The 72,089-nt window shown below is 36.5% G+C and overlaps 1 long non-coding RNA gene and 1 pseudogene across 1 annotated transcript; both read right to left on the bottom strand.

The window, feature by feature from the left end:
* Positions 1 to 15,081: 15,081 nt before the first annotated feature.
* Positions 15,082 to 66,443, bottom strand: LOC145545166 (uncharacterized). The gene is made up of 5 exons (XR_014081925.1): positions 66,392 to 66,443; positions 38,919 to 39,014; positions 37,492 to 37,573; positions 17,839 to 17,924; positions 15,082 to 17,762 (listed from the first exon to the last, which is right to left on the bottom strand). It is a non-coding gene; the product is annotated as an uncharacterized LOC145545166 (long non-coding RNA).
* On the bottom strand, positions 38,513 to 38,613 carry LOC145504062 (U6 spliceosomal RNA; annotated as a pseudogene).
* Positions 66,444 to 72,089: the final 5,646 nt, after the last annotated feature.

The following is a 72,089-nucleotide window of genomic DNA, read 5'->3' as shown; positions in this document are numbered from 1 at the left end:
TGGACATCACCAGATGGTCAACACCGAAATCAAAGTGATTATATTCTTTGCAGCCAAAGCTGGAGAAGCTCTATACAGTCAGCAAAAACAAAACCAGGAGCTGACTGTGGATCAGATAATGAACTCCTTATTGCCAAATTCAGACTGAAATTGAAGACAGTGGAGAAAACCACTAGACCATTCAGGTATGACCTGAATCAAATCCCTTATGACTATATAGTAGAAGTGAGAAATAGATTTAAAGGACTAGATCTGATAGAATACCTGATGAACTATGGATGGAGGTTCGTGACATTGTATAAGAGACAGGAATCAAGACCATCCCCAAGAAAAAGAAATGCAAAAAGGAAAATGGCTGTCTGAGGAGGCCTTACAAAACCCTGTGAAAAGATGGGAAGTGAAACCCAAAGCAATCTATAGATTCAATGCAATCCCTATCAAGCTACCAATGGTATTTTTCACAGAACTAGAACAAATCATCTCACAATTTGTATGGAAATATAAGAAACCTTGAATAGCCAAAGCAATCTTGAGGAAGAAGAATGGAACTGGAGGAATCAACCTGCCTGACTTCAGGCTCTACTACAAAGCCACAGTCATCAAGACAGTATGGTACTGGCACAAAGATAGAAATATAGATCAATGGAACAAAATAGAAAGTCCAGAGATAAACCCACGCACATATGGACACCTTATCTTCGACAAAGGAGGCAAGAATACAAAATGGAGAAAAGACAATCTCTTTAACAAGTGGTGCTGGGAAAACTGGTCAACCACTTGGAAAAGAATGAAACTAGAACACTTCCTAACACCGTACACAAAAATAAACTCAAAATGGATTAAAGATCTAAACGTAAGACCAGAAACTATAAAACTCCTAGAGGAAAACATAGGCAAAACACTCTCCGACATAAATCACAGCAGGATCCTCCATGACCCACCTCCCAGAATATTGGAAATAAAAGCAAAAATAAACAAATGGGACCTAATTAAAATTAAAAGCTTTTGCACAACAAAGGAAACTATAAGCCAGGTGAAAAGACAGCCTTCAGAATGGGAGAAAATAATAGCAAACGAAGCAACAGACAAACAATTAATCTCAAAAATATACAAGCAACTTCTGCAGCTGAATTCCAGAAAAATAAACGACCCAATCAAAAAATGGGCCAAAGAACTAAACAGACATTTCTCCAAAGAAGAAATACAGATGGCTAACAAACACATGAAAAGATGCTCAACATCACTCATTATTAGAGAAATGCAAATCAAAACCACAATGAGGTATCATTTCACACCAGTCAGAATGGCTGCTATCCAAAAGTCTACAAGCAATAAATGCTGGAGAGGGTGTGGAGAAAAGGGAACCCTCTTACACTGTTGGTGGGAATGCAAACTAGTACAGCCACTATGGAGAACAGTGTGGAGATTCCTTAAAAAACTGGGAATAGAACTGCCATATGACCCAGCAATCCCACTGCTGGGCATATACACCGAGGAAACCAGAATTGAAAGAGACGCGTGTACCCCAATGTTCATCGCAGCACTGTTTACAATAGCCAGGACATGGAAGCAACCTAGATGTCCATCAGCAGACGAATGGATAAGGAAGCTGTGGTACATATACACTCAGCCATTAAAAAAAAATACATTTGAATCGGTTCTACTGAGATGGATGAAACTGGAGCCCATTATACAGAGTGAAGTAAGCCAGAAAGAAAAACAACAATACAGTATACTAATGCATATATATGGAATTTGAAAGATGGTAACGATAACCCTATATGAGAGACAGAATAAGAGACATAGATGCATAGAACAATTTTATGGACTCTGAGGGAGAAGGTGAGGGTGGGACGTTCTGGGAGAATAGCATTGAAACATGTATATTATCATATGTGAAACAGAACACCATTCCTTGTTCGATGCATGAGACAAGGGCTCAGGGCCGGGGCAATGGGATGACCCGGAGGGACGGGATGGGGAGGGAGGTGGGTGGGGGGTCCAGGAAGGGGAACACATGTAAACCCATGGCTGATTCATGTCAATGTATGGCAAAAACTATTACAATATTGTAAAGTAATTAGCCCCCAACTAAAATAAATTTTAAAAAAAAGCAAAGGAGAAAAGGAAAGCTATACCCATTTGAATGCAGCGTTCCAAAGAATAGCAAGGAGAGATAAGAAAGCCTTCCTCAGCAATCAATGCAAGAAATAGAGGAAAGCAATAGAATGGGAAAGACTAGAGATCTCTTCAAGAAAATTAGTGAGACCAAGGGAACATTTCATGCAAAGATGGGCTCAATAAAGGACAGAAATGGTATGGACCTAAGAGAAGCAGAAGATATTAAGAAGAGGTGGCAAGAATACACAGAACTGTACGAAAAAGATCTTCATGACCCAGACAATCACGATGGTGTGGTCACTCACCTAGAGTCAGACATCCAGGAATGTGAAGTCAAGTGGGCCTTAGGAAGCATCACTACAAGCAAAGCTAGTGGAGGTGATGGAGTTCCAGTTGAGCTATTTCAAATCCTAAAAGATGATGCTGTGAAAGTGCTGCACTCAATATGCCAGCAAATTTGGAAAACTCAGCAGTGGCCACAGGACTGGAAAAGGTCAGCTTTCATTCCAATCCCAAAGAAGGGCAATGCCAAAGAATGCTCAAACTACCACACAGTTGCGCTCATCTCACACGCTAGTAAAGTAACGCTTAAAACTCTCCAAGCCAGCCTTCAGCAATACTTGAACCGTGAACTTCCAGATGTTCAAGCTGGTTTTAGAAAAGGCAGAGGAACCTGAGATCAAATTGACAATATCCGCTGGATCATCGAAAAAGCAAGAGTACCAGAAAAACATCTATTTCTGCTTTATTGACTATGTCAAAGCCTTTGACTATGTAGATCACAATAAACGGCGGAAAATTCTTAAAGAGATGGGAATACCAGACCACCTGACCTGCCTCTTGAGAAACCTGTATGCAGGTCAGCAAGCAACAGTTAGAACTGGACATGGAACAACAGACTAGTTCCAAATAGGAAAAGGAGTATGTCAAGGCTGTATATTGTCACCCTGCTTATTTAACTTATATGCAGAGTACATCATGAGAAACGCTGGGCTGGAGGAAGCACAAGCTGGAATCAAGATTGCTGGGAGAAATATCAATAACCTCAGATATGCAGATGACACCACCCTTATGGCAGAAAGTGAAGAAGAACTAAAGAGCCTCTTGATGAAAGTGAAAGTAGAGAGTGAAAAAGTTGGCTTAAAGCTCAACATTCAGAAAACTAAGATCATGGCATCCGGTCCCATCACTTCATGGCAGATAGATGGGGAACAGTGGAAACAGTGGCTGACTTTATTTTGAGGGGCTCCAAAATCACTGCTGATGGTGATTGCAGCCATGAAATGAAAAGATGCTTACTCCTTGGAGTGAAAGTTATGACCTACCTAGATAGCATATTCAAAAGCGGAGACATTACTTTGCCGACAAAGGTCTGTCTAGTCAAAGCTATGGTTTTTCCAGTAGTGATGTATGGATATAATAGTTGGACTATAAAGAAAGCTGAGCACTGAAGAATTGATGCTTTTGAACTGTGGTTTTGGAGAAGACTCTTGAGAGTCCCTTGGACTGCAAGGAGATCCAACCAGTCCTTCCTAAAGGAGATCAGTCCTGGGTGTTCATTGGAAGGACTGATGCTGAGGCTGAAACTCCAATACTTTGGCCACATGATGTGAAGAACTGACTCATTGGAAAAGACCTTGCTGCTGGGAAAGATTGAGGGCAGGAGGAGAAGGGGACGACAGAGGATGAGATGGCTGGATGGCATCACCGACTGGATGGACGTGGGTTTGTGTAGACTCAGGGAGTTTGCGATGGACAGGGATCCTGGCGTGCTGCGGTTCATGGGTTTACAAAAAGCTGGACACGACTGAGCAACTGAACTGAACTGATCCTGGTTCCCCTTCTGCTGGTTTGTCTCCTTCTTATTGCTTATTTAACTTGTACTGATTCTTTAATTTTGTCATTATTTCATTATGAGACTTCTCTGGAATCAATGCAAACTCCGCACAGGCAAAGAACTTCTCAGTGTCAGTTTTCCTGTTTTTTTCATTGCTGTATTCACAGTTCCTAGAACAACACAGGTGCTCACTGCAGTGGTTTATGTACCTCTTCGTTCCTGTCTCTCTCAACAGTATGATTTTCCCTTGATTCTTTCATGCACTCTTGCTTTCTTTCTGTCTTTTATGCAAAGATAAAGATGTTGAAAGAAGACTGCTATTGGCAATAATTTTCATAGGATCTCATATTTGACAGAAACAAATTGGCAATCATGTAATTCAGAGGTCAGTTAATATAATAATTAAGACTGCTGGTTCTGGAGCTCTAATACTTTGAGTTCTGACTTCACCATTTACTAGAGGCACATCTTGGGCAGCCTCTTCAAACTGTTTGAAGCTTTGCTTTTGTATTTCTAAAGTGAGACTGATGACAGTTTCTGCTTCATTGGGTGGCTATAATGATCAAATCAATCAATGTATTATTTCTAAGAGTAAAGCTGTTAAAAGATTTTCTGGAAGTAAATAAGCTTCGGTTTCATTTTATTTTTAGAGAAATTAGTATTAATAGTAATCCTAGAGGGGTCCAAATGACTTGGATAAGCAATTTACCTAAACTGAAGAGAAATTTAGCAACTAAACTGCTAAAAATAATAATAACCTACACTTAGGTATCATGTATGATACTGTTTCTGGTACTGCTCTGACAGCCTATGTATATTACCTTATTTAATGCTCATATCAATGCTCTGAAAAAGCCATTAATATTGTCTCCATTTTAACGCTGTTGGATCAGAGACATAGATCATATAGTTATGAAGTGGCCGAGTGAGTATTTGAACCTTGGCAGGTTGAGCTCTAACGTTCTTGTTCTTAACCTAATTTTTCATAGAATGTTTCAAATAAACAAACAAATAAACACACACAAAATCTCCCTTCAATCAGCACAGATCACAGAAATATTATATAACTTATTTACTTACTTATTTTATTTATATTTATTCGATATTTTATACATGAAGATTTCTAATTTCTATTCAGTGAAAACATGTTTAATGTGTTTCCTCCCTTGTATTACAGGGGTATCATTTAACAAATATATATAGGTTAATAGTAATTTATAAAGATAAAAATATTAAAATTTAATGTTATTTTTTCAAGAAATAGAAAATATAAAATTATAGAAAACTTTAAAACACATTGGAATTTTTAGTAATTCTCTACTTATTAGATGGGCTTCCCTGGTGACTCAGTGGTAAAGAATGTGCCTGCCAACGCAGGAGACATGGGTTAAATCCCTGGTTTGGGTTGATCCCTTGGAGAAGGAAATGGCAACCCACTCCAATATTCTTGCCTGGGCAATCTCATGAATAGAAGAAACCTAATGGCCTACAGTCTATGAGGTTGCAAAAGAGTCAGACATGACTTAGCTACTAAAAAATAACTTGTTAGATACGTAATATTTCATATTAACATGTTCTCAGATTGAGATAGGTTTAGGTGCAATTTAGAATATCAAAATTATAAGCGCTGTGCCTTACATATAATAGGTATTCTTAATATTAAATTTGTTGGAAAATTTCCTTTCTAGTGTAGTCCCTCTTTACATCTACTTCTTTGGAATAAGACCATCTCCTTTTATTTGCCTACTTTCATTAAATTATTTTAAGGTTATAAAACTAACTAAAATAAAGTGAAAGTCGCTCAGTTGTGTCCGACTTTGAGACCCCCATGGACTCTACAGTCCATGGAATTCTCCAGGCCAGAATATTGGAGTGGGTAACCATTCCCTTCTCCAGGGGATCTTCCCAACCCAGAGATTGAACCCAGGTCTCCTGCATTGCAGGAGGATTCTTTATTAGCTGAGCCACCAGGGAAGCCCAACTAAAATAAAAGTAGGCATATATAACTTGCTTATAAAATGACTGTCTAGATTTTATAAAGGCTATACTTAACAAGTAAGAATGTTATTAAATTTTATAACTTAATGTGAAATAACCTGGTGGGCTAGGTGCACTTGAAAAATTTAATCTCTGTGTCATAGAGATAGGTTTACATTATCCAATTATCTCAATAAGAGGAAGATACCAATGGCTATCTATCTATCTATCCATCTATCATCTATTTTTCTTCTCTGTGAGGCAGCAACACTCTTCATTATGTTATATTTCTGTTGGGCCTGCGGATACTTGTTGATTCATCTGATTCCTCAATGATGTTCACTCTTCCACCAGCCTGCAGCATACTCTATTGTTATCTGCTCCTCCACAACAACAATTCCAAAACTTAGTGACTTACAGTAACAACTTGGTCCATGGTTCTATAGTCAGAAATTGAGCAGGGAACAGTGGAAATTACCCATCTTATTCCATCTTGTTGGGATCACAGGTGGGCTGCCTCAAACAAATTGAGCCTGACTGCTACAGTTCAGCTGATGCCAGATGTCTGGAGATTCCGTTGTAGAGATTAACTGGGTTCTTCAGTTCTCCTCCATGTGACTTCTCCACATAGCTAGCTTGTGCTTTCTTATAAAAGGTGGTCTCAAGAGTCCAAAGAGGGTGTGCTGTATGGGGACTAAACCATTGTGCTGGTGCCTATCAAGTGTCATTCTAAGGTTCCATTGGCCAAAGCAAGATGCAGAGCTGATTGCAGAGTCAGCTAGAATGGGAGGAGATGATATAAGGATGTGAATACTGAAAAGCATGGGCTTGTGGCAGCAGCTGATGTAACTGTTGACCTCAGTCCAACTTTTGATATCTAATACTTCACAGCTCTTCCATCTGCAAAGAACACTTTCCTCCTCCCAAGATCCTCAATATTGTATTTCCTTATGCTATCAGAGTTAGATAGATTCTTGTCATCTGGATTAGGTTCAAGTGCAAATAATGATCTTTAGACAAAGTTCTTTGGCTGCAGCTGCTTAGGTATGATTCCTCCTAATTCAGATATCTATGAATTAAAAAGGGAAGTTTTCTGCCGATACATACTTGTTATTTAATGATGAGATAGTAATAGGAAAACTCAAGCACATATTGATATTAAAAAGTATAGCACATAGGAATCACTTAGACAGCAAGGAAATCAAGCCAGTCAATCCTAAAGGAAATCAACCTTGAATATTCACTGGAAGGGCTGATGCTGAAATTGAAGTTCCAATACTTTGGCCATCTGATGCGAAGACCCGACCCACTGGAAAAGACCCTGATGCTGGGAAAGATTGAAGGCAAGAGGAGAAGGGGGCAACAGAGGATGAGATGTTTGAATAGCATCATCAACTCAATGGACATGAGTTTGAGCAAACTCTGGGAGATAGTGAAGGACAGGGAAACCCAGGGTGCTGCAGTCCATGGGGTCACAAAGAATTGGATATGACTGAGTGACTGAACAACAACACATCACTGGCCCATAACAATTTTAAAATTCAACCATTTCTAAATTGTCAGGTATCCTTTTTCAGGATGTAGGGCCTGGTCCTTGATTATAGGCTAGTTCTTTCCCACAGAGTAGTTCTTTCTAGGTTTTTGTTTTCCTTCTATTTGAGTCTGTCTTTGTTTTTCCATAAGAAATGCCATCCTTATATAAGCTTTTGCCTGCTTTCAAGTCCAAAGGCCAATATTGGATTTAGTTTTTTTTTGTTACAGCAGCACTACTCTTCAGGTATTTCTCTTACAGTTATCTACGGTACATAGTATACTATCGCAAACTTAAAACAAGAAACAATTTGATCATAATTCTAGGGGTCAGAATTTCAGGCAAGGAAAGTGGAGACAGCTGGTATTAGTTCCATAAAGTCCCTAGCCTAAACTGTTGCAGTTTGAATGGCTGGAGCTGAATAAAGTAGGTTGACTGGGACCATATATCTGGGGTCTTGGATCTGGATATCCATTCCATTTCTTGATTCTTATCCACTGGCTTTTCCATGTGGCAAGCTTGAGTTTTCTCAGAGATTGTGATTTCTGAGATGCAACAGCTACTATTCCAAAAGAACAAACTGCCTGTGCAGGCACTAATCAAGCTTCTGTCTGCCTCACACTCACTAATGTTCCACTGGTATGCAAATTTCATGGCCAAACAGAGAATCAGCAGTGAAGAGGAGCACAGGAGTGTAAATAATACTAAGTGCGGTTTATTGGAAAACACCAATGCAATAGTTGACTCCACCTACCTGGGAAACCATTGAAAACTTCACTGAATTATCTTGTAGATAAAGAACATGCTCTGAATTTACTTTGTGTACCAAAAGTTTAGTTGCTAACTGGACTCAAATAGTGCTCAATTAATATATGTTGAATGAGATGGATGATAAAATATTTATGTTAGTATTTCTGAGACATGAACTACAAATTCAATCTTGAAAGATATTATGTGGAACAACAACAAAAAAAAGGATTCCCTGGTCAAACTGTATGGTAGATTGGTTACAGTATTATTCTCCATACACCATTTCTCTCTTTGTACACATCCTTTGTAGTATAACTTGTAAGAGGTGTTTATATCAAAAAGTGGAATCTAGTTCTCTACCCCTTACATTTGTGCTGCACCTGTGGCTTGCTGTGGCCCAGAGGATACGGTGAAGGTGATGTTTGTCATTTTTAACTGTAGGCTCGGGAGGTTGGCATGCTTCCCTTCTCTCTTTTGTACTCTGCTTCTGGTAGGAGAATGAGCTCAGGCTAGCCTGCTGAAGGGCGAAAGACCACATGAAGCAGAGCCAAGTTGCTCCAGCTGAGGACAGTAGACCATCCGGTCCCTACCTAACCTGCTTACTGATGAGAGAAGCGTGAGTGAATCCAGAGATCAGCAGAGCCTGGTCCAGTCAGCAGAGCTGCTCAAAAATTCATAGATTAAAAATTTGGGGATGGCTTGTTATGCATCAAGAAATAACTGATACAAATATCCTAAGAATTTACAGTACCCATAGGCATATTATGGAGAAGGCAATGGCACCCCCACTCCAGTACTCTTGCCTGGAGAATCCCATGGATGGAGGAGCCTGGTAGGCTGCAGTCCATGGGGTCATTGAGAGTCGGACAAGACTGAGTGACTTCACTTTCACTTTTCACTTTCATGCATTGGAGAAGGAAATGGCAACCCACTCCAGTGTTCTTGCCTGGAGACTCCCAGGGACAGGGGAGCCTGGTGGGCTGCCGTCTATGGGGTCGCACAGAGTCAGACACGATTGAAGCGACTTAGCAGCAGCAGCATAGGCATATTAACTATAAGAAAATAAACCATAAAACGAAAGCAATTGAAAGTGTAACATTCTGTATGTGTGAGTTTGTCCTAAGTTGCTCAGTCATGTTAGACTCTTTGCAACCCTATGGACTGTAGCCCACCAGGCTCCTCAGTCCATGGGGATTCTCCAGTTAAGAACACTGGAGTGGGTTTCCATGCCCTCCTTCAGGGGATTTTCCAACCCAGGGATCGAACCCGTGTCTCCTACGCCTCCTGCACTGCAGTTGGATTCGTTACCGCTGAGCCACAGGAGAAGCCCCAACATTCTGTATATTTCCCCCAAGTTATTTGGCTACAGAACTTCAACAATCTGTCCTTCGTTTTTGTTTTACTGTATTAACCACTACACATCTGCTTTAATAGTATATAGAGCACACTTGGGAAACTTCTGTAGAATTCAGAAGTTATAATAACATTCAGTGGATAGTTTACCAGAAATATAAAGTAGTGTTGCTTTTATTGTTTCTATTGTCTTTGAAATAATTATTTGATTTGACTGAATTTTGATTAATGTTTATTACATATTTTTCTTAAAGTCCTTATTTTTTTTCCCTTTTCTTTCCTTGCTACACTGTCCTCAGTTCTCACAGTTTCAATTTGAAAAATTTTAAAAGGTCATTTTATGCCAGACATTTGTGAGAACTAATAATTTACACTGAGTCAGGTACATGTCTGATAAAAGTGTTCAATGGTAGATGACTTATGGGTCAATATTAAATTATTCATGTAAGTAGTTCTCAAAATGCTCCACACAACTGAAGAGATAAGAAACCAGGCAAATGGAATAGAAAATAATACTTTAGATATCAGTTGAGTGTTACAATTTTCCTGTCATGCAAAAAAATCTCTGCTTTCTGCTCCTAGTATAAAAACTTGTGCCTAGAATGCATACAATATCTCCTAAGATGAAATCTTGCCTGATTTTATCATGATTTCTAGGGTAAAATGTGAATAAAAGTGTTGCTTTTAAATTTAAAGAATGTGAAGATATTAATATTCAGTTGAATTTTATATGAGAATTTATAAGTGGGTTTATTCTTAAAGGTTCTCTGTAAAATTGTCCTCTTCCATCTATATGCGAAGATATTTGGTTCTACCTAGATTTGTGACTTAAGATATCCCGATTTTTGCAAGCTTGTTCAGTTGTAAAATTTGATTTTCGATCAAAAATCATGTCTAAATTATTTTAACAGTATAAAGTTAAATGTAAACAAACAGTTATGAAAGAGAAGTTAAACCTCTTAGCAGAGGTTTATTACTCTTAATAGAATAATAATATTTGATCATCATCATTAACTTCTATTTACTTAAGTTTTATAAGTATTAATGCCTGTTACTCTAGGTTGTACCAATAGAACCTGTAATTATTTTGCTGATTAAAGGAAAACATATTAAATTAGAAAACATTTGAGGGAAGCGGGCAATTTTATTAATACATGACACTGAAACCTTTATTTAATGATTAGTAAGTTGATAATCATTTCAACTGAAAAATAATGATAGATTCCAAATCTATATATTTATTCTTTTTAAAATAGTGATCCAATTTTATTTAAAACAGTTCCATAAGTAAATAGTTTCTTAATTTTAAGCATGCATAGAGATAATAAATATATGAAAGCCTATCACATAATTGCTATTTAATTTTCTATCTTATGACAAGCAGTTTGCTTGATCCATAGTAGACGTCTCTATAAATACCAAATAATGGCAGAAATAAAGTATAGAAATTATACCTGATGATATTTATATAAAATAATGCAATTCATTCTTACTTAATAGATAAACATCATACACACATCTTTTTGTACTATAATTTAACATTCTTAAAGCTCTAACAATGAAATCAGCTCTGACCTCTTAAATCTGCTGCTGCTTCTGCTAAGTCGCTTCAGTCGTGTCCGACTCTGTGCGACTCCATAGACGGAAGCCCACCAGGCTCCCCCGTCCCTGGGATTCTTCAGGCAAGAACACTGGAGTGGGTTGCCATTTCCTTCTCCAATGCATGAAAGTGAAAAGTGAAAGTGAAGTCACTCAGTAGTGTCCGACTCTTAGCGACCCCATGGAAGGAAAATCCTCCGTCCATGGGATTTCCCAGGCAAGAGTACTGGAGTGGGGTGCCATTGCCTTCTCCTAAGCTTTCTTAATTTATTCTTAAATATAATTAGAAATGTGCTCAAGTGTTTCACGTAAGATGTCTATACAGTGTTACTTACAAAAATCAGTAAAATGAAATACTAGAAATCACAAAAGTCAGATTTATTGTGATATATTCAGAGAATGGAATGCTGTGGATCCCTAAAACTAAAGTTTTCAAATAATATCTAATGGTATGTGGAAATTTTGATAATATATTCTTAACAGAAGAAAGAAGATAATAAAACAATATACATAGTGCACGTTTTTAAATTGAAATTGAATAACATCATAGAGTGGATATTAGATATTCAAACCCTGAATGTTTAACAGCGGTTATCCCTGGATGATGCATTATAAATTTTTTTCAGTTTTGTATTTATCCCTTTTTTTTTCTTAAAAAATGTGTATAGTCATAACAATTACAAAGTTATTTTTAAAGAAGAGTAGGAAATCAAGTAATGCTCAGAATTCTCCAAGCCAGGCTTCAGCAATACATGAACCGTGAACTTCCGGCTGTTCAAGCTGGTTTTAGAAAAGGCAGAGGAACCAGAGATCAAATTGCCAACATCCCGTGGATCATCGAAAAAGCAAGAGAGTACCAGAAAAACATCTATTTATGCTTTATTGACTATGCCAAAGCCTTTGATTGTGTGGATCATAATAAACTGTGGAAAATTCTGAAAGAGATGGGAATACCAGACCATCTGACCTGTCTCTTGAGAAACCTGTATGCAGGTCAGGAAGCAACAGTTAGAACTGGACATGGTACAATAGATTGGTTCCAAATAGGAAAAGGAATACGTCAAGGCTGTATATTGTCACCCTGCTTATTTAACTTATATGCAGAGTACATCATGAGAAACACTGGGCTGGAGGAAGCACAAGCTGGAATCAAGATTGCTGGGAGAAATATCAATAACCTCAGATATGCAGATGACACCACCCTTATGGCAGAAAGCAAAGAAGAACTAAAGAGCCTCTTGATGAAAGTGAAAGAGGAGAGTGAAAAAGTTGGCTTAAAGCTCAACATTCAGAAAACTAAGATCATGGTATCTGGTCCCATCACCTCACGGGAAACAGATGGGGAAACAGTGCAACTAGTGTCTGACTTTATTTTGGGGGGCTCCAAAATCACTATTGATGGTGATTGCAACAATGAAATTAAAAGACGCTTACTCCTTGGAAGAAAGGTTATGACCAACCTAGATAGCATATTGAAAGCAGAGACATTACTCTGCCAACAAAGGTCTGTCTAGTCAAGGCTATGGTTTTTCCAGTAGTCATGTATGGATGTGAGAGTTGGATGGTGAAGAAAGCTGAGTGCCGAAGAATTGATGCTTTTGAACTGTGGTGTTGGAGGAAACTCTTGAGAGTCCCTTGGACTGCAAGAAGATCCATCCAGTCCATCCTAAAGGAGATCAATCCTGGGTGTTCATTGGAAGGACTGATGTTGAAGCTGAAACTCCAATACTTGGGCCACCTGATGTGAAGAGCTGACTCGTTGGAAAAGAGCCTAATGCTGGGAAGGATTGGGGACAGGAGGAAAAGGGGATGACAGAGGATGAGATGGCTGGATGGCATCACCGACTCAATGGACATGAGTTTGGGTAAACTCCGAGAGTTGGTGATGGACAGGGAGGCCTGGTGTGCTGCAATTCATGGGGTCGCAAAGAGTCAGACACAACTGAGCGACTGAACTGAACTGAACTGAACTGAGGAAATCAAGCCCCTACATTAAAATTATAAATGATAGTCTTTCATTAGTTTTGGGGTATATTGCAAATAAATTGTATTTGTTTTTTTCTAATCACTTGATAATATGAAACAAATTTTATATGCAGTACTCTCTTAAAGAAAAAACTTTGTGTTTGCCAATATATATTCTTCAATTTAATAGACTACTATTCCATATTTTAGACCATTATGGCGTAATTAATTTTTTATTCACTTGTTAACTTAAAAGACATTTTTAAAGTGCTATGTGATTTAGTTCTAGGTGCTGTGAACACAACATCATTATAGGCAAAAATTTCTGTCCTTATTGACCCTACATTCACGTGACAGAATAAAAAGATATCTACTTCTTGCCCACCTCTCTTTAGGTTTACCGATGTGGATTCATAAAAGGATTAAGTTTTTTCATTTAGGATAAAGTTATTATTATAAATATGTATGATGCTGCTACATGGAACACAGCAGAGTATATCAAAAGGCTAGGTGTGACCACAAATCCATTGTAGCAGATTACAGCATGTATTTGAATGTATTCTACCAATCTTTAAGACGTGTTTACTATTGAATAATTCTGTCCAAAATTTGATTCCTATCTTTACTTCAGTTATTTATCCATAAATTAGAAGCAATGATAGTATTTATCTCATAGGATTATACTGAGGATTAAATAAATCAACATATGTAAAGTGCATAGAATGGTAGCTAGCAAGTATTAAATGAAAATTAGTTGTTGGGAAAAAAATTGTTGACTACTATTGTATTCAATTGACCTCTAACTTCTTTCTTAACCACAGAAATGCTTTTAGCCTGAGCTGTCTTTTCAATATCCTTGTCATGCATTACCGTAAGACCAAAAGGTTATTCACTAGGAACACTATAGTAGCTTCCTAACAACTGATGCTCAGACCAAAAACATCTCTTTGTGGCTTATAGAAAGTCAGATTTTGTGAGTGTAACTACATAGTTATATTCTCTATTAATTACTGTAAGTTCAGAAAGTGCTTAGATGATTTGTTATATATTTCTGACTTTGCATGTGTTGAGAAATAGTGTATTAGATCATGTGTTAGATGAATGATAAATTGCATAGAGATTGTATTGTAAAAATGAGTTTTGTGTTGATTTAGGTTTTATTTTCACATTGTTATTCCTTTAGTAATATATAAAATCAATAAACGTGATATTATGAAAAATTATTGATGAGTCAAATTATTAGTAGTGAATTTAACCCTGTGGCATTAATTGCTACATATACACCAACAATTTTATTTGCAGTCAATATCTCTTTCCTCTCCTAAGAGCCAACATTGTTTTGTGTAAATCCCATTTGGAAATTTCATCAAGCCCATCAGTTACCTCAAAACTAAATACACTGGCATTCTTCAAATCTGTTATTTTCTATGTAACTAAATAGCATACAACTCACCTACTATCACAAGCTAGAAGCTTTAAAATCATGGCAGACTCATTCTTCCTTGTAATTCTTCTCATGCAGCTGCCTAAATAATAACTGAAGTCTTTATTTCCTTCACCCTCCTCTGTTAACTTATTTTATCTGCCTGGTGCTCCTCTTTCCCGGACTTTTATCAGCCTAGGATTGGTTTTTACTTCCAGTTCTACTCTTCTCAAAATTTCTTAATGACTCCTCATTATCTACAAAATTAAATTTAAATTGTGTGGCATAGCATTCAGGATGACTTGGGATTAAGGACCACTTTTCTTATCCTATTTTATGTCTTGACTCTACAAATATTCTGTTTATACTTCAGGAATACTAGTTTTTGATTCTCACATATGCCACACAAAGCCTGGTCTTTTTTCTTCCTTTTTTTTTTTTTATCATTGCTCTTATAGTTCTTCCTGCCAGGAAGTTTTTTTCCTTATTTTCTTAGTAAATTATCATTCATTTACCAAAAGTGAATTCAGGTATTTTCTATTCCACTAAGTTGACAATGTCTCCAGTGTACCTTATCTGTTCCCCACCACGCCACCCTCAGGATTTATCACTAAATTTTGTAAATGGCATCTGATATAAGTATATTCACAGTCTGGACTTAGGAACAGGAACTGCATGTTTCCACTCATGTATCAGCTGAGTGCATATTCTAGTTCCTGAAAAAGTTATCCACAAGTAAACGATGGTCAGATTTTCTAAAGTGAGTTAGGATAGATGTTCAGTTCAGTTCAGTTCAGTTCAGTCGCTTAGTCGTGTCAGACTCCTTTCAACCCCATGAACTGCAGCACGCCAGGCTTCCCTGTCCATCACCAACACCCGGAGCTTATTCAAACTTATATCCATTGCGCCAGTGATGCCAGTCAACCATCTCATCCTCTGTTGTCCCCTTCTCCTCCTGACTTCAATTTTGCCTAGCATCACGGTCTTTTCCAAGCAGTCAGTACTTTGCATCAGGTGGCTGAAGTATTGGAGTATAAGCTTCAACAACAGTTCTCCCAATGAATATTCATGACTGATTTCCTTTAGGATTGACTGATTGGATCTCCTTGCAGTCAAAGGGCCTCTCAAGAATCTTCTCCAGCACCACAGTTCGAAAGCATCAATTCTTTGGCACTCAGCTTTCTTTATAGTCCAACACTCACATCCATACATGACTACTGGAAAAACCAAGGCTTTGACTGGACTGGACTTTGTTGGCAAAGTAATGTCTCTGCTTTTTAATATGCTGTCTAGATTGGTCGTACTTTTCTTCCAAGGAGCAAGCGTCTTTTAATTTCATGGTTGCAGCCACCATCTGCAATGAAATTGGAGCCCCCGAAAATAAAGTCTGTAACTGTTTCCATTGTTTCCCCAACCATTTGCCATGACGTGATGGGACCAGATGCCATGATCTTAGTTTTCTGAATGTTGAATTTTAAGCCAACTTTTTCACTCTCCTCTTTCACTTTCATCTAGTGGCTCTTTAGTTCTTCTTTACTTTTTGCCATAAGGGTGGTGTCATCTGAATATCTGAGGTTATTGATACTTTTCCTGGCAATCTTGATTCCAGCTTGTGCTTCATCCAGCCCAGCATTTCTCATGATGTACTCTGCATAGAAGTTAAATAAGTAGGGTGACAATATACAACCTTGACGTACTCCTTTTCCTTATTTGGAACCAGTCTGTTGTTCTATGTCCAATCTAACTGTTGCATATGTTCCTGACCTGCATACAGATTTCTCAGGAGGCAGATCAGGTGGTCTGGGATTCCCATCTCTTGAAGAATTTGCCACAGTTTGTTGTTATCCACACCATCAAAGGCTTTGGCATAGTCGATAAAGCAAAAGTAGATGTTTTTCTGGAACTCTCTTGCTTTTGTGATAATCCAATGGATATTGGCAATTTGATCTCTGGTTCCTCTGCCTTTTCTAAATCCAGCTTGAACATCTGGAAGTTCACAGTTCATGTACTGTTGAGGCTGGCTTGGTGAATTTTGAGCATTACTTTGCTAGCATGTGAGATGAGTGCAGTTGTGTGGTAGTTTTAACACTCTTTGGCAGTGCCTTTCTTTGGGATTAGAATGAAAAATGACCTTTCCAGTCCTGTGGTCACTACTGAGTTTTCCAGATTTGCTGGCATATTGAGTGCAGCACTTTCACAGGATCATCTTTCAAGATTTGAAATAGCTCAACTGGAATTGCATCACCTCCACTAGCTTTGTTTGTAGTGATGCTTCCTAAGGCCCACTTGACTTCACATTCCAGGATGTCTGGCTCTAGGTGAGTTATCTCACCATCATGGTTATCTGGGTCATGAACATCTTTTTTGTATGGTTGTTGTGTGTATTCTTGCCACCTCTTCTTAATATCTTCGGCATCTGTTAGGTCCATAGCATTTCTGTCCTTTATTTTGCTCATCTTTGCATGAAATGTTCCCTTGGTATCTCTAATTTTCTTGAAGACATCTCTAGTCTTTCCCATCCTATTATTTTCCTCAATTTCTTTGCAGTAATCACTGAGAAAGGCTTTCTTATCTCTCCTTGTATTCTTTGGAACTCTGCATTCAAATGGGTATATCTTTCCTTTTCTCCTTTGCCTTTAGCTTCTCTTCTTTTCTCAGCTATTTGTAAGGCTTCTTCAGACAACCACTTTGCCTTTTTGCATTTCTTTTTCTTGGAGATGGTCTTGATCACTGTCTCCTGTACAATGTCAGGAACCTCCGTCCATAGTTCATCAGGCACTCTGTCTATCAGATCTTATCCCTTGAATCTATTTGTCACTTCCACTGTATAATTGTAAGGGATTTGATTTAGGTCATACCTGAATGGTCTAGTGGTTTTCCCTACTTTCTTCAATTTAAATATGACTTTGGCAATAAAGAGTTCATGATCTGAGCCACAGTCAGCTTCCAGTATTGTTTTTGCTGACTATATAGAGCTTTTCCATCTTGGCTGCAAAGAATATAATCAATCTTATTTCAGTATTGACCATCTGGTGATATCCATTGGTAGGGTCTTCTTTTGTGTTGTTGGAAGAGGGTGTTTGCTATGTCCAGTACATTTTCTTGGCAAAACTCTGTTAGCCTTTGACCTGGCCTTTGTACTCCAAGGCCAAATTTGCCTGTTACTCCAGTTATTTCTTGACTTCTTACTTTTGCTTTCCAGTCCCCTATAATGAAGATGACATCTTTTTGGGTGTTAGGTAAAATCTTTCAATAATTTCTTATAACACCAATAAGACTTACCTTGAGGAAGCTATTTTGACATTGTTGTTTCTTTCTGGTAAACTGCACACCAGTTTCACAACCATTATGAAGATTACAGTGGCAGACTGTGGAAAAAGAATAAAGAGAGACCCTTAGTTTTACACACACACATAAATATATGCATTTACACTAATATTTGCATTGGAACTCTTCATGAAAACACAAATTTCTCTAGAAAATATGGAGATTCAGTATTTTGATGGGCTCATGTCTTTCATGGTTCTCCATATGATTTTCTGATTCTGGTAACATTTGTTGGGGGTAATGCTGGAAGATTTGCCAGACCTGACTCAGGTTAATTTTGCTGCAAGGGAGAGCAAAATTCAGCTTTTAGCAGTGCAGCTAAGTCAGCTCAAAAGCCCATGATCAACCAAGTTCTTTCGGGAATTGTTGCTTCTCCTGAGATAGACTTGTTGTCTATGCCAGTCAAAAAAGCTCTGAATTCTGTTATTTTACCAGGAAATCTTCATTATAGAAAAGGGGAGAAGTACTTTGGAAATAAAAATCAATAATTTTGAATTTTAAAAATTATAGGTAGTAATATATACAGCTGCAAGATGACATAAAAATGTTACTTATGTTGATGAGTGTAATGAAATGGAAGGATTGATGTGTATAGATTTATTGAATGAACAATCACACATTAATCATGAAGTATTACAGCTAAACTAAGTTGTCAGTAAGCTGTTGTAGTTTTGATGGATATATTTAAATTAAGAATTTTATTCCATGAAATTATTTATAGCTCTACTTTTTCATCTCATATCAAAATAGTTTTTTACCAGGATATCTTTTTAGTGCACCAATCATGTTTTTTAATTTAAAAAGCAAATTAGCTTTTATTTACATGCTAATTATATTTATGTGTGTATATATATATGACAATAATTGCTGAAAATTAGATTCACACCCTCTAGAATCAACAAAGCCATTGTAAATTACTTATCCAAAATGTAATTGTAAAACACTTTTTGTCAAATGATCTCATTGCTTAGATTTCTTCCTTATAAAGAACTTTACATACTGAAGTATTTCAGGATTGCTGAGAAATAAATTGGTTAATTTTGAAGCATTTTTCAAAAATTATTTGTTGATTAAATAGACTCCTTGTTAAATGCATGAAAGTAACTCATTGACAAATTGCGTCTTTGAGTAGGATCCTGAATTACCCATTTTGTCTTTTGAAAGATTAGGTATTCAAAAAGTTTTTAGTCAGCAAAATAAAAATGATAGAATTAGAGTATCATTTTTGTACTCCATTTGTTTAGAAAAAGTTTACCTGAGTATGGCTAATAAAACATTATCTTTTTTAAGTTTGTGAAAGATCATCATCATTATCATGAGCAACAACATCTAAAATCAAATCCTATGATGAATATCGGTTCTGAGATAAGATATATAGTTCACACTTATTTAGTTCACGTTTCTCTTTGTATTTAGTATAACTATGGTATCCATTATTCATAAACTCAATTACTTGAAATTGTTCAATAGGTATACTGCGCAACATACTCCATCTCTAATTTCATAAGTGTCTCTGACAAGGATGATAAAATAATATTTCTTTTACTACTAAAATGCCAAGAAGAACCAACCAATCCATCTTGTGCAATTTATAATATTATTTGAATGAAATGGATCTTTATTAATTAGTAATAATTATAATGACTGCATTAAGTTATTTTAATATGAAATAATTTCTCTTTGTATGATCTGTCAGTTCATCTGATATTTCAGTTCATTATATCTTCATTCACTTTGCATCATAATTTGTTTACTTTTATAGAATTTAATTCATGGATAATCACATTAGTAATAGCTTACCCATTATCCATTTAGTTTTCATTTTAACTTTTTAAAATTATCAACATTTAAGGCAACAACAAAACATTTCACACTCTGATCAAATAAAAAGAAATAGACATTTAGGATATACATATATCTGATATCTCTCCATAATAATATCCCAAGGGTTTCCTTGCCTCAATATCCTATAAAGATCATATGTAAATATCTGAGGAAGCCAGTATGGCTTCAGCCATATTATGGACTGCTAATTATTCAGTTAATAAGCCTATATAGTGAATTTAACTAAGGACCTACTGTAAGATTTTGATGTTAATTTTTAATTTCTGTCTTAACAATCCACTAGGGTAGAAAAAGCAAATTTCCTATTCTAGTTTTCTCCTTTAGGGGTTTAACTTTCACCAGTGCTTCTGTAATGACCAGGAATAGCATTTTGAGTCGACTTTCCCTCTGCGTGGTCCTTTCTGTCCATCTTCTTATCCAGTTCCTTTATGTTGGGGTTTATTTCTTTTGTATTTCATTATTAAGATTGTCCTCTATAATTTATTTCAAGGCTATCATCTCTTCATAGAAAGGATATGTAAAGACATTCCATTGTAAAATTCTTATCAGGCTTTTCTTCCTCCTTCTTTTTTCCTACCCCAAAATGCTTTGGCCATTATAATTTATGGTCTGATGATAGTGTCCCTTCTGCCACTCATCTGCATGAGGCAGAATGGTGAATTGTCAAAGCAGACTCATAATAGATCTCTATACCAAAATTTGCTAACACACTGTGTGTGTTTCCTTGGACCATCTTAACAAAGTATCACACACTGAATTGCTTCAACAATAGACATTTATTTTCTCATAGTTCTCTCAATTTAGCCTGATTCATTTTTATATATAATAACTATGAATTAATTCAAGTTTTTTTGAGGAGTGGAGAAATATAGAAGAAATTTTCAATTCAGGCTGGAAATGGATGATTTCCTTGGTTTGGAAGAGATAAGAATATCATGCCACTTTTTGTATTTATGTCATTAAACATGTCCTAGTTTTCAGTTGTTTTGAGATATTGCTCTTTAACAAGTTTATAGTCAATATTCCTGTCATTTCTATGTATATATATTCTAACTAAAACTCTGACTAGTATGTTTGCTCATTTCTCAGTTTCCTTCAGGGATTTACTCATACAAATAATACCTAAATGACACTTCCTCAGGGGTGCATTTTCCAGGATTGCTTGCCTGTTTGACATACTAGGTCGTTTTAATTTCTGTATCCTAGCTTTAGATTCATTAGGGATGTTAACTTCACTTAAGAGTAAAATAAATCTTTTGATGTAGAGAAAGAAGATTCTAATCACAGAAAGATTTTTAAAAAGTCTTTTTTAATCCAGTGTATTTCGTACGAGGACATTATTATTTTACCGAGCTGTCAACTTATTACTTATTCTATATCTCACATTTGAAGTTTAAAATTCTGCACCAGTTTAACCTTCTCCCATCGGGATTGTTCTTTCCATTATGCAGTTTTCATTATATTTTCCACTAGTGAAAAAAAGTAATGACCCAAGCAATCCACATGTCTAAGACACATAATTTCAGAGAGCAACTACTACATCATTAATTCTTCCCTCCCAAATGATGTGCTATTAAAGAAAGAAGAGGATGTGGAGGTTCAGTATAAAATAAGGACATGTTCCAGCAGTATGAAACAATTTAATCTCAAATTCCTACTGAACACAGTTTATTCATTTTGAAACAAAAAGATGAATGGCATAAGACTAGGGCTCTTTCACATAGGGAATTAGCATTTACGTTTGATATTTCCAGTCACCCATTGGAACAAACCTGCTTTCTAGGTCATTATTAAATGTGAGAGAACTGATGTAACCTAAGAATAGAGCTTTGGGGTGACTGAAAGTAAAAACTTACATTTTAACCCAACTAACTACATTGGAGTATGGCAACACTATGTGGTTTTATTGAAGATTGTTCTATATATGAAACTGTCTTTGTTTAATTTGTTTACATTTGAGTATAGTTGGTTTACAAGGTTGATTTTATTTTAAAAAATAATCAAAGAAATTCATTAGTCCATTGAAATTCACTAACTTTCACTTTCTGTCTTGAATTCTACACTCAATACAAAATTTGAATGAGTTATGGAGTGAAAAGGGTGGAGCAGATTGTTCTATCAAGGCTATGGATGTGGATGATATATGAACTTTAGTTTGAAGCGGAGTTAAAATATACAATTCTAATTTAGAGAAAATGTTCATTGATGACTTAAAGGGACTTTTTATGGATTATACATCTCTCTTCCTCCAAATTAAGATGAAAATATGCAATTAAAATGCAAAATTGCTTCACTAAAAAGTTGCTGAAATATTCAACGCATTCACTTTCCATAGTAATTGATTTCCATCTAAATTCTAAGAGAATTTTCTTGTCTTCAATTTGATTTCAAAATGTTATTTTCTTCAAGCAATACACCCATCTTACATAAAAAGTAAAAGTTAGTCATGGAGAGGGACTCCAAAAAAGTCATGCATAACTGAACTTGATTTTCGTCCTTTCTGCTTTTTAATGGGATGAAAGAGGTAGTGACTGCATAATTCAGGTCAGTGGAGGAAACAAAAACATTTTTACTGCTCTGTTCTTCTCATAGAACCTATTCATCTGAAGGAGATTATAGTCTACACCCAACATGTTAACGTCTCTGTCAGTGTGGGATGCTAAGGGTTGACACCTGGTGTAGATGGCCCATAGTTTAATACAACACATTAGTGAGCCTTTGGATCCAAAGACAGGATTCCACTTAGGTATAAGAGATTGAGAGAGAAACTTCTCCTTTAAGTAAGTGAGATAATCAAGTGGTGTGCCTGGAGCAGGGCTGGTCAATAAGACAGACCTAGAAAAATGGCCAGGTATATACTAGAAAGGAAAGAGTGCTGAGCCAACAGGGTAAACAGCTAGAGCTCGCGCAAAGGTAGGCTAACAGGAAATCCCTACTGGTCAAGTGACCAGAGTATTAATAGAAAATTTTTAAAAAGTAACATTTTTATGGAAAATTCAAACATATACAAAATATAAACAATAGTTTAAGGATCTCCCTGGACCCAGCTTCAATACTCATCAATCAGTGGCCAGTTTGGAGAAGGCAATGGCACCCCACTCCAGTACTCTTGCCTGGAAAATCCCATGGACGGAGGAGCCTGGTAGGCTACATACAGTCCATGGGGTCGCTAAGAGTCGGATAGGACTGAGCGACTTCACTTTCACTTTTCCCTTTCATGCACTGGAGAAGGAAATGGCAACCCACTCCAGCATTCTTGCCTGGAGAATCCCAGGGACGGCGGAGCCCGGTGGGCTGCCGTCTATGGGGTCGCACAGAGTCGGACATGACTGAAGCGACTTAGCAGCAGCAGCAGCAGTTGCTTCCTCTGCACCACTACAAAATTTCTTTCCACACTCCTCCTGGAATAAAATTCCATTCATCATATAATTTAATGCATAAATATTTTAGTTCTAAAATATAATGGTTTTTCAAAATTCTCTATCGTGTTACTATTCACCAAAGTGAAAAGTAAATCCTCAAAATCATTGAATATCCAGTTGGTGTTCATATTTTCCCAATTGTTTCATAATTTTACCTTTTAATAGTTTAAAACTGATTATATGTCCCAGGTTGAAGGGGAATGAATGTGTCTCTGTTCCTTGTAATTAAAACTACTGAAAAAAGCAGTGATATTCTAGCTCAATCTAGCAATGGACAAAAATAGGTTGAAGCACAGAAAGGATCTGTAGGAATGAAGTGACAAGAGGAAAAGAGGAACCTAGACAGGCTCACAATGAAAAGAACCACTGTTCTATGAAAAGCCTTTTACATATTATCTCATTGAGGTTTTATAGCAGACTTTCAGTAATTTTAAAAAGCATAATTTCTTTTAGTGATAAGAAAATTAAGACAGAATGTTAAGCAACTACTTCAGTACTAAATAACTCAGATTTAGAAGGTCCATTTGACTCATAGATTCTGCTTTTTCTACTGTAAAAATCTGCCTCTCAAAGAAGAGACTTTTTTTCTCTCTAGGCTGAACTTTACTGTGAGCACAAAAAAAGGACATATTTAATTTTGGCTGCGTGGAAAAGCCAGGAGAAAAGTGTGAATGAAAGTTGTTTACTCTAGGCAGAGAACACATGTGAAAAAGTCAACAAGAAAGACCATGGCTGGGGATGTTTTAAAAGAATAAATAGATCTATTATTTGCCATGAAACAAAGCAAAACAAAGCAAAATTCCTCTTCTTTGACTCACCTCCTTTACCCTCCTCCACTTTTGTATCTTTTTACTACTTTCTGTTAGGGTAAAACAAACAAACAAAAACACACTAAAAAAGTCAGATGGGTGTCCTGTGATCATCATATCTTTATTATTTTTCCCTTTTGTTCTCTCTTCAACCCACAAATTTGGGCTTCTGTCCATAAAACACAAGTGAAATTGTTCCTGTCAAAGTCCCCAACCACGCTGCTGCAAATTAACTGGTTTTTTCTTTGTCCTCATTGACTGACCTATTATTTAACCACTCTTGCCTTCTTTGAAGTCTTGTCCTGAGTTTTTAAGACAACACAGTCATGTAGGTTGCTCCTTCTTATCTTATTTTAATGAAACTTCCTTCTTTTCCCTAACTCTAGTACCCCAGGGCTCAGTTTGTGGATAATTCCTCTAGCTAAATTTTCTTCCTCAATGATCCTAGTCAGTGTTAAGCTTCAGATATCATCTTTAAGCAAATGAGTACTAAATTCATAGACCTTTCCCTGACAACTTCTCTGAGTTCCAGAATTGTATATTTAATGATATACAGTGGGTTTAAAACATAAAGATTACTTTTTCTCTCATCCATATCCAAGATTAATTCTCAGTAACCCATGTTCTTTGATACCATGCTGCTCCACCATCCTCGGTAAACAGACTAAGATGGTTACTCCTGGTCCACTTTCTGACAGAAGGAACAAGAACTGTGAAAAAGAAATTGGCTTGCCTTTCAGCATGATTTGTGATGTTACACATACCCCTTCTATGTTCCATTGTTCAGAACTTAGACTGTTTTCCTTCCTAGGTAGCCACATCTTCAGTTAAAAATCAACTAGCTCTGCTAGTCGGAGAAGGCAATGGCACTCCACTCCAGTACTCTTGCCTGGAAAATCCCATGGACGGAGGAGCCTGGTAGGCTGCAGTCCATGGGGTCACGAAGAGTCGGACACGACTGAGCAACTTCACTTTCACTTTTCACTTTCGTGCATTGGAGAAGGAAATGGCAACCCACTCCAGTGTTCTTGCCTGGAGAATCCCAGGGACGAGGGAGCCTGGTGGGCTGCTGCCTATGGGGTCGCACAGAGTCGGACACAGCTGAAGCGACTTAGCAGCAGCAGCAGCAGCAGCTCTGCTAGTAAGGATGAAGGAAAGAATGGATACAAGAGAATAACAGTATTTGCCATAATATGGAACACAGGTCTCAATGCTACCCTCTAAATCTTTCTCATCCAGTCTTCTGCATCATTCACCTCATTGCTCAAAGCCAAGAACCATCACTCCTCACCTGAACTATCATTTTTGCTGTTGCTTAGTTACTCAGTTGTGTCTGACTCTTTGACCTCGTCGACTGTAGTCTTCCAGGCTCCTCTGTCCATGGAATTCTCCAGGCAAGAACACTGGATTGGGTTGCCCTTTCCTTCTCCAGGGGATCTACCTGACCCATGGATCGAATCCACATCTCCTGCATTGCAGCAAGATTTTTTACCACTGAACCACCTGGGAAGCCATGGACTATCAGTATTGCCCTCTAATTAGTCTCCATGACTGTATATTCCCAATCAATTCTAAACAAAGTAATTGAAGTTGTCTTACGAAAATGTAAAATAGATAATATTTTATTAGGCCTGAGTTTTTCTAATGGCTTCCACTACCCTTATAATAAAAACCAATCTCTACCATTTTTCTAGATTTCACATAATGTGTTAATATACAATATTCCTTTTACGGAATTACTTCACTCTGTATAACACTCTCTAGGTCCATCCACATCTTGACAAATGACCCAGTTTCATACCCTTTTAAAATTGAGCAATATTCCATTATATATATGTACCATATCTTCTTTATCCATTCCTCTGTTATGATTGGTACATATACATTATTGATACTCTGTATAAAACAGATAACTAATGAGAACATGGTGTATATCACAGGGAACTCTACCTAATACAATATTGTGATCTGAATGGGAAGGAAGTCCAAAAGAGGGGAGGGCTGTGTGTTTGTATATATATATATATATTTTTTTTTTTTCCTCACAAGTGATATATATATATATATATACATATATATATATATATATATATGGCTTATTCATTTTGCTTTAGAGTAGAAATGAACACAGTTTTGTAAGGCAACTATACTCCAATAAAATTTAATTTAAAAATAATAAAAGCCAATCTCCTCACACAGGGTAGCTCCTGAAGGATCTGGCTGCTCCCAACCATTAGATCTCATCTAGTGATTTTCTCAACTGTGCAGAGTGGACCCCAGTCACTCCATGTTTTTGTCAGTTTCATGAACTCACAAAGTGCATTTCCACCTTAGAGCTTTTACCTGTGGTCCCCCCGCTGCCTGGAAGGTTCACTGTACTTCTTACCCTCATACATATCTCACATTCAGTGTCAATTTCTCAGCAAAATCTTTCCTAATCGATTCATCCCAAACTGGCCACAATTAAGTCTCTCTCATGGACTTGTGTTTGATTTTCTTCAAAGCATGTTTCACTGGCTCATATGTTTACTTGCTTATTATCTGACTCCACAATCCTCTCTTTCTTGAATAGACACTTCTTGAGTGCAAGGATCTTGACTGTTCTCCCCACAGCTATAGTCCTTGTGCCCAGAAGAGTGCTTCTTTCACTCTAGGCAGGCCCTTTGCTGTTGCAGGAGGAACTGAAATACTACTTGTGTGGCTGCCCTGTGGTGGGTAAGAAGTGGCTAGAGATGAGTCTCATAGAAGTTAGAGTCTTCAGAAAATTATGAGCCATAGAAGACTTTGTGCTTTGTCCTAAAAGCAATTAGCAGTCACTAAAATGTTTAAATCAGGGCAGTAACATTTTTCCAACTTGAATTTCAGACATTTAGAAACATCAGTAGTTTAAGTATAAATGTTAATAACAGATGTGTTAACAGTTATAACAGTAATTAAAATAATGACTATAATAGTAGCAGTAGTTATAAACATGCACTTGTAGTAAACACTAGTACTAACAAAAGTAATTATTTTGTAATGTAACTTTATGCACCAAGCTCTGGCACATGCACTTTGTATATATTATCTCTGGTGTTTAGTAGCCATAGTCAGTTCAGTTCAGTCGCTCAGTTGTGTCCGACTCTTTGCGACCCCATGGACTGCAGCATATCAGGCCTCCCTGCCCATCACCAGCTCCCGGAGCCTACTCAAACTCATGCCCATTGAGTTGGTGATCCCATCCAACCATCTCATCCTCTGTTGTCCTCATTTCCTCCTGCCCTCAATCTTTCCCAGCATCAGGGTATTTTCAAATGAGTCAGCTGTTTGCATCAGGTGGCCAAAGTATTGGAGTTTCAGCTTCAGCATCAGTCCTTCCAATGAATATTCAGGACTGATTTCCTTTAGGATGGACTGGTTGGATCTCCTTGCAGTCCAAGGGACCCTCAAGAGTCTTCTCCAACACCACAGTTCAAAAGTATCAATTCTTCGGCACTCAGCTTTCTTTATAGTCCAACTCTCACATCCATACATGACTACTGGAAAAACCATAGCGTTGACTAGACGGACCTTTGTTGGCAAAGTAATGTCTCTGCTTCTTACTATGCTGTCTAGGTTGGTCATATCTTTTCTTCCAAGGAGCCAGCATCTTTTAATTTCATGGCTGCAGTCACCAGCTGCAGTGATTTTGGAGCCCCCCAAAATAAAGCATGCCACAGTTTCCACTGTTTCTTCATATATTTGCCATGAAGTGATGGGACTGGATGCCATGATCTTTGTTTTCTGAATGTTGAGCTTTAAGCCAACATTTTCACTCTCCTCTTTCACTTTCATCAAGAGGCTGTTTAGTTCTTCTTCACTTTCTGCCATAAGGGTGGTGTCATCTGCATATCTGAGGTTATTGATATTTCTCCTGGCAATCTTGATTCCACCTTGTGCTTCATCCAGCCCGGCATTTCACATGATGTACTCTGCATACAAGTTAAATAAGTAGGGTGACAATATACAGCCTTGATGTACTCCTTTTCCTATTTGGAACCAGTCTGTTGTTACATGTTCAGTTCTAACCGTTGCTTCCTGACCTGCCTACAGATTTCTCAGGAGGCAGGTCAGGTGGTCTGATATTCCCATCTCTTTCAGAATTTTCCACAGTTTATTATGATCCACACAGTCAAAGGCTTTGGCATAGTCAATAAAGCAGAAATAGATGTTTTTCTGGAACTCGCTTTGATGATCCAGAGGATGTTGGCAATTTGATCTCTGTAGTTAATTCCAATCTTTTATATGTAGAGCTTTCTTTGGGGGGAAAGGCATTTTTTATGAGCTTTTATTGTATTCAGTTGTTTAATCGTCACAACCTATGAAGTAGGCACTCTACAGCTCTCATCTTACAGACAAGAAATCCACTAATTGGTCTTGACAAGACAAACACACCTGGGGTAATAGGAGGCTAGGTGTATTGTAGTAAGAAGGGAGTTGAAATCCAAGTACAGGATTCTACTGTGGGGCTGGTGGAAATCAGGGAGAACATCCACATTAATACTTTTTCTGATCACCTGTGCTTAAGAATCCAATCTTATTCACTGGATTTAAATAGGTGACTTCAAATCATGAATCAAGAAAGTACAACTGGAATTTTGATGCTGTTCTCTTTATGCTTTTTTAAAATCTATATGTACATATTATGAATGGGGTTGTGTTCTGCAAGAGTTTATATGTTAAAACCCCAACATCTCAGTACTTCAGAATGTGACTGGCTTTAGAGATAGGTATTTAAAAATGTAATTACATTAAAATAAGGCTGTTAAAATGGGTCCTAATCTAACCTAACTGGTATCATTCTAAGAAGAAATTGGGATTATGGAGAAGCAGCTGGGGCCTTGACATTCCAGCAAGAAAACGGAGAACTGCAAGCCAATCTTGATGACACTTGGATCTTGGACTTCAGCCTCCAGATCCTTGAGAAAATATTGAATAACATTTTTGACATTTAAACCAACCAGTCTATGGTTTAAATAGATTTAGATGGTTCTGCATTTTATAATGGTGACCCTAGCAAATTAACACAGTATATTCTATCCTTACTCCAAAATTACAGTATTAGTTAAATGTTTCAAATTTATTTGCTTAATATTTTATGTAGGGTGAAATTATTGCTTTATTATTTTAATGAAAAATTTTATTTTTAGAATTTATATACTTTTTAGAGTATGCATAAAGGATCCTACTAATCATGTTTCTCCCAACTTGCATTTGTATACATTTATTGTCAGTACATTTCTAGAACATGTAGAATGTTCAAAGGTGTACTTTTGGCACATACAGTAGTATGCCTATAGCAACTGTAGAAAAAAAAATTATCAAAATAGGAGGAAATTCATAGTTCTTTTCTAAATAAAATAAAATTTTATCTCAAGTACAACTAATTTTTTTCCCAAGTGATACAGATTAATACAGAAACAACATAAAGATTAATATACTTTTCAAAAGAAAAGTACTCACAGGTGTCATTTATTTTGCTCTCCTGCCTTTTCCATTCCTGTTTTGGCTGGAAGTTTTACTTTGACTATGAGCCTAAAACTCCTCACTTTACTGAGTGAGGCTTAATTGCCTCTTGCAGTTAAGATTAATTACCTATTGACTACTTAAGAAGATGAACCCCTGCTGCTAAGTTTTATGATTTCTTCCTCCTCCATAGCATCATACCCTCCTCTGGTGGTGTGGATAATTAAGCCCTTAACAAACTGCCTTATTATAACCTATTTCAACTAATACCTTATTTTCCTCTCTTTTTAAATCAAAATTTATTCTCAGTGGGATATTTTTTTAGGTGTGTGTGTTTATTGGCATAGGAGAGGTCATTATCTTTCCCTTTTGGGTAAAACAGCTCTAGTCTGCTGTAGTATAAGCAAGCTGCATTTTGTTCTTGATACTAACCAGCTAAAATGGAATTTCCTCCGAGCATAAAGTTATGTGGTCCACCCTAGGTCTGTGATCAAATTTCAAATACCACCTACCTAACATGCATCTCTCTGTGTCATCCCATTTTGTCATCTCATAAATTTATTCAGCCACCAACAGAGCCAACATATATTAAAGTCTTCTAACATAGCAGGCAACATGTTAAGGTGTACATATCCAAAGGTGTTTGAGACATGGCTTCTGACCTTGATCAGTTTTAGTAGCTAGAAAAACAGATTAATAAATTAAGATTCTGTACACAATCCCTACATAACTTTGATGGAATATAACACTTTTTGCTTATAATATGCATAACCCACCCTGCTCTCTCTCCTATGACCCCATCGCCCCCCAAATCAGAAAACAACTAGGGATTGGGTACCCATTGCTTGAGATGAAGGTCCTTATTGCAGAAAGGAAATCTTATTGTAAAAGTGTGGACCTTAGGAGAGTAAGGGAAGAAATCAAGGCAGAAGACAGAAATTTGAAAAAATGCATGATGAAGACAGACCATTTCTCAGCTAGGATAGAGGGACTGTAGGTGAAAATTGAGGGCTCTGATATTGAGGAAAGGCGGGTTAAGATTTGAATGCAAATACCAATACTGCAAAGACTAGCATAAGCAGTCAGCTTCCAGAGGCTACTCCGTCTCCAGAGGAGCATCTGCAGGAGACAGCACCAGCAGGACAGGTGATTGTGACCTAGCACTTAGTCTCAATTTTAAGTTCATATAACTTGTCTTTACTGACACTGGATGCTTTCCCAAGTTCAAATGAGAAGAATATTTAATTTAGGGTAAAATAATTTGGTTAGAAAGTTACTTAATGACTATGAAGATGTACAATAGGTCTTCATTATTTGGAATTTATGTTCCTAGTTTTACATACAGAATTTGTGGTGGTTACCAATTTGGAAATTTTTTTCAAGCCCAAATTTTTTTAATTGAAGGTTAGTTGATTTATAGTATTTTATTAGTTTTGGGTGTACAACATAGTGCTTTTTTGATATTTGCAAAATTATGTGAGTTTGCATATATATTTGAGATATGCAAAATTATTATATTGCATATAAAGTTATTATGAAATACTGGCTCTAATTCCTGTGCTGAACATTATATCTTTGTCTCTTTGCTGTTTTATACTTAGTAGCTTGTACTTCTTAGTCGTCTTCCCCTATCTTGCCCTTACTCCCCTTTCTTCCTATTGGTAACCACTAGTGTGTTCTCTGTATCTGTGAGTCTGTTTCTGTTCTGTAACATCATTCATTTGTTTTATTACTTATATTCCATATGTAAAAGAAGAAAATTAGAAAATTTTCTCACACCATATACAAAATAAACTCAGAATGGGAGTTTATGAGTTCTAAATGTAAGACCTGAAACCATAAATCTCCTAGAAGAAAACATCAGTATTATACTCTCTGACACAGGTCTTAGCAATATTTTTTTGGATCTGTCTCCTTAGGCAAGAGAAACAAGGGCAAAAATAAACAAAATTCTATTCAAACTTATAAGTTTTTTAAATTGAAGAATAGTTGATTAACAATATTGTGTTAGTTTCAGGTATACAGCATAGTGATTCAGCACTTTTTGCAGATTATATTCCATTGTAGGTTATTATAGGATATTCTCAGATATTGGACATGATTCCCTGTGCTATACAGCAAATATTTGTTGCTTACCTTTTTAATATGTAGTAGTTTATATTTGCTAACTCCATATCCCCAGCTTGTCCCTTCCCATTCCCTCTTCCCCTTGGCAACTACAGGTTTGTTTCCTATGTCTGTGAGTCTGTTTCTGTTTTGTATACGCATTCATTTATATTATTTTAAAAATTCCACATATAAATGATATATAGCATTTGTCTTTGTCTGATTTATTTCACTAAGCATAATATTCTCAAGGTCCATCTATGTTTTTGCAGATGGCAATATTTCATTCTTTTTATGACTAATCTTCCAACATATATATATACAATATGTAGTAAATATAATAGTAACACCCCATTATATATATGTATATATATGTGTGTTTTTATATATATGTATGTATATATATGTACGTATATTTATGTGTACAAAAGCTTTTAAGTTTAATTCGGTCCCATTTGTTTATTTTTGCTTTCATTTCTTTGGCCTTGAGAGATCAATCCAAGAAAATATTTCTATGCTTTATGTCAAAGAGTGTTTTGCCTATGTTCTCTTCTAGGAGTTTTATGGTTTCAAGTTTTACATAGCAAAGGAGGACATCAACAAAATGAAAAGGTCACCTACTGAATGGGAGAGGATATTTGCAAATGGTATGTCTGATAAGGGGTTAATACCCAAAATGTATAAAGAATCCATACAACTCATATTTTAAAAAAAAGACAATTAAAAATAGGCAAAGCACCTCAATAGGCATTTTTCCAAAAGAGCATACAGATGACTAACAGGCACAAGATGCCCAACATCACTAGTCATCAGAGAAATGCAAATCCAAACCATATGAGATACCACTTCACAACTGTAAGAATGTCCAAGCCCAACCAATTTTTTTTTTAATTCAGTGAGCATTTATTGAGACCATATCATGTATAAGAATCAGAAAACACAGATAATATGTATCTGTGTTTATATATTAAGGATAAAATCACATTACATATTAAGATAAAAACTTTGCTCTGGAATAACTCAGTCTGAAGTGGGGTGAGCAGAGAGGTCAGGGAGTAGGCAACATTGAAGACATTAGGTTGAGAGGGAGAGAGAGAGAGAGACTTAGATCAGTATTTTACTTTGTATCATGGCAATCTAGCTTCTTACTATCAACTCAGTTTTATTAATAATAACAGGGATCACATTCTAAGTACTTTGCATATGAGTTCTTCATAACAATCCTATATGATTTATGTGCGTGCATGCTAAGTCACTTCAGTTGTGTCTGACTCTTTGCAACCCTAGGGACTGTAGCCCGCCAGGCTCCTCTGTCCATGAGATTCTCCAGGCAAAAATACTGGAGTGGGTAGCCATGCCCTGCTCCAGGGTATCTTCCTGACCCAGGAATCAAACCCATCTCCTGCGGCTCCTCCTGCATTGCAGGCAGATTATTTACCTCTGAGCTACTGGGGAAGCCCATATGGTTGGTAATATTTTAATATTTTGCAGATGAAGACATTCAGTTACAGAGAGATTAAGTGACATTGCCAAGGTGGAGCAAGAGTTGGAGCAGATTGACATCGGAGTCTCAGCTCCTAACCATTGTTCATTTAAGTATTTTTTCAGTTATATTTTATAGCACTTCATAAGGGAAAGGTAATGCTATTTATCAGTTTGAGGGATTTCTGAATATATTTTCCATACTTGAAAGTCCAGTGTAAGTTACTGTGTATCTGAACTGGAAGTTTGTCTCAGTTAACGTTCGTCCCGGAACCAACCCTGAAGTAAGGATTCAACTGCACTCCTGGGAGGGCAGGGAATAAAGAGACGGTGAAAGGATGATGGCCAATAAACCTCCGTGACTCCACTTTAAAGCACAGGAACTCTAGTCAAGGTGTAAATCTTGGGTCTCCAAATTACTTCTCTGAGGGGAAAGGGGGCCCAGGGTATTTAGACACCAACTCCTGTCCAGTTATTGATTGACAGCTGCTCTTGGGGTACAGAATGTTAGTTCTCTAGTTCTTCAACTTCATTTGAAGTCAAGTCACAGGAGGGTGCAGAGTGCATAGAAGTGGGGAGGACCAGGGGATGCGGGTGGGGCGTCTACAGCATTTGCTACAATGTCATCATTGGTGGAATAAAGCGCCTTAGCCATTTAGAAAATAACAGGAACTAGTTATTTGCTGCTTCTGGAACTAGACTGCTCAGTTGTCAAGAATGATAATTATAATAATATCAGCTGACATCCACTGAACTCTTACAGCACTCCAAATTCATTTGTAAGAACTTTAAAGGTGTTAATGCATTTAAACCTCATTACAATACTAGGAAATAAGTACTATTATTACCTATACTTTACAAAGAATGGCCCGGATTTACAGAGCTAATAAATGGTGGAAGGAGAGTTGGGAATTCAGTAGCCATGGTTCAGAGCCTTGTTCTCAATCACTCAGCTCTCCCACTGTTTGTTCTTTCCCTTTATGCCATTTACCAGATTTACTTACTCTACTTGCACTTCTAATGCGAAGGAAGATGCAAAGATTCTTATTACATGTATTCCTCTGTCTTTCCAGCAGCTTCCCAGGGGGCTTGGAACTGCAGTAACCAGACAATTGTTTGATTGGGACATTACTTTTCTGAAATAGCATCAGTTATAGAATAATGCAGACTCTTGGACTTAAAGGAAATATGCAATTATTCAGCTTTTTATTCTAACAATTTGTTTGAACATCAAAAATGAAAAGTTTTTGTCAGAAATAGAAAAGATAGAATGAACAAAATGTGATTATTTCCATCTGGAGCTGTTGAATAATGAAGTGTCTAAGGAGAAGCTGAAATAGCCTATGGTGTGACTTATATTCTCGAGGTAATATACTCTGGCCTGCTAAAATAACTGATGCCTACTTAGTCTGACACACATCACCTCCCATCTCTTTATTTATTATGGAATAATCAACTTCAATTTTCTTTTTCTCTGAACCTACCCTCTTCATATGGATCACCTAGTATAGATGCCTTCACATTTCTCATTTTCACCAGAAGAGTGAATTATATACACACACACACACATACATATATGATTTATAATTAATTTATACACAAATGTTTATATATAGGAGTTCTTATTTTCCAAGTGCTTGATATACAATAATGTTATCAACTACCTTTTATCAATAGATATTAAAAGTATTTTAATTTTTGTTTTTCACTCTGTTTGTATTTGTTTTCAATTTACATTTGCTTGTTTTCTATTGCCAGCAATATTTGAGTAAATATTGTGCACGGTGAAAAGCTTTTATTGTCACTACCTATCATATGTTGGGGGGCGCTTTATGTTTGCTAACAGTCAGACTCTAGGACATTTTCTTCAATCACACAGGAACACTTTAGAAAACTTCTAGAGTTCAACAAGAGGAGAAGGCACAGATCCTTTATCGTTATTCCCATAGAGACCCCTGCCAGGGCTCGAGCAGTTTGTTGCATACAAACACCATCTATAAATGCTCCAAGAGAGGGATCCAATTCACTGTTGCAACCTTGTCAATGGACGGGTGTGTTTTCTAGTTTTGGCCAGGCAAGGTCAATTTTGAGATGTTTATACTTGTTTGGAAAAACCAGGTGCCTAACACCTGTTTTAGCTTTTTTGCAACATCCCTACAGGCTTTGGGTGTTATTGTTCTTTTAAACTTCCACCTATCAGATGAGTGCAAAATGTCCTAATATCTTTTTGCTATGTAAGAAACCACCCCAAATTAGTGGTTTAAAATATTGACAGCAACTGCTGAGGAATATGCAGTGTGGGTTGACTTGATAGAATTTGTTCTTTGTCTCATTCAGCTTCGGTTGGGCTTGTTTAAAGGCTGTGCACAGGAATCATCCAAAGCCTAGCTCACTCACAACCTGGCAAGTTGATGATGGCTGTTGGCTGAGATTTCAGTTGGGGTTAGTGGCCAGAATACATACATGTAGCTGTTTCAAGAGTTCTTTGGCTTCCCTGTAGTATGGTGGCTCAGCTCCAAGAGCAAGCATTCCAGGGTAGAAATCTCAGCACTCCAGGAGAGTCATTTAGCATCACTTCTACCTCATTATACTCATTAGAAGTCAGTCACTAAGGCTAGTTTATATCACGGGGAATTGGACTCCCCCTTTGGAAGGAATTTCAAAGAATTTCCAGTCATGAAACCATCACAATAGAAATAATTCATAATTTCTTTAATTTTCATTTTTCTCACTACTTATTTTCAGCATCTTTTTGTGTTCATGTATCAGTTTTCTACTGCAGCATAACAAATTACCACGAGTTTTGCAGCTGAAAACAATACTCATCAACTCTGTAAGTCAAAAGTTCAAGCACGGCTCAGAAGGACTCTCTGCTTAGACTCTCATAAGGCTGATTTAGGTGTTGGCTAGGTTGCACTCTCATCTGGAGCTTTGATTAAGGAAGGGCCCATTTTCAAGAATCCTCACGTTGTTGGCAGAATTCATTTCCTCAAGGGACTTCCCTGACAGTCCAGTGGTTGAGACTTTGTGCTTCCACTGCAGGGGACACGGGTTTGATCCCTGGTCACTGAACTAAAATCCTGCATGCCACACAGCTTCCTCAGGACATCTTTTTTCTTCAGAACTAGCAATGAAGAGAGTTTGTCTCTACTGCTTCAAGGTTAGGTCTGATCCAGCCAGAACAGTCTTCTATTTCATTAACTCAATTTTACCATTGCCATATTCTGTTAGTTAGAAAAAAGACACATTTCCGCAAGGGAATGGATGCCAGGGATTATGGAGGCCACCTTAGAACTTTGACTGCCACAGTTGGCCTTATTTATTATTTATTTATGAATTGTTTCTTCATATCTACTTTTTTCCTGTATGGTAATTTATCCCTGTTTGCCAATTTGTAAAGGTTCTTTGTATACTATAGACATTATCCTTCATCTCTATTCTTTATCAAATATATTTTTTCCAAACCAAATCTATTATCGGTACATTGACTTTGGTTATACTTTTTTAAATTCATAAGATATTTAAAAATTTTATCTTTTTCCTTGAATTATCCTTGTGAAAAATTATTCATCTAAGATTGTGCTATCTAGTATTATTAACAACTAGTCACATGTTTTTTAAATTTATATTAATTAAAATTAAATAAAATTGAAAATCTATTTCCTCAGTTCCACTCATCACATTTCAAGTGTCACATGTAATTGATACAGAATATTTCTATCATCAATAGCTCTATCGGACAGCAATAATCTAGTTGTTTTTAATAAAGAACTCCCTTAGATATTTAAAAATGTTGTTTCTTATGTTTTCTATTTATTAATTTTATATTTTAACTATATTAACTTCTTCCTCTAATTTTTTTTGTTTGTTTTATATTTCTTTCTCAAATGTTTTGTAGGCTTCAAAAGAAGTTCCTGTCTTCCTTCCTCCTTTTCTCCACTTGATTATATATTATCAAATTCATTAAGGATGTACATTTACCTTTGAGATCAATTTTTTAGAGTCTTAAAATTTTAAAATACAGCTTTTGGGTATAAGGATTATATAGGCATAAATTTCATAATTTCAAAACTGTTATATTAGGTTTCCACAAAACAATGTAATAACAGTATAATTGTCTAAGACTCTTCATTAGTAACAACCTAGCTTCAACTTAAAATAAGATACTTTGAAACCAAGGAGTAATATATAAATCAATAATAAACAAGTGCAAACAGAAAGAAACTAACACTAGCTGATTGAATTTAAGTATTATAATAATAATAAAGCGGATACATAAAATATGATGCAAGTGTCTAATAAAATATTTTGTTTGCTGCCTATGTCTCTTGCCCTAAACCACCATATTTGTTTAGTCATCTCCACATACATCTTTGTAAATAGTCATGCATGGTCATGCTCCACAGGCTACCATTTCAACCTTGTTGTCTCATTATGGTGTCTATAGTCACCTTGCTTACCCTTGGCCTCTGACATTGAGATCAATCATCCTCACTGTTGCCAGGGATTTCAGTCCTATAACAGCATCTTCTAATAATAATCCTAGTTTAAAAAAGAAGAGGCGGGGCTGAACATTTTATCAGGGCTGTTGCCCACTCACAATGTGTTCCTTTTTATCTTCAAATGACAAATCATGGACCTCCTGATGAGAGACAGCCGGTGTAGTTTATCGTCCTTCATAACAGATTCATTCTATAATTCCCACATCATGCATGGCTGTTTTTCTCTGCAATCTGCCGTGGCAATTCTAGCACCTTCTATACTTTGTGTGGTCTATTTATTTCAAAGTGCTGAAGACACATCTCAGAAACATAATCAAATTGGCTATAGGGGCCTAAGTCAAGATTTAAATTTGTGTCATGAGTTTTCTTATTGAAAAACTCTTTCTTTTCCACTTTTATATTCTGCCCTCTTGATTCAACTCCCACAGGATCTACTCCCAGTCATAACTTCCCAGTCCCTGTTGCTAAATGCTAGGCACTTACAGCAGCTCCTCTGTCATATAACCTTTCCTCTCTTAGAAGGCCTAGCACTTCTCCAGTTGGTTAGCTTATAATTGATTTGTTAGGCATGTGGGGGTTATAGAAGCCCGTGGTGAAGAAGACAGACATTGACTGGGAAAGGCCGTGCTTTATCTGAGAGTTCTGTACAGCTCTGAAGCACGGGGCTATAGTTTATCCTTTAGCAAGAGGATAAAATATAGAGCTACTTTTCTAGATTGAGAAATCTCAGGGGGACTTGGGCCCTCATGGTATTCTGTTTCCTCAACCTAATGTTCCCATTTCAAGTCTCAGAATCCTTGCATAAGTGTGATCCAGACTTCATGGAAGAGATTTGCCAAGATGAGCATTCAACCTTCTTCTATGTTTATCTATACTTGAAATGAACTTCTATTCCAATCTCTTAACATGATCCATCCACCCATTAGAAAAAATAATTGTTTTATCAAATGTTAAGGAAGCCTCCGGCTCACATTTTTATTTGAATATGGAATGCTTTATGAATTTGCATGTCATCCTTGTGCAGGGGCCATGATTTTCTTCTTTTTCCAATTTTATTGCATGTACGGCTGAAGCAAGCACTAACTCTCTTAAATTTTTATTTAAATTATTGGAATTGATGTTTGATTATCCCAAGTCTGTCATTTTTTTCTTTTCAAAGTACCAATGTTGCTTACCAACAGCTATCTAATTTCTCAATTATTATTATTACTATAATAGCCGTATTTCTAAAATATCTCTAGCCAAAGACCAGAGACATTTTGTTTATCAGATAGCAAATACCAGTGCATCCCTTTCCAACTGCAGACAAACCAAATTCACTAGTGGTGAAAGCGTTAAAAACTATAGTTTTACAACAGACCAGGGACTGTCGATTTTCCACCTACCACCTGAGATGGAGTCTTCATTTCAGCAGTTCACCATTATTTTCAACACCAGAATCCCATTCTACAGTCAGCTTCCTAGGAATCACTTCTTATATCCTAGAAGCACAGATTGAGACAAAAGTTCAGGTGTGCATGATGTATGAAGTGAGGGCTCTGTAGAAAAATCCTATAAGAGAATGAAGGAAGTCAAGTAGTCTAGGGGAAAATCTGAGCAAGGATGCAAACTAGTTTTGGTGTGGTACACATGGGGAATGAGGGCTATTCCTTAATAGTGAATTACCTCAACAAGAGTTGCATCACCTTGAGGCTAAGGAACAGAATTTCTATGATTTTATTAGTCAATAAATGGTGTAACTGCCCAACTGTTCCCAGGGAAGTTGGCTCCCTTCAGCCAAGGCCAGTCCTTCTGAGAGGGTCACAGTTATAAGCCATTTGGTTCAGCACTGACAGTAGAGACAAACTGGTAAAGAGGATCTGGGTAAGGTATCAAGAAATTTTACCACCTACCTGCAGTGTAGTTGAGAAGCACTAGTGTAGTAAACACTGGAATAATTCAAACTTAGAACTTTCATAAAGAAAGTTTATTAACACCACTTTGAACATTTAACTGTAGATCTTAGCTACTTTATTACTTATTATGATGATTTCTGACTTCATCATTTATTGGAGAGTGATTATATGTTATGAATGTGCTTATGTACACAGAGCAAAAAAAGAGTGTGAGGAATAATGTTGCTCTCATGAACATTATAATAAGTCATCAACATTTCAAGAAATCATGAAAAAAACTCCAATAGAGGTGTTATAATAATTACTATTATAAGCCAAGGGACACAGACATCAATGTGATGTCAAAATTTTTGATAAACATCTCGAGCACTAAGGAGGGAAAATCTTAAAATATTTTTTGCTGTGTCTTTTTAATCAGCATAATTATAAAAATATATCTTCTTTTTAAAGAGTAAGTTTGAGTTCTTTAATCTAACCTATCATCGCAGAACTAATTTATAAAAAGGGAATGGTGAGACTAGATATTTTGTTGTAATCAGGCTATGCCTTTGGAAAAGAATGGCAATTTCTGCAGTTTTAGTTTAAACAAATAACAATCACATTGCCATTACATTATGTCTCTTTCGCTTATTACAGCAGTTAATGTTGATCTTTTAGCTAAGCTCACTCAGCAGTGGCTAGCCACAGATATTGAGTGTTAGAGAAACTCTTCTATTTAAATCTTCTTTAAATAAAAGACAGGCTAACAAGACTTCAGTTAGGAATTTATTTTTGATTAAGAGCAAGTCTTATAACAAATACAGTGACCAGTATCATACATGGAGAAGATTAGCATGAGATAACATGAACTGAAGGCTCTCTTTTTTCCCCCAGTTATTCACAACTTAAATATTTATTGAAAATTATGCCAGGTTATACCCACAATGAATAGTAATGCATTTATGGAAAAATGGAAAATTCTCCTTACAGTCAAAATGTTCCTAGCATTTGCCAAGGAAGAGTCTCAAAGTGGTACACAATGCCAGGAGGATGTTTTCTGTACTCTTCAAAAGCTTTTTATTGTTGCTAACAGAGTAGTATATTACACTGATATTTTTAGGAAGACATTTTCCAAGATTGTTTCCCATCCTGACGTTTCACAAATTGCTACAGTTGTTTTTATTTAACAAACTGTTTACAAAGACATTTCTATTCAGAAAATTATGGCTTAAACAAAATCTGATTATATTTGCTGCAAAACCTCTGGGATAACTAATACAGATAGGTTCTATGAATCTCTGACTGAAAGAGAATTATTTAAGCTATAGGACTTTGGGACCCATTTTTCCTGTAGTACATCATGTGGTAGGTTCTGAGAAACATTTTTTAGAGAAGTTGCATTAAGGTAAATTCTATACTCACTTCTTAAATGTCATTGTTACTGAAGAGTACATCAAAGAATATGAAGTGAGGTCTTCAGTGAGGGTCTTCTCAGGAGACAGAATCACCCAGTAATTTGAAGAGGGAACATTTAATATAAAGAAGTTTTAAGCATTAGATTAATGAAATGGTAGACACTTGATCCTTGGAGGAAAACATATTACAGACCTAGACAGCACATTAAGAAACGGAGACATCACTGCCAACACAAGTCTGTATAGTCAAAACTTTGGTTTTTCCAGTAGTCATGTATGGATGTGAGAGCTGGACCATAAAGAAGGCTGAGAGCTGAAGAATTGGTGCTTTTGAATTGTGATGCGGAGAAGATTCTTGAGGGTTCCTTGGACTGCAAGGAGATCAAACCTATTAATCCTAAGGGAAATCAACCTTGAATATTTATTGGAAGGACTTCAGCTGAAGCTGAAGCTTCAAAACTTTGGCCACCTGATGCGAAGAGTCAATTCATTGGAAAAGACTTTGATGCTGGGAAAGACTCAGGGCAGGAGGAGAAGGAGAGGACAGAGGATGAGATGGTTGGATGGCATCATAGACTCAATGGACATTAGCTTGAGCAAACTCTGCTGCTGCTGCTAAGTCGCTTCAGTCGTGTCCGACTCCGTGCGACCCCATAGACGGCAGCCCACCAGGCTCCTCCGTCCCTGGGATTCTCCAGGCAAGAATACTGGAGTGGGTTGCCATTTCCTTCTCCAGTGCATGAAAGCAAAAAGTGAAAGTGAAGTCGCTCAGTCGTGTCCGACTCTTTGCGACCCCATGGACCGCAGCCTACCAGGCTCCTCCATCCATGGGATTTTCCAGGCAAGAGTACTGGAGGGGGGTGCCATTGCCTTCTCCGTGAGCAAACTCTGGGGATGTATAAGGACAGGGAAGCCTGGCAGGCTGCAGTCCATGGGGTCGCAAAAGAGTCAGACACCACCTAGCGACTGAATAACAGTAAAGGCTGGTAAAACGTTAAAAAAAAAACTCTGAAGTATATGGGAATAACAGATGTGTGTTCGCCACTACCAGAACCCTATGGAAGAGTCCTGCCAGGGCTGAAAGCTACACCTTTTTCCAGAAGACATGGCCATACAAAGATATCACTGTGATGAGGTGCTGGTGGAATTTGCGAGAACTCCTCCCTCTTGAACTTGCAGGAAATCAGTTCTATACGGTATAGAAGAAAGCTGTGCACAGAACGACGCCTCATGGATACATTCTGTCATGTAACTTTTCCTAAGGGGTTTGTGGGGGAAGTTGCTTGGTGCTGAGTACATGGCACGCTATACAGGGCAGGAGTTGGGCGCTAGGGAGGTTGCGCATGCGCTGTAGCAGCCTGACGCTGTAGAAGCTGTGTGCGCTCCGAGAGAGCCGAACACGTTGGAGCAGCTGAGAAGCCGCACGCACCACAGCAGTGCTGGGAAGGCCAAGTGCACGGGTGTAAAGCACGAGCCTTCCAAGTGAGCGCCAGAACTAGAAGGAAAAGCGCTTTCTCTTGCAAAGCCATTGGCAAAGCTTACTGCCAACTGGCAAAGGAAAACTATATTTAAAGTTCCAGATTCATTTTTGCAGAACAGGTAAGGGTGGGTAAATTGTGAAGTAAGAGACGTTAGGTTGATAACTGGCACATAACATTATGAAATTTAGAAGAAAATTTATTATGTTCTTCTGTTATTGTTTACTTTGATAATATTCTACATACATTAGGACTTGCTCAAAAAATTGGAGTTTGTTTTTTTTTCTTGGTAAATAATAGGAACAGTCAGAAGTGATTAAGAATATTTCTGTTTTTTATTTTTTTTTCAGAAAAAGGCTTAAAATGCTGCTTCTAGTTTCAAGGTAAACTTGATATGAACACTTTGGGCTATTAATTGCATATGGGACTTAGTTGCAAGCAACAGGGTAAACTGCTAATAGTCATGTACATGTGTGCTAGTGTTGGACTCTGTGACCCATGGACTGTAGTCCACCAGGTTCTTCTGTCCATGGGATTTTCCAGGCAAGAATAGTGGAGTGGGTTGTCAAGGCCTCCTCCAAAGGATCTTCCCAACCCAGGGATCAAACCCACGTCTCTTATGTCTCCTGCATTGACAGACGGGTTCTTTACCACTAGTGCCACCTGAGAAGCCCAATAGTCATATAAACAAATGAAGACTGATTTTTCTCACGTGAGATAAACTCGTGAGAAAATCAGCTTCAGGCATTAGTTTGGTGGCCCTCCATTTTGAGGCTGCCGTATCTGTGATTCTCTTGGCCTTTTCCTCTTGCAAACCACATGGCTCTTCTATAATCAGGAATTATATATGCAACCAAGGTAGAAAGGATAAATAATATATAAGGGCAGCTATGTCTGACCGTTTTAAAGCAAGAGGAAACTAGAAGCCCTCTGTCACCTAGCCACTCCTAGTCAGGATTCTGGCCGCAGAAGCACATTTAGACTATGTCATACTCCACAGCAGAGCATTCAAGGAGAATGAGGTTTGGGGATTATAGTATGCTAAGCCAGTGAATAATATCTTCTTCATAAGAGTTTCTTGAGGATGTGAATGTGATAACAATGTAGCTGATAATTTTAAAGCAAATACGGTAAAAACAATGGGGAGAGTGTGGTGAGCCAAGGAATAGCTGCCTCCAAAGATGACTATGGAATTTACTAGTATGCTGGGTTACATGACAAAGAAAAATAAAGTTTGCAGATGGAATTAAGATTGCTAACCTGTTGATCTCAAGCAAGACTACACTGGAGGACCCATTATAATTACAACAGTCATCAGTGAAATAGGGAGGTAGCGGAGGAAAATCAGATAGCAATGTATCTGATTTTTCAGATACATTGAAAGAGAAAGAGATGCAGAAACACTGGCTTTGAAGACGGAGGAAGGGGACTCTAACCACGGAGTGTGGTCAGCCTCTAGAAGCTGGAAAATGCAAAGAAACAGATTCTCCCCTAGAGACCATAGAATGCAATGAAGTTTTGCTGACATCAATTTTAGCCCAACGAGACCTGCATTGGACTTCCAGAACTACAGTAAAATAATAGGTGTTTGTAATTTTGAAATCACCAAGAATGTGACAATTTGTTACAGCCGCTATGGAACACTAGAGAGAAACATAATGTAGATACAACATGGGGAGACTGCCTTTTCTCAACCTTTCAACTTCATATTAAAATCTTTTTTGTGATTCTTTCTAGAAACATTCATTTACATATCAAATGGATTCAAAGTTTAGACATCGCTAAAATTCTAGAAACGTATTAAGTTCATTCTAGTTATTCATTTTCTACTGCAGAACCGTTGTGAATGTATGTGAATCTTAGTTGATAGATAAGACATATAAAAATAATCCTTAGACTTGACACATAGATATCTGTATATTTATTACCAAGTCTTTCTTGATTTTTTAATTTTAACAGTCTATTTTTAGTGTGTAGACTGATATATCAAAAATGTTTAAAGAAGGAAGTTTAATGTTAAATGGTAGTATTTTATATGTATTTTCCAGGTGTGATTAAAAATACCCCGCAGAACAACTCAATAGCAGATGTACTAACCATGTGGCTATATACATCATTTTATAGCCAAATTTTTTTCCAGATGCTGAGTAGCTTTAATGTTACAAATGATTAAAAATAACATCTGTCCTCCCTGAGACTCTCTGAGGTATCAGTATTAAAAAATCACACAGTTACAATTTCATATTATACTTATTTTTTTTCTTACATTGAGTAGAATTGACAGTAAATTTGCAATAAAATATTTTAAATATCCTGTTCCCATACAGGAGCAATTTGTGTCTAAAGAAAAATATTAAATAGAGCAATTATCACTATAGAGTAGATTTAACCATTCTTTGCCACTTTATTCTTTCATAGAGTATATGGTGCAGACAGTTCTTAGTCTTTGGATACATCCTGACATGATGTAAATTACTTGCTCTCCTTTTTACTTTCAGGTGGGTTTTGCCAAGTTCTGTGCCTCTCTAAATCACACTTTTCTCATTTGTAAAATTGGTACAGTATTACAAAATACATAATACTTAAGAGTTTTTGCAGAGTAGTCACTTAATCAATTGCGGCAATATTCTTATTAAAATAGAATACTACTGTTTATTTTTAAAAGTAAAACAAAACAGATATACCAGTTACATGGTTTAATAGAAACATACTCTGTGAAAAAATATTCCTTTCTAACAAGTCAGGAAATGTGTCCCTTAGTTTGCTTGATAAATTAAAATGTGTTCATTATAATTTGATAAATTGAAAATTGCTCTAGGTTAGATATAGACCTCATAAGGTTCCAGAGCACTCAGCATGGTAGTGTAGGAGGAACACTTCAGAGTACATAGGTGCAAACTGAATTTTCCAATGTGGTTCTAAAGGAGGTACACTTCAGTGTTCCTAGGTGAAAACTGAATTTACCAACATGGTAGTGTAGGAGGAACACTTTGGAGTACCTAGGTGAAAACTGAATTTAGCAACGTGGTAGAGTAGGAGGTACACTTCAGACTACCTTGGTGAAAACTGAATTTACCAATGTGGTAATGTAGGAAGAATACTTCAGAGTACCTACATGAAAACTGAATTTAAAGAAAAGTTTATTTTTAGCTAACAGAGGAATGACAAAAGAGTAAGGCTTAGATGGTATCAGTGATATAAATTTAGAATACATATGTGTTTTGGTTTACAGACACACATACACATGTCCCTCTTCCAGAAAATAAATGAACTAAAACTACTTTAGTGATCTTCTGACCGTGTATCACTAATGGCTTTGTATTTCTGAAATTGTTTCAAAAGAACTGGACTAAAAGAATAAGTTCAATGTCACTTACATCTTTGATCAGTGTGCATAGGAGATTTTAAAGAACACATTAATACTATTAATAGTAGCAATAATTGTAATTATAATCACCTAATATTTTTGCATGATTATAGGATACTTGACTCTTTACTAAGTGCTTTACATGCATTGTTAAATCATTTTAACTTCACACCAATGTCCTTAGGTAGGTGCTATTAACATCATCTCCCTACACAGATGGGCAAATGAAGTGTGAGGGGGATAAATAATTTGCTTGAAGTGACACAGTACAGTTAGTAAGTAGAGGAGATAGGATATAATAATGATAGCATATATTTTGTATTTATTATTTAATGTCATGAATAGTTGGATTAGGGGGCAATGGGAGAAAGCTATTAAGTATATACATCAAAGTTTTAACTTGGATATTTTACATGACCCTGCATGTCACTGATGGTATGTGAGCAGTAATTTGTACTAATGGGTTTTCAATATCCATAACTAACTGTCTAGTAATATGTGTATTACAAATCAAATGCTGCTGAGTAACTTGACATTTCTTTATTAAATAAATACATAATATTTTAAAACTATTTCATGTAAGTTTATGGCAATCATTGTCATTATACACACACACACACACACACGCACACACACATATATGCATGTTGCTAATTACTACAGGACTTTTTCCTTTATTGAAGAATTACTTTTAAATGATGATTGTTTGATGCTTGCATTCTCAAATTTCATTTTGCTTTCAAATTATGCTTACATTTCTGTGGACAAATAAATATTTGGATAATCTTATGGATAAAAAAATATTTTGTCCTAGGGATAAAGTACTGAAAATATTTTTAAAACCCACTCAGGAAAACACAATACTCTGTTACTCTGTTAAATAAGTGATGGTATGTTTTAAAACACATATAAATCATGCCAACATAAGTCCACGACTGACTTGCAGGTCCTACTTATATACTGAGGCTGGTATTGTAATTATTTTAAATGAGTCTTCAGTGGAATGAAAACAAGAATATAAAAGGGGAAAAAACACTATTTCCTGACATGGAACTACCAAATTAAAGACATGAATTTCTGTTCCCTGTACACTGAATCTTATGTCCCTATGTGCCAGGTTGATATAATGATTTTTCCATATGGGGAAAACCTCTAAGGGAAACTTCCACAATTAAAGAAAAAAAGGCTTTACTGAGTGATACCCATTTTTTAAAAAAGTAAAGTTATCCATATTCTTCTAGTTTTAACCTTCTTTTATTTCTAGTGCTTGAATTGACTATGTGCTATTTTAAACTGAATGCTATTTCTACTTGAATTACTACCTTCTTAAAATCTATGCTTGCATTTGGCAAAAATGATGTTGCTACTTATAATAAGTATTCCTATTCTTTCTTAATATCTCAGCTCAATTATAAACAGAAAAAAATCTCAGATTAAACTCTTAACCTAATGTTAAATCTTCGTTGCAGAACTTCTCTTTGTGTTTTGATTTTCTTTTGCTAAGAAAAGTTATCCAAATTTGAAATGTAACAGGTGGATGGACTTACAAATCTTGCATATATTTTTAGGTCTAAAAAAACAGGCTCATCCAAAACTTATTTAACTTTATCAGAGAAAACACTGTGCTTGACTTAGAATTTAAAACTTTATTTGTGTCCTGAAAACCATTAGTGTTACATGTGAACTTAAAGATTTTTGTTTGGTAGAAATAGATAAATGCAAATGTTACAGTTGTGTGGCCTTAAAGGACATAAACCACTTCTGTATCTGTTAGACAATTCCTCTTAGCAGTCTGTTGACTGACTGACTATATAAACCCTTGGTTCTCAAATCTTCCTTTAATTAGTCTTATCTTACTGGTTAGCTCTTGAATAATAAAATTGAATATAATCTTTGACAGATTTTCATGTTAGATTTATATGAAAGTCACACTTTAATTTTTCAAAAGTGTATCTTAACATCATATTTATTTATTAGTTTTAAATGGGTTTTTCCAAAGTTTAACCATTGAATGAATTTTTATATCTCTTGAGTTTTAAGTATTCTGTTTTGGGTTTTTGTGTTTTTTTGGTAAAATTATCTGAGGAGTGACTGTAAAGACAAAATCCTTATAAAAGTAAATATACCAGGACTAAAGATATAAAATAAGTGTGTCGCCTGGATGAAGATGGAGTCATTGGGGATAAACAAGGTAGAGGACAGTTTTAGAAACAAATAGACACTGAGCGTTCAAGGATTCTGGCTTGCTGAAGGGAGTGGCTCTAAATGTTGGTGGTACTTTATTAGTTTCTAACAATCCTGTAGCCAAAACAAGGAATGCAAAAGGGAAACAAAAACTAAGATTTGTATATAGAGAGGAAAAAAGATGCCTTGAATTAGAATTTGCAGTTGGTGTTTTTGGAGACTAAACTAATAGAGAAAGCAGTTGTAAATGCCATTTTCTGAATGAAGACTTTGTGGGTGAATTTTCCCTTGTTGAGGTATGTTTCTGTTTTTATAGCAGTGAGTGCCCATATCTACAGAAGATTCCCTGGGCTTAAGCCAGGCATGAAGCTTTAACAAGCGCCAAGAATGCAAACATGGCTGAAGCAAAGGATCTAGGGAAAACAGAGAATTTTTTTGAAATCACAGTCTTACTGCCATAGGAGGCAAAGTGATTCTTTGCTGTATTGTATCTTGTATTTCAGTGATTCTGTGGAAAATTTTAACTCTAGGCCAATACAGTGGCAGTACTTTGGTTGCCTTTAATTTGATTCCTTTTAGATTAAACCCATGGGGCTTCTCAGGCAGCTCAGTGGTAAAGAATTTACCTGGCAATGCAGGAGACACAGGTTTGATCCCTGGGTTGGGAAAATCCCCTGAGAAGGAAATGACAAACCACTCCAGTATTCTTGTCTGGGAAAACCCAAGATCAAAGGACCTGGTGGGCTACAGTCCATGGGGTCACAAAAGAATCAGATGCAACTTAGCGACTAAACAACAACAAGGATAAACCCATGGAGAGGCTAATCTTGAATAAATCCTGAAAAATAATCATTCATTCATTCATTCAGTATTAACTGAGGAACAATAATGTGCAAGTTATTGTTCTAGGCATTTGATCATCAAAACAACAAAACAAAAAAGGAAAACCAGAAAACCACAGTTGACTTCTTAGCAATATTAATAATATCCATAATCAGAGAAATTGGGAGAGCATCTTCGAAAGATTCGGGTACTATTTATATGAAAAAAAAAAGATCTGAACATGTTTGAGAAAAGAAGATCTTGAATGTCAATTAATCAAAAAATTTTTTTCTGAGATTCAAAGTGACATCGTGTAGCAAAGTACCTAGTGAACATTTGGGTCTTGAGAAAATATACTGTGAAAAAGTATGGAATTAGGACTCCAAGGAAAAACATGGGAATGATGACACAAAGTAAAACAAGGAAGACAATGATAGTGTAAGTCTGAAATTTTGGTTAAAATAATGTACATGGGAGGATATTGCTTGGAAAGGATTAACCAATCCAGAATCTGAAACCAGTCACTGGTCATGATGTTGGAATATTGATGCCTTTGGCAGTCCCAAAACTCATGGTTTCAGATCTCTCACTGACAGATTTTATTTTCTTGGATTGTAGCTATGGAATTAAAAGACACTTGCTCCTTAGAAGGAAAGCTATGACAAAACTAGACAGCATATTAAGAAACAGAGATATCACTTTGCCAGCAAAAATTTATATAGTCATAGGTATGTTTTTTCCAGTATTCATGTATAGATGTAAGAGCTGGACCATAAAGAAGGCTGAGTGCCAAAGAATTGATGCTTTTGAATTGTGGTTCTAAAGAAGACTCTCGAGAGTTTCTTGGACAGTGAGGAGATCAAACCAGTCAATCCTAAAGGAAATCAACCCTGAATATTCACTGGAAGGACTGATGCTGAAGCTGAAAGCTCCAATACTTTGGCTGCCTGGTGCAAAGAGCTGACTCATTGGAAAAAATCCCGATACTGGGAAGACTGAAGGCAAAAAGAGAAGGGGTGGCAGAGCTGAGATGGTTAGATAGTATTACTGACTCAATGAACGTGAATTTGAGGCAACTCCAGGAGATAGCGAAGGACAGGAGAGCCTGTTGTGCTGCAGACCATGGGGTGGGAAAGAGTCAGACAGGACTTAGCAACTTAACAACAACTGTGGGGACCCAACAAGGTGGATTCTACTAGAAAATGCTAATAAAAACATAACTGGACCAAAAACCTAAAAGGGTTTCAGACTCATGAAAGAGTGCTCATCCTGAATAATAAAGAATCAAAATTAAGTAAGTTTAGCTGTATGAACTAGCCAAGCCTTCCTAAGGCCAGTAGAGGAACAGTGCCTGGAAATAACACACTGGAATTCTCTCCATCTAGTGTGTTGAGAAAACTCAAGGACTAGAGCATTAGGATACTCAGAAAAAGGCATCATGAGGACTGACTGGTAAAGGTATTGGTTTTTACCACCTTTCCAGTGGCACAGATTCATGTTTCAACAGCAGCTTCAGTTCAGAATCTGCTGTAGTTGATTCTCCAGGAACAAAATGAAGATGTGATGGCCTCTTCTCTAGCAGGCAGTTCTCTTAGTTCTTAATTATTTAATGAACACATGAACACACAGTACAGGAGGAAGTGATCAAGATCAATCCTAAGAAAAAGAAATGCAAAAAGGCAAAATGGTTGTCTGAAGAGGCCGTACAAATAATGGAGAAAAGAAGAGAAGCTAAAGGCAAAGGAGAAAAGGAAAGATATACCCAATCTGAATTCAGAGTTCCAAAGAATAGCAAGGAAAGATAAGAAAAACTTCCTCGGTGATCAATGCAAAGAAACAGAGGAAAACAATAGAATGGGAAAGACTAGAGATCTTTTCAAGAAAATTAGAGATACCAAGGGACTATTTCATGCAAAGATGGGCTCAATAAAGGACAGAAATGGTATGGACCTGACAGAAGCAGAAGATATTAAGAAGAGGTGGCAAGAATACACAGAATAACTGTACAAAAAAGATCTTCATGGCCCAGATAACCATGATGGTGTGATCACTCACCTGGAGCCAGACATCCGGGACGGTGAAGTCAAGTGGGCCTTAGGAAGCATCACTACGAACAAAGCTAGTGGAGGTGATGGAATTCCAGTTGAGCTATTTCTAATCCTAAAAGATAATGCTGTGAAAGTGCTGTACTCAATATGCCAGCAAATTTGGAAAACTCAGCAGTGGCCACGAGACTGGAAAAGGTCAGTTTTCATTCCAATCTCAAAGACAGGCAATGTCAAAGAATGTTCAAACTACCGCACAATTGCACTCATCTCACATGTTAGCAAAGTAATGCTCAAAATTCTCCAAGACAGGATTCAGCAGTATGTGAACCGTGAACTTCCAGATGTTCAAGCTGGTTTTAGAAAAGGCAGAGGAAGCAGAGATCAAATTGCCAACATCCGTTGGATCATAGAAAAAGCAAGAGAGTTCCAGAAAAAAAAATCTACTGCTCTATTGATTATGCCAAAGCCTTTGACTGTGAGGATCACAACAAACCGTGGAAAATTCTTTCAGAGATGAGAATACCAGACCACCTTAACTGCCTCGTGAGAAATTTGTATGCAGGACAAGAAGCAACAGTTAGAACTGGACATGGAACAACAGACGGGTTCCAAATCGGGAAAGGAGTACGTCAAGGCTGTATATTGTCACCCTGCTTATTTAACTTATATGCAGAGTACATCATGCGGAATGCTGGGCTGGATAAAGCACAAGCTGGAATCACGATTACTGGGAGAATTATCAGTAATCTCAGATATGCAGATGACACCACTCTTATGGCAGAATGTGAAGAAGAACTAAAAAGCCTCTTGATGAAAGTGAAAGAGGAGAGTGAAAAAGCTGGCTTAAGATTCAACATTCAAAACCCAAAGATCATGGCATCTAGTTCCATCACTTAATGGCAAATAGATGGGGAAACAATGGAAACAGTGACAGACTTTATCTTTTTGGGCTCTAAAACCACTGCAGATGGTGACTGCAGCCATGAAATTAAAAGATACTTGTTCCTTGGAAGAAAATCTATGACCAACCTAGACAGCATATTAAAAAGCAGAGACATTACTTTGCCAACAAAGGTCTGTCTTAGTCAAAACGATGGTTTTTCCAGTAGTGATGTATGGATATAATAGTTAGACTATTAAGAAAGCTGAGCACTGAAGAATTAATGCTTTTGAACTGTGGTCTTGGAGAAAACTCTTGAGAGGCCCTTGAACTGCAATGAGATCAAACCAGTCCATCCTAAAGGATATCAGTCCTGAATATTCATTGGAAGGACTGATGCTGAAGCTGAAACTCCAATTCTTTGGCCACCTGATGGGAAGAACTGACTCCTTGGAAAAGATCCTGATCCTGGGAAAGATTGAAGGCAGGAGGAGAAGGGGAAGACAGAGGATGAGATGGTTGGATGGCATCACTGACTCAACGGACATGAGTTTGAGCAAGCTCAAGGAGTTGGTGATGGACAGGGGGGCCTGGCGTGCTGCAATCCAGGGTCGCACAGAGTCAGACACGACAGAATGACTGAAGTGAACACACAAATAATTCATGTGCTCTTTGATGCTGAAATGCCAAAAACAGAGTTAAGGAGGAAAACAGAAATCAAGACCTCAATAAAGAGTGCATAGGGGCTTCCCTGGTGGCTTAGCGTTAAAGAATCCACCTGCCAATGTAGGCAATTCAGGTTTAATCCCTGGGTCGGGAGGACCCCCTGAAGAAGGAAATGGCCACCCACTCCAGTATTCTTGCCTGGGAATTGCCATGGAAGATGAGCCTGGTGGGCTACAGTTCTTGGGGTCATGAAAGAGACAGACAATGCTTAGGGATAAACAACAGAAGATGAGATAGGTATAGACACTACAGATTAGAGCTGAGAACCCATGTCTTCATGCCTAGGAAGGTCCCAACTTATTGAGTAGCAAGAGGGACATAAATGCTGCTTTCCAAGGGAAGTGTTCCTCTCCTGAAGCATGATACAGGCAGAGTATGAAACTGAACTACTCCCGGGATATTACTCTCACGAAGTGATGGATAACTTCAAAGTCATTGATACCATTCAATGGTTATAGATTAACTGACATCCTGCTGAGGCTAATGACAATCGTTTTGTCAGCCTACCCTCTATCAGCCATATAGCAGTGAGTCTGTATCAACCGTAATTGTATTCTAGGAATAACGTTTTGTTGTCTGGACTGACTGGGGAGGAGATATGCAGATTGGCTTCTTTTCTAAATTTGGTGGATATTGCCCAGTGCAGTGAAAATCTTGTGAGGCTGTTTAGTTCTTTATAATCTTGGAAAGTTCAGCCCATGAAAGTGTTAGTTGCTCAGTCGTGTTCAACTCTTTGCAATCCCATGGACTATAACCCACCAGGCTCCTCTGTCCCTGGGATTTTCCAGGCAAGAATACTGGAGTGGGTTTCCATTTCCTTCTCCAGGGGATCTTCCTTACCCAGGAATTGAACCCAGGTCTCCTGCATTGCAGGCAGACTCTCATCTGAACCACCAGGGAAGCACTTGGCAGTCCATGAAAGACTTGGCATTAAATTCATGTCATGGAACCAGAAACAATTGGAGGGAAAAACAGCACAGGCTATATAACTGGTGAGAAAAGCACAACTCCACTTGGTTTTGAGAAACATTTCAGCTGAGACTAAGCACAATACAAAGTAGAGGGGGTGGGTAGATTTTAGCTTTCAATTTCTCTGAATTCACAAAGTAAAATAATTTAATATTTGACTTTAATTCCCATTGTAGTAAAAACAATCTTATTTCTGATATTTAATTTGTTCTTGGGAATTTAATAAGGGAAGGTATCAGCATGCTATCATTGGTAGGTCTTCATGAAGCTTCTCTTAATGTTTTCACTGATTTCATGGTCTCATAGGCTATATTGCACAAAATAACAAGCCATAACTTAGAATAGAAATGGAATGGAGAATTTATTTTTAGTCAAGAGTGGCCTTGGGAAGTTGTAATTCAGTGCAATACTTTTATTCATTTCAGAATCTTTTGGGCCCTTAACTTATGCCCTCCGCATTGTTGACATTGGAGAGTTGCTTCTAGAAGGTTGATTCAGGATTATTCTGAGAGATCACCCATGTCTTATGCATTCAGCCATACTTCTGGATGACCATTGGACTCATGGTAGTAAAAGTGTTAGTCGCTCAGTCATGTCCAACTCTTTGCAACCCCATGGACTGTGGTCCACCTGGCTCTTCTGTCCATTGGGATTCTCCAGGCAAGAATACTGAAGTGGATAGCCATTCTCTTCTCCAGGGGATTTTCCCAACCCAGGGACTGAACCCAGGTCTCCTGCATTGCAAGCGGATTCTTTACTGTCTGAGCCACCAGAGAAGCCACATGGTTAAACTCAAATAGTTAAGACAGCAAAATGATCTTAGGGAGAAAGGGTTTTCCCCTTATTCTTAGTTTCTATAAAGAAAGATATTCTCTAAATACTCTTGCCCCTTGGCTTACTTCTTACTTTTACTCACAGAAGAAAACTGAATGAGTTGACATCATGATTTAAATTTCTTGATTGGGTATAGATAATCTTATAGAAGTTCCTATGTAAGAGGAATTTGTTCTCTCTCGAACTCTTCCACTCAGATAAGTAGGTCTATCACTGGGAATTGCTCTTATGTCGACTCAATCCTTGGGAAAGTTGTTCTAAGGCCACAGTTGGTGGTTAGGAAAGAGGTGATACCATTCTGACAGTCCCAATACTCATAACATCATAGTTATAATGAGAGCACCCCTACATTTTCTAATATTTCTCTTTATCAGTACTACTAGAACATAGATAGAGAATCAGAGTATAACTGGTTGGGCTCTCTCAAGACCCTAGCCTTTTATATCCACCTGTATACATATGTATACACTGTATACATATACATATACCACAAGCCTGCATGTACTCTACTGATACTCTTCTACTCTACTCCTTCTCTGCTTGCAAGTTTTTCTGCCATAAAATCTGTGTTATATTTGCACAGTGTGGTATTAGTAATAGGTGTCTGTGAGCTCCCTGCATGACAGATATCCACAATGAAATTACAGATATCCAGTGCCAATATTTTGTGTGTGTGTGTGTGTGTGTGAAATTAATGGAATATTTTAAATGTGCCACTATCCTTCACACTGCTTCTAGTCACCATGGATCATCTTTCTTTACTATAACCTCCAGTGTTGTCCTCATAGGCCACATGGCTTAATGTATCAGTCAGAATAACATAAGCTATGGTACAGTGAAAACAAGCTGAAAATTTCACTTACTTAAAGCAATAAAATTTATTTCTTACATGTGCTTCATCTCTATTGCAGGCAAGCGAGGAAGTTATGCTCACCACAGTTATCTAGGGTATGGGCTGATGAAAACTCTGTTATAATGCATGCTTCCAGAATTGCTATCAGTGACAAGAAAATATAGTAAGCTTACATTTAAACCTTCAGACTAGATATGGAATGTGTCACTTTCACTCATATTTCCTGGCCAAAACAAGTCATATGATCATGGTTGGATTTAACACGTTTTGTTAACAGGTCTAATCCTCCTATTGGGAGGATCACCAAATATTTTGGTATCCACATTTCTGGGGTCCTTGCATCCTTTGATAGTGATCTTTGTAACTTATAACACAAAATCAGCCCTTTTATTGTTTTTCTCCATCATATTTCTCATTATAGTGGGGAATATACCCTCCATCTCCTCTTCTATTTAACTTTTTCAACCAAAAAGAGATGTATCATGCTTTGAAATTTGGGCTTCCTTGGTGACTGAGATGGTAAAGAATCTGCTTGCAATGCAGGAGATCCAGGTTCGACCCTTGGCTTGGGAAGACCCCCTGGAGAAGAAAATGGCTACCCACTGTAGTATTCTCGACTGGGAAATTCCCTGGACAGAGGAGCCTATAGACCCTTTTCATTGATGTCAATCTCGTCTTTGGACTTTCTTGCAGATAAAACTGCAGGCTTACTCAACCCTATAAGCTTATTTTCTGTCATGCAGTCTGTTTAGCACTTACAATTTGCTTTGTGAATTCAAGATTCACAAGAGAAAAAATTTGTACAATTAGCATAAAACTTCTGACCATCATCTTAAGCTAAAAATTAACATTTAGAAAATGTTTACTTTAATTTATTCCTTTCTGTTGAAGATCTTCCATGCTACCTTTCTGCACCATTTTATACTTTGCTATTTGATGTTAGTAGAAATTGTAGCAGAGTATTCAACCTGAAATAATCAGAATATATCAGAGTCCCATAATTAATTTTAAAAAAATATCAAAAGCTCTCTGGGGAGTCAAATTAACTTACATTAAGGCTGCAATATTTTTGGAAAAGACTAAAATACCTTACATTGTGAAGTTAGATGCCTTTATTCCATTCCAATTATGTACATTTAAAAAAAAAAAAACTTTGAAATACATAGGGGCATCTCCAAGAAAACTTGATAATGTATCTTTGTGAATTGTAAAATGTCAGAAAATTCATCCCTATATAAATGACAGTACTGCACCATTTGAAAAGACCCACAGAAAGGATTTATTCTGAAGACCATATATGTCTCATTTGTGTTCTAAGATTTTGTTCACCTAATTTTGTACTGTCTTTTTGAAGTGGATGAATGATATCTTGGCACCAAACCCATTCAGTTTGAAATTTGAGCCTCTATGTCTAACACCAAAATGTTAGACTGTTTTCTTCTTTTTTTTTAAAACACATTTGTAATGGTGTTGCCCAAAGGTAATGTGCCGATATACATCCAAAAACATTTTCTTAGAGGCAGGAAATATGAAACACCACATAAAGATCAACCAAATAGAAAGTGTTTCGGGATGAAAATCTAGCAAAAGCATAGCATGTGAAGCTTATTTTAAAATGTAATCTGATACTTACTTTTTAAGTAATAAGATTTTCAAACTTTTGCTAGTTTTCTCCCTGAATTTTTTCACTTTTAAAATGCTCTATAAATAAGGGAAAAAAAACCCCTTTCACTGTACACACTTGAAGAAATCTTAGGTATACTCTTTGTTACACATACTCTATCATCTATAAATATGTAAGGAAAACACTCTGCCACCGGAAATCTAGACCACTGGGGAAAACAAAGGTTAAAGCTATATAAACGGAAGAATTTTTTATGACACTTCTCAGATTGCAATAAAAAGTAACCATGATTCTGCTTATCATTTGCTAAGGAAATCATGAGCAATAACAGTTTAAATAAAAATATTTTAAAACAAAATTTGAGATAAATGGAAAACTATCTATTCATTCAAAATCACTTATTTCCGCTGTGTTCAGTATTGCCTTAGATCACCTTCTTCTTGGCTATGATGCTCATTGCTCTCATTATGTAAATTATGCACTTGTACTAGGGATAAAAGAAACATCGTGATTCATGACACCATTTCTAAGAGAGCCTTCAAAATTGAGTAGTATGAAAGAAAGCAATACTTGTCCTTAAGAAACTGCCATTCAGACTGAGGAATCATGGATTTTCAAAATTGGGTAGAGGAACAGAAGTTCTGTTTTCTAATTTAATTTTAGGGTAGGAGTAATTTTAAGAATTAGTTGCATGATATCTGCTAACACCTCTTTTAGTGATTAGTTCTCTAATCACTTTGGTGAGGAATTTTCTTTCTCTGCCATCCACTGATGATTTCCTAGAAGTTGATTTTTATCTGAGCCAAAACATGTCTCAGCTATCTTTTCCCCTTTGATCTTAATTTCCTCTTCAGGAATAGCACAGAATTAAGTAACTAAATTTTAGAAACAATAGTATGCTCCACTTCTTATCCAATGATAGTTTATCTCCATCTCTAACTCACAACTGCTCAGATGGTTTTGTCAGCATTAGTTCCTTCAATCATTCTTATGTTATATTAAAGTTTTAAAAAATTACTCTGGATTCTTTTTCAAAATACTTTCTTCAGACACAAGATTCAAAGTTAGAAAACCTTCTGAAGCCAGCAGAATAAAAGACATTGATATACTATATGTACACACACACACACACACACACACACACACACATAGGGCTTCCCCAATAGCTCAGTGGTAAGGAGCTCACCTGAACTGTAGGGTGGCACAGGAGTCACAGGATCAATCCCTGGGTCAGGAAGATCCCCTGGAGGGGCCATGAAAACCCACTCAAGTATTCTTGCATGGAGAATCCTACGGTCTTAGGAACTGTTGGGCTACAGTCCGTAGGGTCGCAAAGAGTTGGTCATGACTGAAGCATCTGAGCAAATATATATATAGTATCATTATACTGTTTGCTTGTATTAAACTTGTGGCTAGATAAGAATTTCTGTGTTTTTCACTTAAACTACCATACCTCCACCATACTATCTATGCAATTGATTTTGAAGCCTGCCGATGTAATATTTCATCGTTATGTTAAAGCTCTTGTTGATTTTTAACCAGGCGACTCTGCATAATCTGTGCCACTTTCTATTCATCCTGGCTTTTTTCATCTGAAGATTTAATACTTTTTTTTACTTAGTTACTAAAATTAGGAGTCTGGACTATAGAAAGGAGTATTGCTAGTTAGAATAAACAATGGTTTAAATATATTGTGGTAAGATTTTTAAGTATCTCATGGTATTCAAAAGGTAAGGATGTCTCTACATGTCTTAAAATGAGATTGTGAAGTTGTTAAAAACTAACAGCTGTTGGAAAGGCGAGTTCTAATATCAAGGAAAGGAGACATTAGCCAGAGAGCTGGTTGCTTCTTTGTTGAGTGAGAGCAGACTGTGTAGAGATGGTGAACCTTAAAGACAAGTTAAGCCTAGATTGACTTGATAATCCTATTCAAAGTGAGTGTCCACCATGCCGAGGTACTTCTGTGATGATTCTGAGGGAATTCATGAGGAGAAGAGGCCAGAGTTCTGTTCCTGCTCTGCCCAGAAAGCTGTTCTCCAGATTTTTGCTTTCGCTCTGATGAAGTGACAAGCTTGGATGCAGAATAACAGACGCCAAAGCTGTAAACGATTGGCCCGGGGCCCTGTATGGCAAGGGTCCGGCTCCTTTGAAAGTCAAAGGATTTCTACGGAAGCATAATAAAAGCCAAGTTTTTGTCAAATTGTTATTAAAATTAGGAGTGATACAAGTTAAGCCTAGTTCTTTTAGATCCTGTTTCAAATTTTATCTTCTTATATAAATATGCCACAGAACTGTTTACTTTATGTTATATATTTATGATGTTTCTCAAAAAAATACATTTTAGGAATTCAGAAAGCTATGTCTATTATACAAATCTGGAGTTGGATAATGTTTCAAAGCTATCAAATAATGCCACTCTCTAGTGTCAGTTAACTGCAGTGATTAGTAGTATGATTTCTCAAAGGCTATAAATAATGGACACGACCTTGAGCAAACTCCGGGAGACAGCGGAGGACAGGGAGGACAGGGAAGCCTGGTGTGCTGCCTTCCATGGGGTTGCAAAGGGTCAGACACGACTTAGTGACTGAACAATACAACATAAATAATTGAGCAATACGGGTTTATAGAGAGCCCAAACATTACATCTGGGATTAGGAAATTGGCCTGGGGTAGTATAAACTCCATCAATAATTTTAATACAGTTTCCTTCATGAAAATATATGCAACCCTCATTTGTCCTTCATTTTCCTTTTTCTCATAGGTAAGACTATGTTGTATATTCACCATCTCCAAATGAAAATTAGTTGAGAAATGTGGTATAAGGATTTTGGAATAATATGACTTCTGAGCTGGGAATGTAGGTCATCTTGTCCATTTTATATTTCAGATGAGAGAAAGTAAAGCTGAGAAAAGTATCTTGTACATGTTCTCATAAAACAGACAATTACAGAAGGAATGTCCAGGATTTCAATCCAATAACGAAAAACTATGGAAGTCTGTCAAAAATATTTAATAACCACAACAAAAGGTTTGCTAAAACTTCTAAACTTTTTGCAATAAAATATCCAAAATTCAGACACTTAATTATTCAATAAAATACCTTATGAGGGTCTTCTGAGATTCAGAGGTCTTGATAGATGCAAGCTGCCTGGAAATTGAAGGCACCTTGTGACTGAGTCCCAGAACAACACCAGGATTCAATCCCAGGTTTAGTTAATTCCAAGACACATGGAGTAACTGTTCTTTCAAGGATGTAAATAGTATGTTACTTCTCACTTTTTACTACTTTTTCTCGATGAGGTGAAAAATAATGGGAAGCTATCAAGCAATCAAGGACAGGCCAAGCATCCAGTGAAAGACAGGTAACAGCTAGTTAGAGCTGAAGCGACAGTTGTGAGGATGAAATAAGTTGACACTACTCCTCAAAAGCTGATTCTCTTGGAGAGATTTATCTAGTTTTCCAGACATAATGCTCTGATGAGCCTGTCAAGGGCTAGATATTTTCTTCAAAATATATGCTTTGATGAACCTAATCTTTTGGATTTTTGAAGAATCCCAACATTTACATTGCAAAATTACCTAAAGTGTAATTTTGAAATTCAAAGCAAATAAAAACCAAATAAAACAAACAAACAAAAAATCTCTGCATTCTTTGTCATATATAGAACAAGAGGTGAAAAGAATTTATGGGACCAGATGTTCACTACCACATTAATCTTTTACTGGAAAACAAAAAGAATAATGTCACCTAGAGGATGTTGGCTGAAAGTGTGATCCCTGATGTAGGCAGCGTTAGCACCGCTATATTGTTTAAAAAAAGAACAAATTCTCTTGTCCCAACCGAGAGCTACTGAATCAGAATCTTTGGAGTGGCAACCAAAAACCTGTGTTTTATCAGCTTTTCCTCATGATTCTTATGCATGATTGAGAAGCAGTGATGCAAAAAACTGGACACGTTTTGTGTCCTCTGAAGGACCATGTGTGTCTGGGCCAGAAGATACAAAACAGGTATAAATTCAAGAATCCTATTGCTAAAAATGATAATTTTATGAAACAAAAAGATAAAACTGCTCTTTGTGGTGTATTTCTGATGCTAACACATATGGAAATACAACCTCATATAATTTGAGATCTTTTGTTTTAAAGAAGTAGGTAAACTGCAGCCTTAATTCATATGAGAGAGAATTATAAAAGTATTAATGTATGTTACATTGAAATAAAACTTTTGGTTTTAATAAAAAAATCCTCATTACAGAACAATAACAAATAATGTCAAAATTAGTTATTTTTATTGCATTTTTTTGTATTTTAAAACATTCACTTATAACAATAACTTACTTTGATGTCAAAGTATGCTATCACCTCTGCCATTTGCTCTAGCTGTATTATTATACCTAACAATTTTGAATATAATTGTTTAATTTAAACATCACCTCTATTGCCCCTTTCTTTTTCTCTCTAATAGGATTATAATGTAATCATAATATAATGTAATTACATTTAGGTGAAACAATTTGGAATTGCTTCAAATAATACTACCATCTGCTGTGTTATTTAAATTCTGGAAAAAAAAAACAACTAAACATATCAATATAAGAATATTTTGCTTCCAGGATTTAAACAGTAGCTGAAAATATCTTTTAAAGTACTTGATTAGAATAAACCTTACTGCATATGTGAAACTATTTTCCATTTAGTATATAGTGAGAGTCAAATGCTATTTTCATTTTTTGGAAAACTACCAGTAAGAGTAATGCCATCTGCCTAGCTAATCACATGCCCCATGTTCATGCTGAACGAGGATGAGTTCAGGGTGGACAGAGCTTCTGTATGTTCTGCACAAGGACAGTCATCTCACCTTGGATGGAGCCCTCCACCAGCAGGGCCACAGGGTAGAAGAACTGTCCCATTGCCTCTACCCTCACAAAGCGATGGTTCTTTGGAAGTGTGGTTAGAGTCAAGATGAGGGGAGTGGGGCCTTATTTCTTCTCATTAGCACTATGGCAAGATGCTGCTCAATTCCAAGTTGATTGGTTTAACTCAATTCTCCCAGAAGTAGAAATAGAAATACAAGTGGAAATAGAAATAGAAATACAAATACAAATAGAAATGATCTTATGGGGCATCTCTGGAGTGTAAATGATGTCTCAGAGTTTGTCTTGTCTTAAAGCATAGGATTTAGATTTTCATACTCCTACACTACTCAGCAGGCTAACGATACTGCAGTTGGATGGCAAGGAATTTTTGGTGAAACTTCAAAGCATTTCCCGTTGTTTGTATTTGAGGGTAGACAAATCCTCCTAGTAGACAAGATAAGTCCTCTGAAGAGAATCATAGGTATAAACTCTTAAAAGCAATGGACAGAAGCTGGAGAAGGGAACCACAGAAACAGTTAAAGGAATTCAAGGGCTCTAGAGAGGGCACCCATAGTCTCTGCTACAGTGGCTTTATACTTGAATGCTAAAATATTGCAGCCATTACTTAAAATAATGTAGTGCTAAATATAATAGAGAATGTACATTTTTAATACACACTGACCAGTCTAAATAAGACTACCAACTTTCTCACAGACACTGAAACATAAAAGTATTGCACTTGAAATTATTTTAATTAAATGGCTATAAGATTTATACCTTACTATTTAGCTTTTTTTGATAAAGATTGTCTCATGCATTCATTAAATTTGACATTTTACAAGGGGAATATATATATATGTATACATATATATATACACATATATTTGTTAATTTGAGTAATCAAAACTCTATAGTTTGAAGTTGTTTTTGTAAGTTTAAATCCTAACACTTAAAAAAATGTGTTCTAATAAATGTTATTTAAAATTTAAAAGGTCTGTAATAGTCAAGATTATGAGAGAGTAATCAAAAAGCTTTCAGAATGGAATACAGCCAAAAAAGTAAAAGCTATTGGAACCAGAAAGGTCTTGTGTAGTCATCAAATAAACTAAGTAATTTAGAAATATACTTTGTCATTAAGTGAAACACCACACTTACACACACACACACACACACACACACACACACAGAATAGCCAGTTAACCTAAAGCTGTAGGTTTAAACTTAAAACTATTGCAAATTAGTTAGCAAATTGAATTTATATATATATATATATAAAATAACATGTCACATATATATCATTGTAATATTGAAATAATAAATCAATGGAGAAAGGATTAGTTAAACTACAAAACTTATTTAAGATTAGTTATTAAATTGAATGCTATATATTACACTTTTATAGTAATATTTATAACAACATGTATGGTATATATTACTTATGGATTATATATTTATGCTATATTCATTATATATTATTGTATCATTAATATAATATATCCATGGAGAAAGAATAGTTCAATGTTAAAACTTTATTTCAGAATAGCTAACAAATTGATTATATTATATGCTATATATGTAAACATATTATACATTACTATAACATTATGCATTATGTAACATATATGTTATATGACATATAGTTTTATAATTTGTAATTTTATTTATATATTTATATATGCATCAGTGGAACATATATTGATTATATAAGATGCTTATCCACTTGTTTTATTTGTAAAGTTGTCAAGTATGGAATAACACATTAATGGGTCACAGAATTCTAGAAAGGAATTATATTATTTAGTGTTGTCAACCTACAGATTGCATCTTGAGACATTCAGAAGTCAGAGACTTTTTAATATTACTCAACTAAAAGACTCAGACTAGAGTACAAATATTGTAACATCCAGATGTGATTTTCTCCCATTAAAGCAGCTTGCCTGTTAGTGCTCTTTTCATATGTTTGGAACGGAAACCTTTGTTTCCATCATTTTCAATTCTGAAATGAGAGGCTCCATTCTTAAGTTTGTACCATCATTCAAAGAACTTTGCTGTCAGGATTTTAAAACTATGTGTGTGTTTTTTTGTATTTTTAATGTATATATTTAGGGAAAAATTAACTCAAAAGGTATGAATAAAATAAGGCTAGTTCCTTAACAATATAACTTGGTGATGTTTCTGTATCAGGCCATGTAAATTTGTTTCATTCTTTTTAATCACTTCATGTATTCAATGTCATGAATGTACCAAAATTTATCTACTTTGTTCCCAGGCAGGTTGAAAAACAGAGAAACAAACACATAGATAAGTGAACAGCCCTGTTGTGACAGACTTCTATTTTTGAATGGAGCTGAATAATTCTTTGAGTGAACAAATACTTCTAAGTTCAATAACTAGAGAAATTTAATTTATAAAATTATCTGTCAAAGATATCAGAGAACTGCAGAAGAAATGAGATTAAAGTGCTTAGGATTCCAGAGAGGGGAGAATCATAAGCGATAAGCTGATTATAGCTGTTGCTTTTCCCGGATATTATCAGCTGTTTATGGATGTTATGGATACTACTTATGGATATTAGCTATTTATGGAGCAAGTATCTGAGAGTTACAGTACTTTTCGCAAAGAGGAACCATTCTGGGGAACAGAGAACCTCTGAGAAGGTGGTCATCAGTACTAATATCTATTTTTTAAAAAGAGGGCTTCCCTGGTGTCCAGTGGTTAAAAATCCACTTTGCAATGCAGGGGACACTGGTTTGATCCCTGGTCCGGGAAGATCCTACATGCCGCGGAGCAACCAAGCCTGTGCATGACAACTACTAAGACTGAATGCTGGAGCCCATGAACCGCAACTACTGAGCCCACAGCAGCAGCTGCTGAAGCCTGGGTGCCCTAGAATCTGTGCTCCACAACAAAAGAAACCACTGCAATGAGAAACCTGAGCATTGCAACTAGAGAGTAGTTGAAACTAGAGAAAACGCACATGGAGAAACGTAGACCCAGTGCAGCCAAAAATAAATAAATATAAAAAAGGAATAAAATCAATGCTTGACCAAGTCTCAATCCAGCAATTGAGTTATAATCATCCAAGGATACACAAAAGAACTGTAAAGGAAATCCTTTCATCACATTGAAAGATAATTTTCAAAATTATCCATGAAAATGTTATAGTTGTAGTGCATTAATCAATAGTGTAGCAGTAATATTTGCAATAATAATACAGAAGAAAAGCTGAGCATTATTGGATCATCGGAGAATATCAATGATTTATAATTTTGTATCAAAGAAGTTTTTTAGGTGATCAAAAGATATTTCAGGCATTGAAATATGTTTTAGGATAATTTTCTATCAGAGAAGTGAACTGGAAATATGAGTTCAAGAGATTAACAACGTAAAAATTAAGGATGTTAAATATTGCCTTTCATGCATTTTTAAAATGTGTGATCACAGAAGCTAGACACCTCTGGTGCTTAGTAGGAACCTCGAATTCACTTTTAAAAGTACTGTAAACAATTTATGTCATAGAGTCAATATTTACCACATTTAGAAATCACTTCCTTTGGGAATATTTAGGTTTATGAAGTATTTTAAGCTAAAAATCTGTGAGGAAATACATAGCTTTACAATTCCCATTAAGACATACTTGACTTCTTAAAAAAAGTTAAAAACTCTTTCTCTAATAAATTTGATGTTATTCATCTAAACAAAATAGACTAAACTCTTATATCCTTAGGATTTGGTATTTATTTGACTTAATTGGATTTCATGAGAAATGTGTAACCTGGAGGTTTGCAAATCCCATTTAAATTGCTTTTTGGCTTGTATATTTAATGAAGGTTTTGTTATGGAGTAAGACCTTTTGCTTTTTAGAATTCAATTTGAATCTGATGTAATAATATGTTAAGCTTTTTAATGAAAGACTATTTATTCTCTCTTCCCAAACACACAGTTGTGCTAGCTGCATGGCTATTTGCAAGAAACCTGATTCTACTTAGTCAGACTAAAGAATTGGCAAGGGGAAGCTGTATCTTTATTGCCAATCTTGTTCAATTCTGTGGCTTTTATTTATTGGTAAAAATAAAGGACTTTTGCTTTAGAGCTTCTAGATCCCTTTTTTATATGGATTGCATTAGAATCATTATATAGAGTTTAGAGGCTGGCTCAGACAGTCCCAGGCACTTAGTGCTGGTAAAGCAAATGTTCACTCAGTAAATGAGAGGGATCATTACTAAGATTTAACTTTAGGAATTAAGGGTTAATTTGTTCAAGGCTAATCCCTTACAGGCTAACCTTGCAGAGAAGAGCTGAGCTCCCTTCCAAACTCCACAGAAACTAGTAGTAACTTGGCGCTTAAGGCAATCAATTTTGGATGACTATAGGACTTCCATGCCAGTCCTTCCTTTTGATCCATCACATGAAAGGAGGCTGTTTCTTTTCCAACATTTAACTTAGAAGTCACCCAGGCCAAATTTAAGATCCATCTCCAATAATCTGACTCCTGGATCTGCTGAATCGGATACCTGCATCTCTGTGGTTAATGAACACTTGCTTTTGCTCTTGCTTCTGAGCTTTCTCCAAGAAATGTTGTTCCATCAGGCCTGGTATGTGTGTGCTTCCTGGACATATGCCCTTGTTCACTCAACACCTTTATTTGGTCACGTGCTATAAATGCATGGGTATGTGAGTGAAAGAAAAGAAAACAGAAAATAGTACAATATCCAAACTACAATGCTGATGCCACCGCATTATAATCTTTAATGGCTCAGCCTCAAAAATGTTATATGTGCTTTCCCATTCCAGTCCCAAGCTCCACTGAGGTATAATTAACAGTTAAAATTATGCATATTTTAAGGTATACAACTTGAAATTTGATGTATGTATACATTATGAAATATTCACCATAATCAAGCTACTTAATATATCCATCAACTCACATAGTTACCATCTTCTTTTTTTTGTGGTGAGAAGACTTAAGATCTATCCTCTTAAAAATTTGAAGTACACAACACAATATTCATTGTTACATGTTAGAGCTCTAGAACATCAGTCTTATATAACTGAAACTTTGTATCCTTGAGCAACATTTCTCCATTCTCTTCTACCAGCACTTGGTAATCACCATTCTTCTCTTTCTTTCTATGAGTTTGTAGATTTCACAGATAAGTGAGGTTGTACAGTATTTGTCTTTCTTTTTCTTTCTGTGTCTGGCTTATTTTACTTAGTGTTGTGTCCTCCAGGTTCATCCATTCTGTGGCAAATGGCAGGATTTTCTCCTTTTTAAAGGCTGAAGAATCCATTGTGTGGAGATACAATCCATCACTTTTTTTTTAGTCCATTCATTCATTCATGGACATTTAGGTTATTTCCCTGTCTTGGGTATCATAAACAATGCTGAAATGAACTTGAGAGTGCAAATATCTCTTTGAGAACCTGATTTTATTTCCTTTGATCATAAACCCAGAAGTATGCATACCTAGAAGTAGGATTTTTGGATCATAAGGTAATTTTATTTTTAATTATTTGAGGAACTTCCATAATGGCTGCATGAATTGTGAGTTTTTTAGAATTTGTTCTTTACAGCAAGAATGGGGGCCCAATCAGCAATTCCCTGTTCAGATATTATAGTAAAGTAAATGAATTTTAATCTAAAAATATAGTTCTTTAAAATGCAAATGATCTTTTCCCTCTTATTTTAAAAGCAGCATCTAGCTACTTTAGAAAATTTAGACTGTACAGATAAATATAGAGAAACATCTATAATTATCATATAGTAAATTCATTGATTTTGAAAATTTTTCTTCCCTACTAAATATATTGACTGTTCTTCAGTCTTTTGCCATCAATGTCTTTTGCTTTTCTTACATAGTTTAATACCTGCAGTTTCACAAGACAGCAATGTTAATTCTATTGTCTATAATGGTGATGACAGAAAAATAGTGTAAACTGTTCTTTACTTGGATTCCACAATGATTAGATATATAAAAGCTGTGATTTATAAAGATAAAGAGTGCATTAAAATTGATATAATAAAGGAGTTCAATGAGATTTCTTAAATGCATGGCAGGCACTATCTTAGGTGCTGCCAAAGATGGCATACAAATTATAACATGACAGTAATATTGAAGCATCTCAAGGGAAGGCAAAGGCATGAGCATCAAAATGTTACTCTTTGTAAACTCTGCTAAAGTAGACACAATAAAATTATGGCTAAGACACAAATGTTCAAACTACTGCCCAGTTGTGTTCATTTCACATACTAGCCAGGTAATGCTTAAAATCCTTCAAGCAAGCCAGGCTTCAACACTATGTGAACCAAGAATTTCCAGCTGTACAAGTTGGATTTAGAAACGGCAGAGGAACCAGAGATGAAATTGCCAACATCCACTGGATCATAGCAAAGCAAGATAATTCTAGAAAAACATCTACTTCTACTTTATTGACTATACTAAAGTCTGACTATGTGGATCACAACAAACTGTGGAAAATTCTGAAAGAGGTGGGAATACAAAACCACCTTATCTGCTCCTGAGAAACCTGTATGCAGGTCAACAAGTAACAGAACTGGGTGTGGAACAACAGACTAGTTCAAAATTAGGAAAGGAGTATATCAAGACTGTATATTGTCACCCTGCTTATTATGGTGTATAAAAGGCAGACTGGATAAATTAAAAAAATGTAATTAAGATTGCCAGGGAGAAATATCAATAACCTCAGATATGTGGATGACACGACCCTAATGTAGAAAGCAAAGAGGAACTAAAGAGCCTCTTGATGAAGATGAAAGAGTAGAGTGAAAATCTGGCTTACAACCCAACAATCAAAAAACTAAGAACATAGTCTCTGGTCCCATCACTTCATGGTGAATAGATGGGGAATAAATAGAAATAATGATAGACTTTATTTTCTTGGGCTCAAAAATTACTGCAGATGATGACTACAGTCAAAATTAAAAAACACTTGTTCTTTGGAAGAAAAGCTATGACAAATCTAGACAATGTATTAAAAAGCAGAGATATCATTTTGCCAAAAAATTTCCATATAGTCAAAGCTATGGTTTTTCCAGTAGTCATGTATGGATGTGAGAGTGGGACCATAAACAAAGTTGAGCACTGAAAAATTGATGTTTTGCAACTATGGTGCTGGAAAAGACTCCTGAGAGTCCCTTGGACAGCAAGGAGATCAAACCAGTCAATCCTAAAGAAAATCAACCCTAAATATTCATTGGAAGGACTGATGCTGAAGCTGAAGATCCAATACTTTTGCCACCTGATACAAAGAACTGACTCTTTGGAAAAGACCCTGATGCTGGGAAAGGTTAAGGGCAGAAGGAGAAGGGGGCAACAGAGGATGAGATGGTTGGATAGCATCATAGACTCAATGGACATGAATTTGAGCAAACTTAGGGATATAGTGAAGGACTGGGAAGCCTGGTGTGCTGCAGTCCATGGGGTTGCAGAGTCGGACACAACTGAAAGACTGAACAATAACAAAAGATACAAATGAAAGGAGTGAATTTGGAAGGACATGGATTAATTCATCAGGCAGATGGCACAGTTATAGGAAATTCCAGTTCAATTTTGTAGCAAATGCAAAGACAAGGACACATGAAAGGGCATACTGAGGAACTTAGGCAGGTTTGTAGGGCTCTTCTGTGAAGGTGAAGTAGGGTTTGCCAAGACTGGATGCTTTATGAGAGGTGGGAAATGTGAATAAGTGAGGACAGCTGGATGAAGACAGTAAGAAGTGGTGGAGGATGTGGCAAACTGGAAAGCATCTGAAGCATCCAAAAGGGGCAGACAATCAACTAAAACACATGTGTTTGCCAGATGTGTCCCTTAAACCACAAATGTATTCCTATGTGAAAGATGTAGACAGAGTGGTAAGACTATTTCACTTGAGATATATACTTATTTGGACTTTATTCCTTGGCCAGTTTCCCAACTTCAGCATTATTGACTTTTTGGTCTTGATAATTCTTTGTTTTTGAGGGCTGTCTTGTGCATTGTAGTATATTCAGGCTCCTCCTTGCCCTCTACACATTTGATTCATATAATGCTTCCCACTTCCCCAGTTGTGGCAACCCAATATATCTCCTGCTGCTGCTGCTAAGTCGCTTCAGCCATGTCCAACTCTGAGCGACCCCATAGACGGCAGCCCACCAGGCTCCTCTGTCCCTGGGATTCTCCAGGCGAGAATACTGGAGTGGGTTGCCATTTCCTTCTCCAATGCATGCATGCATGCTTAGTTGCTTCAGTTGTGTCCGACTCTGTGTGACCCCATGGACAGCAGCCTACCAGGCTCCTCTGCCCACGGGATTCTCCAGGCAAGGATACTGGAGTGGGTTGCCATTTCCTTCTCCACAATATATCTCCACATGTTGCCAACTGTTCTCTTTGAGAGAGAGGTTGCTCCGCAGTTAAGAACCACTGGGGCAGATAATCATGAAAGGATACTGAGTAATAGAGTTACATGAGGAGACGTAGACTTTCAAGAGGAAATTCTGGTGGTAGGACAAGTAAGTACTGTATGAAAAGTGGAGGGGGCAGAGACAAAGTAGAAGCTGATGCCCCACCTTAGAAGCTATTGCATCTGTGTCTCTTTTTAATAGCTTTCTCCATTTCTATGAATAAGGACACTTGGGAAAACAAAATAGTAGTTTAATCAAAGTAAATACTTGACTTTCTTCCTTCTCTGCTTGTGAGATCTTAGTTCCCTGACCAGGGGTTGAACCAAGTGAAAGCACAGAGTCCTAACCACTGGACTGCCAGAGAATTCTCATAAAAACTTTCTCTAAAAGAGCAACCCATAGACTTTTGGACTATTGCCTCATATTCTGAATACAAATATTATTGCCAAATACATCACATAGTGCTTAACAAGCAGCTTTGGCTTTATCTAACATTTTGTATGTTGTCTATGGCTTTTGTTTTTGTAGCCACAACTATCCTAGATGTGGCACTTCCCGATCTCCATAAGTAATGGTAAAGACAAAGATTCAATTATGTTGGAAATAGAACACTGACATACATAGTCGTGCATCATAGAATTGTTAAATTCATAATGAAAACACATGTTATTAATATCTTGAAGCATTTATTCATTTAGATTTTTTGTTTAACCAGCATATAAGATCTACTGTGTGCCAGGCACATTATTAGGTTCTGAAGATGTAGTAATGACCAATAGTGATATTCTTGCCCTTGAGTGTGCAGTCCAGTGGAAGGCTCTGATATCAATCAAATAAGCATACAACAAAAGTGAAACTGTAACTACAGAAAGTATTCTAAAAGAGGAAGTAGGACTAAGCCTTTTAGAATAATTACAGTGATCATATTAACTCAGAGTTATAATCATATCCCAGGGTAGTTTCCCAGAGTGACATCTTTAGAGCTATGGCTGTAGGACAAGGGTACACTCATAGTCTGTGTGAAAAAAATACATTAAAACTCCATATGAACTGATTTATTATTCTATAAACTTTTATTTATTATTCTATTCTTATGAAACAAATCTGATATACATCCAATTCATGAAATGAGTCATTCTGTGTAAATGTAACCCACGAAACATTGGGAATTAATTAGCTAAACAGCTATAGACAGAGCAGAGATTTAATGCTGTTATATGGAAAGACTTTTACATAAAACAAGACCTAATCAGATCTTTTCTGTAACTAACACCGACAGCCATGATGCATGGTTCTGTATCTAACCACTCTTTCATTCTCCAGCACATGGTGGGTAATCACTAAATGAATGAATGAGTAAAACACACCTATTGAGTACAAGGCACTGTGAAAAGTATGACTTTGCTTTTCTGAAGCTCAAAAATAATGAGAGAAAGACAGCTATACTCATGCTAAAGTGTACGATATTGCAAGTTTACAAGAATGATTTAAAAATCTTCCTAAGGATCTCAAAGGCAGAAAAAGATAACTTCTTGTGGAAGGCAGCAGATGTACCCAAGAAGAAGTTTTGAAGAGGAGTTAGCATTTGAATGGATTTTGCAACATGGAAGGTATTAATATCTGAGGCTGAATTGTGAGGCAAGGGTCTGACTGGCTTAGGCAGGGAGATGATGTGCATAAGTAACAGTGACCTTTGATGACCTTTAAAAATGATGTGATCAGTCTTTAGGAGGGCTGTCTGGAATAAATGGAGAGCAATTAAAAAAAATCACCATTCCAGGAGTTGGAGCAAAGAGTTTAAAGTCCATGGCAATGATTCTCTAAATTTTCATTTCATGACTACTTAAGTGTATAAATCTTAAAAGTGTGAGAGTGTAAAAGGGTTTATTATTATTATTTTTAAATTTATCAATATTATACATTGAGATGGAGAAATTATAAAATGCCTATTACTTCATTTAGAAATAACTTACCAACTGAACCACCACCGAATCCCATAATAAAATATTAGATAATATTAAATATCACTTTGCTAATATAACCACCAATATCCTCAGAAAAGTCTCTAAGTGTTGAGAAATTTTCTAGCTCATAATGGTAGATGTAATTTTTGTAGAATTACAATTTTTGCTTGAAAGCTCAAATTATACCTTTTGCAGAAAATATTGTAATTCCTTTTTCTGGAAGTCACAGACTCATTGTTCATTTGTGGGAAAATATCTGCC

Source organism: Giraffa tippelskirchi, chromosome 4, assembly GCF_054371585.1.
Source record: "Giraffa tippelskirchi isolate mGirTip1 chromosome 4, T2T-mGirTip1v1.2.pri, whole genome shotgun sequence".
Classification (NCBI taxonomy): domain Eukaryota; kingdom Metazoa; phylum Chordata; class Mammalia; order Artiodactyla; family Giraffidae; genus Giraffa; species Giraffa tippelskirchi.
The sequence above is the reverse complement of the archived record's forward strand: the minus strand, read 5'-3'. Positions and strand labels throughout refer to the sequence as shown.